This window comes from Salarias fasciatus, chromosome 3, assembly GCF_902148845.1.
Source record: "Salarias fasciatus chromosome 3, fSalaFa1.1, whole genome shotgun sequence".
NCBI classification, from domain to species: Eukaryota; Metazoa; Chordata; class Actinopteri; order Blenniiformes; family Blenniidae; genus Salarias; species Salarias fasciatus.
Window position 1 is genome coordinate 17,043 of NC_043747.1, and position 72,089 is coordinate 89,131.

At 44.0% G+C, this 72,089-nt stretch overlaps 2 protein-coding genes and 1 long non-coding RNA gene across 4 annotated transcripts; all 3 read right to left on the reverse strand.

Annotated features, from left to right (window-relative positions):
- Window positions 1–24,245: 24,245 nt before the first annotated feature.
- Window positions 24,246–50,464, reverse strand: rwdd (RWD domain containing 4). Of its 2 annotated transcripts, none has more exons than XM_030088041.1 (8): window positions 50,287–50,464; window positions 49,059–49,143; window positions 48,875–48,980; window positions 32,445–32,595; window positions 25,193–25,301; window positions 24,669–24,718; window positions 24,567–24,569; window positions 24,246–24,466 (listed from the first exon to the last, which is right to left on the reverse strand). In XM_030088041.1, exons 1-8 carry the CDS (start codon window positions 50,308–50,310, stop codon window positions 24,434–24,436), a joined length of 561 nt encoding a protein of 186 aa, XP_029943901.1. In that variant the 5' UTR covers window positions 50,311–50,464; the 3' UTR covers window positions 24,246–24,433. The 2 variants fall into 2 exon arrangements, with proteins under 2 accessions (XP_029943901.1, XP_029943900.1); XM_030088040.1 differs by having other exon boundaries at window positions 48,875–48,984; window positions 49,063–49,143; window positions 50,287–50,459.
- Window positions 27,088–32,177, reverse strand: LOC115385936 (uncharacterized). Its single transcript, XR_003931215.1, has 3 exons — window positions 31,595–32,177; window positions 31,265–31,421; window positions 27,088–27,146 (listed from the first exon to the last, which is right to left on the reverse strand). It is a non-coding gene; the product is annotated as an uncharacterized LOC115385936 (long non-coding RNA).
- A 4,057-nt stretch (window positions 50,465–54,521) lies between the features above and the next one.
- Window positions 54,522–56,170, reverse strand: LOC115385893 (histone H2A.Z). The gene is made up of 5 exons (XM_030087974.1): window positions 56,067–56,170; window positions 55,671–55,748; window positions 55,451–55,564; window positions 55,248–55,377; window positions 54,522–55,098 (listed from the first exon to the last, which is right to left on the reverse strand). Exons 1-5 carry the CDS (start codon window positions 56,067–56,069, stop codon window positions 55,037–55,039), a joined length of 387 nt encoding a protein of 128 aa, XP_029943834.1. The 5' UTR covers window positions 56,070–56,170; the 3' UTR covers window positions 54,522–55,036.
- Between the last annotated feature and the right edge of the window lie 15,919 nt (window positions 56,171–72,089).

The window sequence follows — 72,089 nt, forward strand, 5'->3', positions numbered from 1 at the left end:
TGAAAGTTGAAAAACTGTGAGTTCCCGTGAATGAATCAAGTGGGAACTGCTTGAAAGTGATAAATCCATCATATTTAAGCTTCAACAGTCCCAGTTTGAGCACTTTTTCATGAAATATACAAAAGTTTCAAAAACGCGCTTCCCAGCCCGAGAGAAAGCAGGTTTCGGCACACAGCGATGAAAGTTGAAAAACTGTGAGTTCCCGTGAATGAATCAAGTGGGAACTGCTTGAAAGTGATAAATCCATCATATTTAAGCTTCAACAGTCCCAGTTTGAGCAGTTTTTCATGAAATATACAAAAGTTTCAAAAACGCGCTTCCCAGCCCGAGAGAAAGCAGGTTTCGGCACACAGCGATGAAAGTTGAAAAACTGTGAGTTCCCGTGAATGAATCAAGTGGGAACTGCTTGAAAGTGATAAATCCATCATATTTAAGCTTCAACAGTCCCAGTTTGAGCACTTTTTCATGAAATATCCAAAAGTTTCAAAAACGCGCTTCCCAGCCCGAGAGAAAGCAGGTTTCGGCACACAGCGATGAAAGTTGAAAAACTGTGAGTTCCCGTGAATGAATCAAGTGGGAACTGCTTGAAAGTGATAAATCCATCATATTTAAGCTTCAACAGTCCCAGTTTGAGCAGTTTTTCATGAAATATACAAAAGTTTCAAAAACGCGCTTCCCAGCCCGAGAGAAAGCAGGTTTCGGCACACAGCGATGAAAGTTGAAAAACTGTGAGTTCCCGTGAATGAATCAAGTGGGAACTGCTTGAAAGTGATAAATCCATCATATTTAAGCTTCAACAGTCCCAGTTTGAGCACTTTTTCATGAAATATCCAAAAGTTTCAAAAACGCGCTTCCCAGCCCGAGAGAAAGCAGGTTTCGGCACACAGCGATGAAAGTTGAAAAACTGTGAGTTCCCGTGAATGAATCAAGTGGGAACTGCTTGAAAGTGATAAATCCATCATATTTAAGCTTCAACAGTCCCAGTTTGAGCACTTTTTCATGAAATATACAAAAGTTTCAAAAACGCGCTTCCCAGCCCGAGAGAAAGCAGGTTTCGGCACACAGCGATGAAAGTTGAAAAACTGTGAGTTCCCGTGAATGAATCAAGTGGGAACTGCTTGAAAGTGATAAATCCATCATATTTAAGCTTCAACAGTCCCAGTTTGAGCACTTTTTCATGAAATATCCAAAAGTTTCAAAAACGCGCTTCCCAGCCCGAGAGAAAGCAGGTTTCGGCACACAGCGATGAAAGTTGAAAAACTGTGAGTTCCCGTGAATGAATCAAGTGGGAACTGCTTGAAAGTGATAAATCCATCATATTTAAGCTTCAACAGTCCCAGTTTGAGCACTTTTTCATGAAATATCCAAAAGTTTCAAAAACGCGCTTCCCAGCCCGAGAGAAAGCAGGTTTCGGCACACAGCGATGAAAGTTGAAAAACTGTGAGTTCCCGTGAATGAATCAAGTGGGAACTGCTTGAAAGTGATAAATCCATCATATTTAAGCTTCAACAGTCCCAGTTTGAGCACTTTTTCATGAAATATACAAAAGTTTCAAAAACGCGCTTCCCAGCCCGAGAGAAAGCAGGTTTCGGCACACAGCGATGAAAGTTGAAAAACTGTGAGTTCCCGTGAATGAATCAAGTGGGAACTGCTTGAAAGTGATAAATCCATCATATTTAAGCTTCAACAGTCCCAGTTTGAGCACTTTTTCATGAAATATCCAAAAGTTTCAAAAACGCGCTTCCCAGCCCGAGAGAAAGCAGGTTTCGGCACACAGCGATGAAAGTTGAAAAACTGTGAGTTCCCGTGAATGAATCAAGTGGGAACTGCTTGAAAGTGATAAATCCATCATATTTAAGCTTCAACAGTCCCAGTTTGAGCACTTTTTCATGAAATATACAAAAGTTTCAAAAACGCGCTTCCCAGCCCGAGAGAAAGCAGGTTTCGGCACACAGCGATGAAAGTTGAAAAACTGTGAGTTCCCGTGAATGAATCAAGTGGGAACTGCTTGAAAGTGATAAATCCATCATATTTAAGCTTCAACAGTCCCAGTTTGAGCACTTTTTCATGAAATATACAAAAGTTTCAAAAACGCGCTTCCCAGCCCGAGAGAAAGCAGGTTTCGGCACACAGCGATGAAAGTTGAAAAACTGTGAGTTCCCGTGAATGAATCAAGTGGGAACTGCTTGAAAGTGATAAATCCATCATATTTAAGCTTCAACAGTCCCAGTTTGAGCACTTTTTCATGAAATATACAAAAGTTTCAAAAACGCGCTTCCCAGCCCGAGAGAAAGCAGGTTTCGGCACACAGCGATGAAAGTTGAAAAACTGTGAGTTCCCGTGAATGAATCAAGTGGGAACTGCTTGAAAGTGATAAATCCATCATATTTAAGCTTCAACAGTCCCAGTTTGAGCACTTTTTCATGAAATATACAAAAGTTTCAAAAACGCGCTTCCCAGCCCGAGAGAAAGCAGGTTTCGGCACACAGCGATGAAAGTTGAAAAACTGTGAGTTCCCGTGAATGAATCAAGTGGGAACTGCTTGAAAGTGATAAATCCATCATATTTAAGCCTCAGTTTGAGCAGTTTTTCATGAAATATCCAAAAGTTTAAAAAACGAGCTCCCCAGCTCGAGAAAACGCTGTTTTGAGAACACATTGATGAAAGTTGAAAAACTGTGAGTTCCCATGAATGAATCAAGTGGAAACTGCTTGTAAGTGATAAATCCATCATATTTAAGTTTCGGGTTCAAAGACACTTCAAACGTTAAACAATCCATACAGTGAACACTCAGAGATGAGATTTTGGTTTTGGCTGCATCTGCAGATGGGGGAGAGTACAATGTTCGCTCACAGCACGCTGTGAGCAACTCACAGACTGTCTCCGACCCCATTCTGGTGTCTTCTGCTTTTTATTGAGTTGGAAGAGTAAGCATAGACATGGGTAAGCGTGGGCCCACAGACATTTAAAACATTTCAGCGACACCCGAGAGTCTGGGTTGTCGGATCCACATCCTTTTGAACTTTGGTTCACTTCTGTTGACAACTTGAGGGTTCCAACCAAACGTATTTCTGCGAAACAGGTGTCTGGACAACATTTTCCGAGAACTGAGTATGGGGAGACTTTTCGCGCGCTGTGCAAGCTTTCTGCACATTTACAAAACATTAACTCACACAAGCACTTTGCACAAGCATTGAAGCAATTATCTTACATTAAGCTTCAACTGTCCCAAATATCAAAAAAGTTTCAAAAATGAGCTCCCCAGCTCGAGAAAACGCTGTTTTGAGAACACAGTGATGAAAGTTGAAAAGGTGTGAGTTCCTGGAATGAAACAAGTGGAAACTGCTTGTTAGTGATAAATCAATCTTATTTAAGCTTCAACAATCCCAGATTTAGCTGTTTTTGCTTGTCATTAATGTAACACGCATGTCATTATGCTGTAACACACATGTAATCATGCTGTAACATGCATGTTTTTACACTAACACACGTCATTACACTAACACACATGTCATTATGCTGTAACACACATGTTATTACACTAACACGCATGTCATTACACAGTAACATCCATGTGATTACTCTAACACGCCTGCCATAACGCTGTAACAGGCATGTGATTACTCTAACACGCATGCCATAACGCTGTAACATGCATGTGATTACTCTAACACGCATGCCATAATGCTGCAACACGCATGTGATTACTCTAACACGCATGTCATTACGCTGTAATATGCATGTGATTACACTAACACGCATGCCATTACGCTGTAGCAAGCATTTGATTACACTAACATGCATGTCATTACACTGTAACACACATATCATTATACTAACACGCATGTCATTTCGCTGTAACACACGTCATTACGCCGAAAAACGCATGCCATTACGCTGTAACAGGCATGTAATTTTGCTGTAACACGTATATGATTACACGCATGTGATTACACTAACACGCATGCCATTACGCTGTAACACGCATGTGTTTAGGCTGTAAAACGCATGTGGTTACACTAACACGCGTGTCATTACACTTTAACATACATGTGATTACTCTGACACGCATGCCATTATGCTGTAACACGTATATGATTACACTGTAACACGCATGTGATTACACTAACACGCATGCCATTACGCTGTAACACGCATGTATTTACGCTGTAAACCGCATGTCATTACTCTAACACGCATGCCATTATGCTGTAGCACACATGTAATTATGCTGTAACACGCATGTGATTACACTGTAACACGCATGTGATTGCACTGTAACACACGTCATTACACTAACACGCATGTCTTTACACTTACACGCATGTCATTATGCTAACATGCATGTCATTATTCTAACACGCATGCCATTATGCTGTAACACGTGTAATTTTGCTGTAACACGTATATGATTACACTGTAACACGCATGTGATTACACTAACACGCATGCCATTACGCTGTAACACGCATGTGTTTACGCTGTAAAACGCATGTCATTACTCTAACACGCATGCCATTATGCTTTTAAACACATGTAATTATGCTGTAACACGCATGTGATTACACTGTAACACACGTCATTACGCTAACATGCATGTCATTACTCTAACTCGGATGCCATTATGCTGTAACACATATGTAATTTTGCTGTAACACGTATATGATTACACTGTAACACGCATGTGATTACACTAACACGCATGCCAATACGCTGTAACACGCATGTGTTTACGCTGTGAAACGCATGTGGTTACACTAACACACATGTCATTATGCTGAAACAACATGTCATTACACTAACACGCATGTCATTACTCTAACACGCATGCCATTATGCTGTAACACACATGTAATTATGCTGTAACACGCATGTGATTACACTGTAACACACGTCATTACACTAACACGCATGTCATTACGCTATAGCACGCATGTCATTACGCTAACACGCCTGTCATTACACTGAAACACATGTCATTACACTAACACGCTGTAGCACACATGTCATTACACTGACACGCATCTCATTACACTGTAACATACATGTGATTACTCTGACATGCATGCCATTATGCTGTAACACGCATGTGTTTACGCTGTAAAACGCATGTGGTTACACTAACACGCGTGTCATTATGCTGTAACACACATGTCATTACGCTAACACGCATGTCATTATTCTAACACGCATGTCATTATGCTATAACACACATGTAATTTTGCTGTAACACGTATATGATAACACTGTAACACGCATGTGATTACACTAACACTCATGCCATTACGCTGTAACTCGCATGTGTTTACGCTGTAAAACGCATGTGGTTACACTAACACGCATGTCATTATGCTGTAACAACATGTCATTACGCTAACACGCATGTCATTACTCTAACACGCATGCCATTATGCTGTAACACACATGTAATTATGCTGTAACACGCATGTGATTACACTATAACACACGTCATTACAATAACACGCATGTCATTACGCTAACACACATGTCATTACACTGAAACACATGTCATTACACTAACACGCTGTAACACACATGTCATTACACTAACACGCATGTCATTACGCTGTAACATGCATGTGAGTACTCTGACGCGCATGCCATTATGCTATAACACGCATGTGTTTACGCTGTAAAACGCATGTGGTTACACTAACACGCGTGTCATTATGCTGTAACATGCATGTGATTACTCTAACACGCATGCCATTATGCTGTAACACACATGTAATTATGCTGTAACACGCATGTGATTACACTGTAACACACGTCATTACAATAACACGCATGTCATTACGCTAACACACATGTCATTACACTGAAACACATGTCATTACACTAACACGCTGTAACACACATGTCATTACACTAACACGCATGTCATTACGCTGTAACATGCATGTGAGTACTCTGACGCGCATGCCATTATGCTATAACACGCATGTGTTTACGCTGTAAAACGCATGTGGTTACACTAACACGCGTGTCATTATGCTGTAACATGCATGTGATTACTCTGACACGCATGCCATTATGCTGTAAAACGCATGTAATTTTGCTGTAACACACATATGATTACACTGTAACACGCATGTGATTACACTGTAACACGCATGTGATTACACTGTAACACACGTCATTACACTAACACGCATGTCTTTACACTAACACGCATGTCATTATGCTGTAACACACATGTCATTACGCTAACATGCATGTCAATACTCTGACACGCATGCCATTATGCTGTAACAAATGTAATTTTGGTGTAACACGTATATGATTACACTGTAACACGCATGTGATTACTCTAACACGCATGCCATTACGTTGTAACACGCATGTGTTTACGCTGTAAAACGCATGTGGTTACACTAACACGCATGTCATTATGCTGAAACAACATGTCATTACACTAACACACATGTCATTACTCTAACACGCATGCCATTAAGTTGTAACACACATGTAATTATGCTGTAACACGCATGTGATTACACTGTAACACGCATGTTATTACACTGTAACACATGTCATTACACTAACACGCATGTCATTGCGCTAACACACATGTCATTACACTGAAACACATGTCATTACACTAACACGCAGTAACACACATGTCATTATACTAACACGCATGTCATTACGCTGTAACATGCATGTGATTACACTAACACGCATGCCATTACGCTGTAACACGCATGTGTTTACGCTGTAAAACGCATGTGGTTACACTAACACGCGTGTCATTATGCTGTAACACATATATGATTACACTGTAACACGCATGTGATTACACTAACACTCATGCCATTACGCTGTAACTCGCATGTGTTTACGCTGTAAAACGCATGTGGTTACACTAACACGCATGTCATTATGCTGTAACAACATGTCATTACGCTAACACGCATGTCATTACTCTAACACACATGCCATTATGCTGTAACACACATGTAATTATGCTGTAACACGCATGTGATTACACTGTAACACACGTCATTACACTAATGCGCATGTCATTACGCTGTACCACGCATGTCATTACGCTAACACACATGTCAATCCAATGAAACACATGCCATTACACTAACACGCAGTAACACACATGTCATTACACTAACACGCATGTTGTTACGCTGTAAAACGCATGTGGTTACTCTAACACGCGTGGCATTATGCTGTAACATGCATGTGATTACTCTGACATGCATGCCATTATGCTGTAAAACGCATGTAATTTTGCTGTAACACACATATGATTACACTGTAACATGCATGTGATTACACTAACACGCATGCCATTACGCTGTAACACTCATGTATTTACGCTGTAAACCGCATGTCATTACTCTAACACGCATGCCATTATGCTGTAACACACATGTAATTATGCTGTAACACGCATGTGATTACACTGTAACACGCATGTGATTGCACTGTAACACACGTCATTACACTAACACGCATGTCTTTACACTTACATGCATGTCATTATGCTAACATGCATGTCATTATTCTAACACGCATGCCATTATGCTGTAACACGTGTAATTTTGCTGTAACACGTATATGATTACACTGTAACACGCATGTGATTACACTAACACGCATGCCATTATGCTGTAACACACATGCGTTTATGCTGTAAAACGCATGTGGTTACACTAACACGCATGTCATTATGCTGAAACAACATGTCATTACACTAACACGCATGTCATTACTCTAACACGCATGCCATTATGCTGTAACACACATGTCATTATGCTGTAACACGCATGTGATTACACTGTAACACACGTCATTACACTAACACGCATGTCATTACGCTAACACACATGTCATTACACTGAAACACATGTCATTACACTAACACGCTGTAACACACATGTCATTACACTAACACGCATGTCATTACGCTGTAACATGCATGTGAGTACTCTGACGCGCATGCCATTATGCTATAACACGCATGTGTTTACGCTGTAAAACGCATGTGGTTACACTAACACGCGTGTCATTATGCTGTAACATGCATGTGATTACTCTGACACGCATGCCATTATGCTGTAAAACGCATGTAATTTTGCTGTAACACACATATGATTACACTGTAACACGCATGTGATTACACTGTAACACGCATGTGATTACACTGTAACACACGTCATTACACTAACACGCATGTCTTTACACTAACACGCATGTCATTATGCTGTAACACACATGTCATTACGCTAACATGCATGTCAATACTCTGACACGCATGCCATTATGCTGTAACATGCATGTGTTTACGCTGTAAAACGCATGTGGTTACACTAACACGCATGTCATTATGCTGAAACAACATGTCATTTCACTAACACGCATGTCATTACTCTAACACGCATGCCATTACGTTGTAACATGCATGTGTTTACGCTGTAAAACGCATGTGGTTACACTAACACGCATGTCATTATGCTGAAACAACATGTCATTACACTAACACGCATGTCATTACTCTAACACGCATGCCATTAAGCTGTAACACACATGTAATTATGCTGTAACACGCATGTGATTACACTGTAACACGCATGTTATTACACTGTAACACATGTCATTACACTAACACGCATGTCATTACGCTAACACACATGTCATTACACTGAAACACATGTCATTACACTAACACGCAGTAACACACATGTCATTAAACTAACACGCATGTCATTACGCTGTAACATGCATGTGATTACTCTGACGCGCATGCCATTATGCTATAACACGCATGTGTTTACGCTGTAAAACGCATGTGGTTACACTAACACACGTGTCATTATGCTGTAACATGCATGTGATTACTCTGACACGCATGCCATTATGATGTAAAACGAATGTAATTTTGCTGTAACACACATATGATTACACTGTAACACACATGTGATTACACTGTAACACGAATGTGATTACACTGTAACACACGTCATTACACTAACACGCATGTCTTTACACTAACACGCATGTCATTATGCTGTAACACACATGTCATTACGCTAACATGCATGCCAATACTCTGACACGCATGCCATTATGCTGTAACACATGTAATTTTGGTGTAACACGTATATGATTACACTGTAACACGCATGTGATTACTCTAACACGCATGCCATTACGCTGTAACACGCATGTGTTTACGCTGTAAAACGCATGTGGTTACACTAACACACATGCCATTATGCTGTAACACACATGTAATTATGCTGTAACACGCATGTGATTACACTGTAACACGCATGTTATTACACTGTAACACACGTCATTACACTAACACGCATGTCATTACGCTATAGCACGCATGTCATTACGCTAACACGCATGTCTTTACACTGAAACACATGTCATTACACTAACACGCTGTAACACACATGTCATTACATTAACACGCATGTCATTACGCTGTAACATGCATGTGATTACACTAACACGCATGCCATTACGCTGTAACACGCATGTGTTTACGCTGTAAAACGCATGTGGTTACACTAACACGCGTGTCATTATGCTGTAACACACATGTAATTTTGCTGTAACACGCATGTGATTACACTAACACTCATGCCATTACGCTGTAACTCGCATGTGTTTACGCTGTAAAACGCATGTGGTTACACTAACACGCATGTCATTATGCTGTAACAACATGTCATTACGCTAACACGCATGTCATTACTCTAACACGCATGCCATTATGCTGTAACACACATGTAATTATGCTGTAACACGCATGTGATTACACTGTAACACACGTCATTACACTAATGCGCATGTCATTACGCTGTACCACGCATGTCATTACGCTAACACACATGTCAATCCAATGAAACACATGCCATTACACTAACACGCAGTAACACACGTCATTACACTAACACGCATGTCATTACGCTGTAACATGCATGTGATTCCTCTGACACGCATGCCATTATGCTGTAACACGCATGTGTTTACGCTGTAAAACGCATGTGGTTACTCTAACACGCGTGGCATTATGCTGTAACATGCATGTGATTACTCTGACATGCATGCCATTATGCTGTAAAACGCATGTAATTTTGCTGTAACACACATATGATTACACTGTAACATGCATGTGATTACACTAACACGCATGCCATTACGCTGTAACACTCATGTATTTACGCTGTAAACCGCATGTCATTACTCTAACACGCATGCCATTATGCTGTAACACACATGTAATTATGCTGTAACACGCATGTGATTACACTGTAACACGCATGTGATTGCACTGTAACACACGTCATTACACTAACACGCATGTCTTTACACTTACATGCATGTCATTATGCTAACATGCATGTCATTATTCTAACACGCATGCCATTATGCTGTAACACGTGTAATTTTGCTGTAACACGTATATGATTACACTGTAACACGCATGTGATTACACTAACACGCATGCCATTATGCTGTAACACACATGTGTTTATGCTGTAAAACGCATGTGGTTACACTAACACGCATGTCATTATGCTGAAACAACATGTCATTACACTAACACGCATGTCATTACTCTAACACGCATGCCATTATGCTGTAACACACATGTCATTACGCTAACACGCATGTCATTACTCTAACACGCATGCCATTATGCTGTAACACACATGTAATTTTGCTGTAACACGTATACGATTACACTGTAACACGCATGTGATTACACTAACACGCATGCCATTATGCTGTAACACGCATGTGTTTACGCTGTAAAACGCATGTGGTTACACTAACACGCATGTCATTATGCTGTAACAACATGTCATTACGTTAACACGCATGTCATTACTCTAACACGCATGCCTTTATGCTGTAACACACATGTAATTGCTTTAACATGCCTGTGATTACACTGTAACAGGCATGCGCTGGAGAATAGACGGTAGGCGGTGGACTCTAGACACTAGGCGCTGGACTCTAAACACTTGACAATTGGCGCTGGACTCCAGACGCTGTGCGGTGGAATCTACACACTAGGCACTGGAGTCAAGACACTTCAGGCTAGGCGCTGGACTCAAGACACTTGACGCTCAGCACTAGACTCTAGACGCTGGGCGCTGGACTCTATACGCAAGACACTGGACTCTAAATCCTTGGCCCTGTCTGTAGACGCTAGGCGCTGGACTCTATACACTAGGCGCTGGACTCTGAACACTTGACGCTAGGCACTGGACTCTCTACACGCTTGGCGCTGGACTCCGGACACTTGAGGCTAGGCATTGGACTGTGCACGCTGGGCGCTGGACTGTAGATGCTAGGCGCTGGACTGTAGACGCTAGGCGCTGGACTCTAAACACTTGACAATTGGCCCTGGAATCTACACGCTTGGTGCTGGACTCTACACGCTAGGCGATGGACTCAAGACACTTCAGGTTAGGCGCTGGACTCTAGACGCTAGGCGCTAGGCGCTGGACTCTAGACGCTAGACGCAAGGCGGTAGACTCTAGACGCTTGACGGTACGGGATGTACTCTGGAGACTGGACTCTAGACGCTAGGCTCTGGACTGTAGACACTTGACGCTACGCGCTGGACTCTACACACTTGACGCTAGCCGCAAGTCGCTAGACAGTAGACGTTAGACAATAGGGGCTCTACTCTCGATGCTAGACTCCAGACGCTAGGCGCTGGGCTCCATACTCTAGATGCTAGGCGCTTGACTACAGACGCTAGGCTGTGGACTCTCGATGGCAGTCGATGGACTTTACACGCTTAGCGCTGGAGTATAGTGACTTCAGGCTAGCCGCTGGATCCTCGACGCTGGGCGCTGGACTCCAGACACTAGACACTCGGCGCTGGACTCTAGACACTTGACGCTAGGTGCTGGAGTCTAGACACTAGACGCTAGACTCTATACGCAAGACGCTGGACTCTAGATCCAAGGCCTTGTCTGTAGACGCTAGGCGCTGGACTCTACAGACTTGACGGTGGACTCTAGACGCTGGGCGCTGGACTCTACACGCTAGGCGCTGGATTCTAAACACTTGACGCTAGACGCTGGACTCTACACGCTTGGCGCTGGACTCTAGACACTTGAGGCTAGGCGTTGGACTGTACACGCTGGAGTCTAGACGCTAGCCGGTGGACTCCAGACGCAAAGCGCTGGACTCTAAACGCTTGACAATTGGCGCTGGAATCTACACGCTAGACGCTGGACTCTACACGCTAGGCACTTGACTCAAGACATTTCAGGCAAGGCGCTGGACTCAAGACACTTCAGGCGAGGCGCTGGACTCTAGACACTAGACGCTAGGCTCTGGAATCTAGACACCTGATGCTAGGCGATTGACTTTAGATGCTGGGCGCTGGACTCCAGATGCTAGCCGCTGGACTGTAGACACCAGTCTAGGCGTTAGGCGCCAAACTCCAGACACTAGACGCTGTGTGCTGGACTCTTGATACCTGACGCTGGACTCTAAACCGTAGGCACTGGTCTCAAGACGCTAGGCTCTAGGCGCTAGGCGCTGGACTCTAGACACTTGACGCTAGGCGGTGGACTTTAGACGCGAGGCACTGGACTTTACACGCTGGGCGCTGGACTCGAGACACTTGAGGCTAGGCGCTGGACTCTAGACACTAGACGCTAGTCATTTGACTCTAGACACTACACGCTAGGCGCTGGACTCGAGACACTAGGCACTAGGCGCTGGACTCTAGAGACTTGACGCAAGCTGCAAGGCATTAGACTGTAGACGCTAGACAGTAGTTTCTGTACTCTAGACGCTAGACTCGAGACAGTAGGTGCTGGACTCGAGAGACTTGACGCAAGCTGCAAGGCGCTACACTGTAGATGCTGGACGGTAGGGACTGCAGTCTAGACGCTAGACTCTAGACGCTAGCGCTGGACTCTAGACACTAGACGCTAGTCATTTGACTCTAGACACTACATGCGAGGCGCTGGACTCTAGACACTAGACGCTAGTCATTTGACTCTAGACACTACATGCGAGGCGCTGGACTCGAGACACGTGACGGAGGACCCCAGACACTAGCCGCTGGACTCTAGATGCGAGGACACTGGAAGACACTGGACTCGAGACCATAGGCCCTGTCTGTAGACGCTAGGCGCTGGACTCTAAAGACTTGACGGTGGACTCTAGACGCTAGGCGCTGGACTCTACACGCTAGGCGCTGGACTCTAAACACTTGATGCGAGGCGCTGGACTCTCTACACGCTGGGCGCTGGACTCTAGACGCTAGGCGGTGATCTGCAGACGCAAGGCGCTGGACTCTAAACACTTGACAATTGGCGCTGGAATCTACACGCTAGGAGCTGGACTCTACACGCTAGGCGATGGACTCAAGACACTTCAGGCTAGGCGCTGGACTCTAGACACTATACGCTAGGTGCTGGACTCTAGACAATAGGCGCAAGGCGCTGGACTCTAGATGCTAGACGCAAGGCGCTAGACTCTTGACGGTAGACGGTACGGGATGTACTCTAGAGGCTGGACTCTAGACGCTATTCTCTGGACTCCAGACACTTCAGGCTTGGCGCTGGACTCTACACGGTGGGCGCTGGATTCAAGATAAAAGGCGCTAGGCACTGGATTGTAGACACATTCGACGCTAGGCGCAAGGCGCTGGACTCTAGACCTGAGACGGTAGCTGCTCTACTCTAGACGTTGGACTCTAGACACTCGGCGCTGGATTCTAGACACTTGACGCTGGACTCTTGACGCTTGATGCTAGGCGCTGGATGCTAGACACTTGAGGCTAGGAGCTGGACTCTAGACACTGACGCTAGTCAGTGGACTCTAGACACGAGGCGCTGGACTCGAGACACCAAGCGCTAGGCGCTGGACTCTCGAGACTTGACGCAAGTTGCAAGGCCCTAGAATGTTAACGCTAGACGGTAGGGGCTGTACTCTAGACGCTAGACTCTAGACGCTAGGCACTGGACTCTACACGCAAGGCGCTGTACTCTGGACCCTTGACGCTGGACTGTAGACGCTAGGTGCTCGGCGCTGAACTCTATACACTAGATGCTAGGCGCTGGACTCTAGACACTTGACGCAAGGCGCTGGACTTTAGACGCTAGGTGCTGGACTCTAGACACTAGACGCTAGGCGATGGACCCTAGACAATAGGCACTAGGTGATGGACTCCAGAGAATCGGCGCTAGACGGTTGAGTCTAGACACTTTACGCTAGGCACTACACTCTAAACGCTAGGCGCTGGACTCCATACACTAGATGCCAGGTGCTGGACTCTAGATGCTAGGCACTGGACTCTAGATGCTAGGTGTTGGACTCCCGACACGTGAGGTTAGGCGCTGGACTCTACACGCTGGGCGCTGGACTCTAGACACTAGGCACTGGATTCTACACGCTAGGCGCTGGACTTTACACACGAGGCGCTGGACTCTAGACACTTGAGGCTAGGCAATGGACTCTACCCGCTAGGTGCTGGACCCTAAATACTTAAGGCTAGGCGCTGGACTCAAGACACTTGACGCTACACGCTAGACTCTCGACGCTAGGCGCTGGACTCTCGACGCTAGGCGCTGGACTCAAAACACTTGACGCTCGGCGCTGGACTCTACACGCTTGGCCCTGGAATCCAGATGCTAGGCGCTGGACTCAAGACACTTGAAGCTAGGCGCTTGAGTCTAGACACTTGATGCTGGACTCTAGAGGCTAGGCGCTGGACTCTGGACACTAGACGCGAGGTGCTGGACTCTAGATAAAAGGCGCTCGGCACTGGACTGTAGACACATTCAACACGAGGCGCAAGGAGCTGGACTCTAGACCTGAGACGGTAGCTGCTCTACTCCAGGTGCTGGATTCTAGACACTTGACACTGGACTCCAGATGCTTGACGCTAGGCGCTGGACTCCAGACGCCAGGCGCTAGGCATTAGGTGCTGGACTCTAGACACGTGACGCTCGCCGCAAGACTCTAAACGCTAGTCACTGGACTCCATACTGTAGATGCCAGGCCCTGGACTCTAGACGCTCGGGGCTGGACTCCAGACACTTGAAGCTAGGCACTGGACTCTACACTTTGGGCATTGGTCTCTAGACGCTAGGCACTGGACTCTACACGCTAGGCGCTGGACTCTAGACACTTGAGGCTAGGCGCTGGACTCCAGACACGAGACGCTAGTCACTGGATTCTAGACACTAGACGCTAGGCGCTGGACTCGAGACACCAAGCGCTAGGCGCTGGACTCTGTACACTAGATGCCAGGTGCTGGACTCTGGACACTTGACGGTAGGCGCTGGACTTTAGACACTGGGCGCTGGACTCTAGACGCTAGGCGCTGGATTATAGAAACTAGACGCTAGGAGCTGGACTCTAGACACTACACGCTAGGCGATGGACCCTAGACAATAGGCGCTAGTTGATGGACTCGAGAGAATCGGCGCTAGACGGTGGAGTCTAGACACTTGACGTGAGGCACTACACTCTAAACGCTAGGCGCTGGACTCTAGACACGTGAGGTTAGGCGCTGGACTCTACACGCTGGGTGCTGGACTCTAGACGCTAGGTGCTGGATTATGGAAACTAGACGCTAGGAGCTGGACTCTAGACACTACACGCTACGCGATGGACCCTAGACAATAGGCGCTAGTTGATGGACTCGAGAGAATCGGCGCTAGACGGTGGAGTCTAGACACTTGACGCGAGGCACTACACTCTAAACGCTAGGCGCTGGACTCTACACGCTGGGCGCTGGACTCTAGACGCTAGGCGCTGGATCCTACACGCTAGGTGCTGGACTCCACACGCTAGGCGCGAGACTCTAGACAATTGAGGCTAGGCGCTGGACTCTAGAGACTTGACGGTGGACTCCAGACGCTCGGCGCTGGACTCCACACGCTAGGCGCTGGACTCTAAACACTTGACGCTTGGCGCTGGACCCTAGACACTTGGATGCTAGGTGCTGGACTCTAGACGCTGGGTGCTGGAATCTCGATGCTAGTCGCTGGACTGTACACACTAGACGTTGGACTCGACACACTTGAGGCTAGGCGATTGATTCTAGACGCTGGACGCTAGACTCTAGACGCTAGGCGCAGGACTCTAGACACTTGAGACTAGGCGTTGGACTCTAGACGCTGGGATGTGGACTCCATACTCTAGATGCCAGGCGCTGGACTCTAGACATTAGGCGCTGGACTCTACACGCTATGCACTGGACTCTAGACACTTGTATGCTAGGCGCTGGACTCCAGACGCGAGGCGCAAGACGCTGGACTCTAGAGACTTGACGGTGGACTCTAGATGCTGGGCGCTGGACTCTACATGCAAGGCGCTGGACTCTACACACTTGACGCGAGGCGCTGGACTCTACACACTAGGCGCTGGACTCTAAACACTTGATGCTTGGCGCAGGACTCTAGACACTTGAGACTAGGCGTTGGACTCTAGATGCTGGGCGGTGGACTCCATAATCTAGATGCCAGGCGCTGGACTCTAGACATTAGGCGCTGGACTCTACACGCTATGCGCTGGACTCTAGACACTTGTATGCTAGGCGCTGGACTCCAGACACTGGGCGCTGGACTCCAGACACTTGACGCTGAACTCTAGATGCTACGCGATTGACTCTGGACGTTAGGTGCTGGACTATAGACACTAGACACTTGACGCAGGACTCTATACCCCACGCGCTGGACTCTAGACACTGGACGTTCGGCGCTGGACTCTAGACAAAAGGCGCTAGGCACTGGACTTTGGACCATAGGCGCGAGGCGCTGGACACTAAACACTTGATGTTTCGGCCCTGGACTCTAAACACCAGGCGCTGGACTCCATGCTCTAGATGCTACGCACTGGACTGTAGACGCTCGGCGCTGGACTCTAGACACTATGCGCGAGACCCTAGACACTTGACGCTAAGCCCGGACTCTAGAAACTTGACATTAAGCCCTGGACTCTAGACACTTGACGCTCGGCGCTGGACTCTAGACACTTGATGCGAGGCGATTGACTCTAGGCGCAAGGCACTGGACTCTAGACGCTAGACAGTAGGGGATGTACTCTAGACAAATGACGTTAGACGCTAGACTTTAGACGCTCGGCGTTGGACTTTAAACTACTTGTAAGTGATATATCCATCATATTTAAGCTTCAACAATTGCAGTTTCAGTAGATTTTCATGAAATATCCCAAAATTTTTAAAAACGCTCTCTTCAGCTTGAGAAAATGCTGTTTTGGGCACAGTGATGAAACTTTGAAAAGTGTGAGTTCCTGAGAGAGAAACAAGGGAAACTGCTTGTAAGTGTTTAATTTTATTTCTGTTGAATATGCTTCCTTTAGGGAACATAATTAAAAGTCATCATATCAATTTTCATTGCTATGCAGATGACACACAATTGTATTTATCTATGAAATCATATCAAACTAATCAAATAGACAGACTCAGTGACTGTATCAGAGAAATTAAAACCTGGATGACTACGAACTATCTCCGTCTTTATCCTGGCAAAACAGAGGTCATTATAAAATAAACTGAGAGAGTGTCTATCTGAACAGATTATCATCTTAGATAATGTCAGTGTATCCTCCTCCTCCACTGTGAGGAACCTCGGGGTCTTATTTGATCAGGATATCTCCTTTAAAGCACACATCAACCTGGCTTGTAAAACAGCATATTTCCACTTGCGCAACATAGCTAAAATAAGAAACATTCTACCGAGAAGCGATGCAGAAACACTCATCCATGCATTTGTTTCTACTAGACTGGACTACTGCAACTCCCTTCTTGCAGCCTGCCCAAAAAGTGCATTAAAAAACTTTCAGTTGGTTCAAAATGCGGCCGCCAGATTTTTAACCGGAACTAGAATACGTGAACACATTACTCCTGTTCTAAAATCTCTTCACTGGCTTCCTGTCGAGTTTAGAGTTAGATTTAAAATCCTTCTCCTCACTTACAAAATCCTAAATGGGATGGCTCCGACCTATCTCCAAGATGCTTTAACGCCTTATCAACCAATCAGAGCACTTCGCTCTCAAAATGCAGGGTTACTGGTGACTCCTAGAGTCTCTAAATGGACATTAGGTGGAAGAGCCTTTAGCTGTCAGGGACCGTTTTTATGTAACCAGCTTCCAAGTGGTGTCAAAGAGGCAGGCACGATCTCTACATTTAAGGTGAGGCTCAAGACGTTTCTCTTCGATGCAGCCTATGATCAGGTCAGCTAGGGATTCTAAATTAACTAAATTTAACTAAACTAAACTAAACTAAACTAAACTAAACTAAACTAAACTAAACTAAACTAAACTAAACTAAACTAAACTAAACTAAACTGTCGAAACTATACCAACCTAATACTACTTTAAATGCTAAACTATCCACAAAGCTGCCCCAGGAGCTAGAATGCTGTGGGAAGTACAGTGCACTGAGCCCTATCCTCTAATGTCTGAATGTTATTCTCTTTCGTCCGTTCATTGCTTTTCACCTGTTGTCCCCCCCTTCGAGGTGTAGTCTTCTCGAGTTTCAGTTGCTGACTCCACTATTACGAGGGCCTACAAACAAGCTCCGGGAGGACACTCCTGTCGGTGCTGTGTCCGCGGACTGGCTTTGGTTCTACTTCTGGGATCCGTGGTTCTTGTGCTGGACCGTCCAACGGACTGTACTCAACATATTCCTGAGCTCATGCTAAGTCTCATGCTAGCTGTTGCCAAAGCTGTCTGTCCCTGGGAGTGGGATCCCTCCATATTGTGGTTCTCCCCAAGATTTCTTCTTTTCCCACTGGGTTTTTGGAGTTTTTTCTTGCCGGATGCGAGGGTCGAAGGTGGTGGTTGCTTCATTTTATGTCGTTACTGTGAATTGGACATATTAACATGATGCTTATTAACTGTTTTTATTTTTACCAACCAATGTAACATCTTGAAGCCCTCTGAGGCAATTGTTGTTGTGATACTGGGCTATACAAAAAAAAATTGATTGAAGTGAAAATTGAAGTGATAAATCCATCATATTTAAGTTTCAACAATCCCAGTTTGAGCAGTTTCTCATCAAATATCCAAAAGTTTCAAAAACACGCTTCCCAGCCCGAGAGAAAGCAGGTTTCGGCACAGAGCGATGAAAGTTGAAAAACTGTGAGTTCCCGTGAATGAATCAAGTGGGAACTGCTTGAAAGGGATAAATCCATCATATTTAAGCTTCAACAGTCCCAGTTTGAGCAGTTTTTCATGAAATATCCAAAAGTTTCAAAAACGCGCTTCCCAGCCCGAGAGAAAGCAGGTTTCGGCCCACAGCGATGAAAGTTGAAAAACTGTGAGTTCCCGTGAATGAATCAAGTGGAAACTGCTTGAAAGTGATAAATCCATCATATTTAAGCTTCAACAGTCCCAGTTTGAGCAGTTTTTCATGAAATATCCAAACGTTTCAAAAACGCGCTTCCCAGCCCGAGAGAAAGCAGGTTTCGGCACAGAGCGATGAAAGTTGAAAAACTGTGAGTTCCCGTGAATGAATCAAGTGGGAACTGCTTGAAAGTGATAAATCCATCATAGTTAAGCTTCAACAGTCCCACTTTGAGCAGTTTTTCATGAAAAATCCAAAACTTTCAAAAATGCGCTTCCCAGCCCGAGAGAAAGCAGGTTTCGGCACACAGCGATGAAAGTTGAAAAACTGTGAGTTCCCGTGAATGAATCAAGTGGAAACTGCTTGAAAGTGATAAATCCATCACATTTAAGCTTCAACAGTCCCAGTTTGAGCAGTTTTTCATGAAATATCCAAATTTTTCAAAAACGCGCTTCCCAGCCCGAGAGAAAGCAGGTTTCGGCACAGAGCGATGAAAGTTGAAAAACTGTGAGTTCCCGTGAATGAATCAAGTGGAAACTGCTTGAAAGTGATAAATCCATCACATTTAAGCTTCAACAGTCCCAGTTTGAGCAGTTTTTCATGAAATATCCAAATTTTTCAAAAACGCGCTTCCCAGCCCGAGAGAAAGCAGGTTTCGGCACAGAGCCATGAAAGTTGAAAAACTGTGAGTTCCCGTGAATGAATCAAGTGGAAACTGCTTGAAAGTGATAAATCCATCATATTTAAGCTTCAACAGTCCCAGTTTGAGCAGTTTTTCATGAAATATCCAAAAGTTTCAAAAACGCGCTTCCCAGCCCGAGAGAAAGCAGGTTTCGGCACAGAGCGATGAAAGTTGAAAAACTGTGAGTTCCCGTGAATGAATCAAGTGGGAACTGCTTGAAAGTGAGATTTCGCCTTGCAAGTAACCTGAATGCTAGCTCAGAGGATAATCAAGTTAATACGCTGATTTACTGCATGGGCGACGAAGCTGATGATGTCCTGCGCGGGCTAAATATAGCTGCAGATCGGAGAGGAACGTATCAAGGTGTACGTGATGGCTTCCAGGCGTTTTTCGTTGTGAAGAAAAATGTCATTTATGAGCGTGCAAAATTCAACATGCGGAGGCAGGACGAAAACGAGACTGTGGATGCCTTTATCACAGCGTTGTATGCGCTGGCTGAACACTGTGGCTACGGGGAGCTACATGACGAGCTAATACGCGACCGGCTCGTTGTCGGTCTGCTGGACAAACACCTGTCTGAACGCATGCAGCTCGACCCCGATCTCACTCTGGATAAGGCGATTAACATGGCGAGGCAGAGTGAAGAAGTAAAAAGACAGCAATCTTCACTGCGAGGAGACACCAGGACACAGGCAGGAGAGGCGAAATGTGTGGACTGAGTGTTTAAAAGCAGTCATAAGTTTGCCAAAGCAAAACCACGCCAAGCTCCCAGTCACCAAAATAAACTGCAGAGTTTTAAGCACAGCAAACCGAGTGCTCAGTGTCACAAATGCGGCAGCTCTCAGTTGCATGCAAAGCGAGACTGTCCAGCAAATGAAGTAAAATGTCACTCATGTGGGAAAAAGGGACATTACGGGCGAGTGTGCAAAGCCAAAAAGACAGTGCATGAGGTGGAAGAGGATGTAGATGCTTTATTCCTCGGCAGTGTTACCAGCAACGGAGAGCCATGGATGGTAAATATTGGAATAAATGACAAGCAGGTGTCATTTAAAATAGACACGGGTGCGGATGTCACAGTGCTGCCACAGAAGGAGTTTGAAGAGATCTTCGGCAGCAGCCCACCTGCTCTCCAGAAAGCAACCAAGCCTCTGCTGGGACCCGGGAGGAGCCCATTAAAGGTTGTGGGAGTCACAGAAATGGTGCTAAGGAGAGGTGATAAGGAAACAAGAGAGGGTGTGTACATCCTAAAGCACCTCCACACTGCACTACTGGGGAGGCCTGCGATCCGCAAGCTGGAGCTCGTGGCTCGCTTAGACAGCATCACCATGGAGACCCTTAAAACCAGCTATCCAAGGCTATGCAGCGGTCTCGGAGAGGTGCGGCAACCATATGCCATCAAGCTAAAACCAGATGCTCAACCATTCTCGCTCAAAACACCTCGCAGGATCCCTCTGCCACTCATGGACAAAGTCAAGCAGGAGCTGTCTGGCATGGAAAACCTGGCGTGATCAGCAGAATAGAGGAGCCTACCGACTGGTGTTCAGGCATGGTGCTGGTCCCGAAAAAGAACACAGAAAAAGTCCGCATCTGTGTTGATCTCACACACCTCAACCTCTCTGTGTGTAGAGAAAAATACATCCTGCCATCGGTGGAGGAAACGCTGGGCAGACTGGCTGGGGCCAGAATTTTCAGTAAGCTGGATGCCAATATGGGGTTTTGGCAGATTCCCCTAACAGAAGATTCAGCAAAATATACCACCTTCATCACCCCCTTCGGCCGCTATTACTTCAAGCGACTGCCTTTCGGCATAGCTTCCGCCCCCGAGCACTTCCAGAACAGGATGGCAACCGAGGTCACGTGTGGCATGGAAGGAGTCGTCTGCCACATGGATGACGTTCTAGTCTGGGGCAGAACTCAAGAAGAGCACGACGCTCGTCTACATGCAGTGCTCAGGCGGATGCAGGAGGCGGGCATCACGCTGAACATTGACAAGTGCGACCTGTCAAAGCAGGAGGTGACCTTCTTAGGTCACGTGATCTCCACCAGTGGAATCAGCCCTGACCCGAGCAAAACAGAAGCGGTGAGAAAAATGAAGGAACCTACAAATGTTACCGAGCTGAGGAGTTTCCTCGGGATGGTTAACCAGGAGGATACAAATATATATGTGGACATGGTCATGGAAACTCTGCCAGCAAGTGCTTCCTACCTGGAGCAACTGAAGCAGGAGTTAAAGACTGACAGCGTTTGTGCACGTGTGATGCAGCTTTGTGAAGAAGGATGGCCTGCACACTACAACAACTGTTGTTGTGAGACTGGGCTATACAAAAATAAATTGATTGATTGATTGATTAACACCAGGCACCCTCTACATGAGACTCGGTCTGCTCAGAGGAGCCACAGATCAGACCGTTTCCTCTCAGTGCGCTGTAGGACGGAGCGCTTTAGGAGATCATTTATTCCTGCTGCCATTCGATTTTACAATGAGCACTGTTAATGTAACATTAATGTGCTGGGGGTTTATACACGGGATTCTTCTTTTCTGTTGTTTTTAATGCTATTTATTATTATTCTGTCCTGTTTTATCTGTGTTGCTACTGAATGACACCTGAATTTCCCCATGTGGGGATTAGTAAAGTATCTCTCTCTCTATCTATCTATCTATCTGTCTAGTTAACCACTCTGGGGCAGTGCACCATAATTTGTTCTTCTTTGTTGGTCCTCCATCTTGGATGGGCTGCAGAGAACTTGTAAAAACTTGGACGGAGCTGAACCAAAACGAAACGTTTTGACTGACTTTGACTCAGAAAAAAAAAGTCCTTAATAGATAGATAGATCTTTATTTGTCATTGTCACAGGTACAACGAAAATTTAAGTGCTCTCCAGTCAGTGCATCGTTCATAAAAAGCTAAAAATCCTAAGAAGTTACTTTTGAAAAGAAAAACTTAAGACATTATCAAAGAATAAACATTCAGACACGTTCACACAGACAACAGCACAGGACTTCATACACACAGTCATTAGGAAAGTAGGATAATCACTTCCTGGTTTTGCTGAGGATGGTTGTTGCTGTTGGGTAGAAGCTGTGTTTGAGTCTATTTGTCCTTGTGTTCATTTGTAACGTTTCCCAGAAGGCAGCATTTGAAACAGTGAGTGACCCGGATGAGAAGTGTCTTTTGTGATATTTAGAGCTTTCTTCTGGCACCGGGAGATGTGCAGGTTTTCCAGTGTGGGAAGAGGGCAGCCAAGGATCTTCTGTGCAGTGTTGATGACTCCCTGGAGAGCAATCCTCTGAGCTACTGTGCAGCTGCTGGACCAGATACATATGCAGGATGTTAGAATGCTCTCTATGGAGGCTCGGTAGAAGGACAGCAGCAGTCTCTGTGTGATGTTCTCTTTTCTGAGGATCCTCAGAAAATACAGTCTCTGCTGGACCTTTTTCAGCAGCTCAGAGGTGTTAGCACTCCAGGCCAGGTTCTCCTCTATGTGGACTCCCAGGAAACGGAGTCAGCAACCCTCTCCACACCGTCCCCGCTGATGGTGAGAAGGAGTCTCTGTCTTCTTCCTCCTGAAGTCAACGATCATCTCTTTGGTCTTGGAGGTGTTCAGGAGGAGGTTGTTGTATGTGCACCACCTCGTCTCCATAGGCAGACTCGTCACCCCCTCAAGGTGTGAGAGTCTGAAACGTGGGAGAACCCAGTGGTTGAGAAGATCTCTCTCGGCGAGTTATTTTTGTGAACATGCTCTGTATTTGTTAAACTAACCTCATAACATGAGGCTAAATATGCATGTTTCACCATTTCATTGAATAAGAGGTTCCATGATCAGGACCTTATGCACTGGACATCACTCAAACCTCCTTCATTTAATTAATGGGTCAAAGTACTTTCAGAGTACTTTTTATGATTCCATTTTAAAAGTAAAGGTATAGTTGGGCTCCATATAAATTTATCAAAACCTGGACAACCTTTAAAGAAAGCCTCACTTGATGTCAGATTTGTTTCCATCCTCATTTTAAACTTTGAGACTCCAAATGAACTGATCCTTTGGTCTCTGCTGTATCAAGGGGGAAACTTGAAAGTTCAGTTTCTCATTTAAAATATTCCATAACAGTGCAACTGATTTATTTTATTTGTGGAATAAAAGTGGAAATGGAAGATTTATCCACATATACCAGTGCAGCTGCAACAACACAAATTGAGAATGACTAATGAACACTGATCAAATCTTGTTTTATTTCATATGCACAAAATTCAACTTACAGCAAAGAATCAAATTGTAGAAATGACAAAATTAAGTAATGTTTTTTCTTCCAAAACTGTTTTTTGACACGACGCCTCCATCAAATCTGCGGTAGTGACAATCGCCTGAATCCACTGTGGTCTTCACCCAAGCCTGGAGAGCTACTCGTCATCCTTTCCTCCTGTTTTACTCAGCTGCAGGATACACACATTAAAATCATCACATATGTACGTGTGTGTGTGTGTGTGTGTGTGTGTGTGAGAAAACATTCTGTTGTTGCAGTTGTTCACTTACATGCTGCAGGTTGGTTTGGAAGCAGTATTGAGGGGAAAAAACAGTCGTAAGTAATGGTAAAAATTTGAGTTCATGCACGATAAGATGGTTGAATTCTCAAACCTTGATAACATCCACCCAGTTCCAGCCTCTTGGCAGCTCTCCCTTGTTATCTGAAAGCACAAGTAAGCTTCAGTTTATTAGCAGTGGCTCCAAAATGTGGACGAGCATCTCGAGGCTCCTTACTCCACTGCTCAGAACACTAGCACAGCTATCATATTCAATTGTCTGTTCATGGATGAGCAAACTTTACCAGAACAAGTTTACTTTACAAAAATAATTTATACACACATATATAAGCATCATGCTGTGGGGCTGGGACAGGGAGAATAGTCGTGATAGGTGGAAAGATGAATGCAGCAGAGTACGGAGGCATCCTGGATGAAAACCTGCTCCATATTTAGATTTTTAAGTCCTCATTGTGTAGATCCTACAGATCCTGAACTGAGACGAGTGGCTCTGGTGTGCTGGAAGACATGATGTGTAACCCTCAGGAAAAGGGTTTGATTTGTATCAGGAAAAACAGGATCTGTTTTCATTGGTAAAGTTTTTAAAACACTTTCGACACCACCAGAAAGGAACCTCACCTGTTCTGCTAATAATCCTTTTCTTCTGAGCTTTAGTGAGCTGCACCTTCTTCTCCTTCTTCTTTGCTGCTGAGACGTGCATCTTCACCTCACTGCTGGAAGTCAGCGTCTGAAACAACAGGTACATCACTGTGATCACGTGGACCTGTTCTCACAACAAAAACACAATAAGGAATAACTGTGTATAGTAACAGATCCATGATGCTCAGAGAACTATAAAAGCTGTGTCATAAGCCACATTTCCACTGCGCAGCTGGTGTGCCAGTATAGGTCGGGTCGGAAAAAGCGTGAGCAGATCAGATCACCAAATCAGTGTGGCGTTTCCACTGTTTGGGGTTGCAGTTGGAATGATCAACGACCACCCCAACGAGGATGTGACATCGTTATGTATTGGAGTAAGAAATGATTCCACTTGCCATCTCATATTGCACAGTATTTTATTTTTCCCAGGGTGACCAGATGTGAGGCACATTCGGGCCCCTGCAGACTTGGGGTGTTTGAAACCACATACCTGTCTCAGTCTGCTGTGTCTGGCGCCGTGGTAAGTCGTTGACAATAGATGCCACATGAAATTAGCATTCTTTATTGTTCACATTTACTTTTGTGTTATTAGCATGATTTCAGACTTCACATGTGCGCGACTCCATGTGTTTCACCAGTTCCACAGAAATAAGTGGCGGATTTGATGCCAAAGAAATCGAGTGTCCTCGCCTGATTCAAACACAATGCAGGAGAAAGTACAGAACCGCTACATGCCAGCAAACAGGAGAATTTGCAAAACAAACATGGAGGACGTTGAGGGTGTTGCATTCTTTTTGCTTCGTTGAAAAGAAGAGACGGGCTGTGTTTGAAAGAAGGCAGCCAGAAGAGATGCTGCCAATAACAGAAAGAGTTGTGGAGATGAGGAGGAGGACGGCGAAGACATCAGACGAGGAGCAGGGTCGGAGGAGCTCTCCTCAGCACCTACTATTTGAGTACTGGAGTAAAAGTAAAAAGGAGTGAAGACTAAAGCTGCATTTCAGAAAAGTTATGCAGAAGTAATGGAAAAGTCATTGTAAAATCATAGGTGAAAAAGAGTATCCAAATAGTTTTAACTGGTTCATACAATGATTCTTTTATTAATAAACACAGATCTGCCCATTACTGGGTACCAGTCATAAATGTTTTTGTTACAGACTAAACAGTTTGCCGTACATTTTCAAACTAGTCTTAGAAATTGTGCAGAGACTACATGCTAGTCAACGTGAGGCCAGCTCAAAAGAAGAGTTGGTTGATGACAAGTGGATTGTTTTGTAATGCTGTATTGAGTGACAGTTGTGTTTAAAGATGTGAAAGGAGTAAGATTAGATAAGTATTAAATTCTTCCTACATGTCACTGTCACCACATTTAAGTTCATGATTCAGATTATCACCATGTAAAACATTTAAAATAGCACCATGTACAAGATTTAAAAATGTTTCATTTCTTAGTTGTTTGCCATTCAGTACAAAGAAATGTCAAATGAAAAATGTTGCAGTGCTTAAAGTGCTTGTGTTGAGCAAGAACAAGTCAATGCAGACATATGGGGTGTGAAAACTATATTTTCTATTGGATTGTATATATTGGAAAAGACATCAACACCACCAGCTGTTCAGTTGGTCCTATGTAACTCTGTGTTCTCAGGACCTGAACCAGCAAAGAAACCCCCTGCAGAAACGTGTGCAGGCTGTGCTGCCGGGGCCAGGAAGGCCTGCAGCATCCATCGGCTCTGCTGCTTCTGAGAGGCCAAATCAGCCTCATTCAGCCTTGTTGCCCTGCTTCATCTTCAAGGAACTGCATTTGTAGACGCCCCTCCTCCTGGTGGACGCGCACAGCTCACATTGCAGCCCCCAGCTCAGTTGTGCCTCCAGCTCACCTGAAGCCTGCATTTCGTTCAGGAGCACCGTCAGGTGTCACTGGTGCTCGAGCCTCCTCCTGGTTAAAAACCAAAGGGTGAAAGAGAGCATTAAGCAAGGCACTGCAACCCACACACTGCATTCACCAACAACACCGGGCTCACACTGAATGCGTTGCGTGTCCGGTCCGTCTCCAGTATGGAATTGCCGCAGCCCTGTCACTCACACCGCCTCCGGTGCGTCAGCGGTCTGCTGGAGGAGGTTGCCAGATCTGTCGCTCTCTCAGCCCAAACAATGCGAGACCCGTTTCATTCAATAGAAAGCAGCCCCAAACCTCCATCTCAGTTGAAAATGCACATTTAAACCATATTTGCATAATAAAAACACGTCACAAGCACATAACCATTTCATCAACCCGCTCGTCGTGTTCAAAGATGCCTGATTGTGCAGAAACCTGCTCAATCTGGCAACACAGAGCTGCTCTGGGTCTCCAGCGTTTTTTTTTTTTTTTTGCCATTTTGGTGTCATATGACTTTCCTGCAGCGACGAAGTACAAAACCGTTCATTCTTCTAATGCGTATAATGACTACATCATGTTTGTAGGAGACAGAATGAGGTGAAGGTGCACTGTTTGTTTAAGTGTGGGTGTGTGTGTTAAGGAGGCGGGGTTTCACATGGAGTGGTGTGTGCACGTTAGAATGGCTGTGCGTAAAGGTGTGCACTCACTTATGGCGCGGATGGAAAGTCAGGGTCGGGCGTAGCCGTATTTTTTGTTGAACACACTCATTCTTTCATGTCATTATCATCCTACTGCTGCGCTCTGGTAGCTCTGTCTTTTCGCTCTGCAATAAATGCACCAAAACTATCACTGGATCAGAGCATATTTTGCACCTGTTAAACCTTTTGCACGTCTCAAATCTACGACCCCAGGACCCGATCTCTCACTCTCAGCGGCTATAAGGCTTGGAAAGGAGGAGCCGCAACAATGTTGTTTGTCCTGTATTCTACTAGAAAAAAAAAAAGAAGAAGAATATTAAAGCTGCTGTAGGCAGGATTTTGTTAGTCAATGCTAATTTTTCTGTGCTTTCTTTGGATTAAATGTTAGAGTATCCATTGATAATCCTTCAGGAGTGTATTATAACTGCACTACCGCGAGGGCGCAGCGTTTCCATATCTCACCGCTCCAGGTATCTTTGACCAATCAGAAGAGCCCCTGAGGCTCTATCCTGATTGGTCGAGGGGGCGCCGCTTTAAAGCTTTGTTTCTCGTGAACGCACACGAGGAAGTCCAGGCCCGCATATTGACCTGCTTCATCGGACATAACATCATCAAAACTCCCCGGAGGACACCGTCTGTTTCTACTGTACTTCTTTAAAAAAGGCTTTGACCCCAGGCCCGCCGTGAAAAGGTCACAGGTGAATCAACCCGCTGGCGCGGGCGGGCGTGACACTGCCGGCCCCACTCGGCACCCCGAGGTGGGCACGACTCGGGGTTTGAAATCGCCATCTTGGATGGGTCAAATCGTCATCTTCCGAAGGTAATCCTGCCTACAGCACCTTTAAGGCAAAAACACGACACAGATTTTATTTTGAAATCACTTATTTAGAAACATGTATCTACTTTCCTTCCGGCACCCGACTTGCTTGTGTTTAGATTGACGTGGCAGGGCTACGGCGTCCGGAAAAATAGGATCCTTGCTTCCGCAAGTTTCCGGAGCCGGGCCGTGGCCGGTGTGAGCCACAGCATTGATTTTAATGACTACTGATTAGTTGTGGTGTCCGGACCAGAGCCGTACCGGAGCCGGAACGCATCCAGTGTGAGCCCGGCATAAGACACAGTGGTGGCAGGTGGTTGTGGCGTTCACATTACAGGACATGTGGGACGTAATTCCCAGGGTTCATTTGTAGAGTGTAGCCTATCAGCTGACTGCTCTGCACTTCTGTAATGGATTCAATATTATCTGTTGTCGTTTGTCCAGCAGTTTTTGTTGTTTCAACAGTTTGTGCTCACTGTAACACCGTGAACGAGAGCATAAAAATGTTCAGCATCACATCTTCCAACACATCAGATGTTCAGCACAAACATCCAGCTTGCCAGAGCAAACCGGAGCTGCAGAAACAGCAGAATATATTTAAACCACTCAGCATCCATTGTATGGTACACTGGTTTCATATACATATATATAATATACAATGGGGGAAATAAGTATTGAACGCATTAACTGTTTTGTCATTACATTTATTTCCAAAGATGCAATTCATGTGACATTTCTTCCAGACACTGGTATTAACTCAAATAATCCACACATGAAAAGAAATCACAACATTCAAATCCATAAATAGTGATTATGTGGAATTAAGTGCAATAACACAGGAAAAAAGTATTGAACACACCATGGGAAAGCTGTATAGTTTGTCAAGGAAAGGCACCATACCATCTCACACCTGAAAGTCATTAGTCTTTGTACGTCCTATAAGTGCAAACCAACATCAGCTGGGTTAGTGCTAATTGATGGCCCTATAAACAGGTTGTTTTTTCACCAAGTAGTCAAACAAGACACATCTCATGATGGGTAAAAGCAAGGAGCTCTCTCAAGACCTTCGCAGCCTGATTGTTGCTCAGCATCAGAATGGAACTGGTTACAGACTTATCTCAAAGAATCTGAGTATTCCAGTAAGCACCGTTGGGGCCATTATCCGCAAGTGGAAGAAGCATCACCTTATCATCAACAGGCCGCGCACAGGAGCTCCTCGCAAGATTTCTGACCAGGGAGTCAGAAAGATGGTCAGAAGAGTTCTCAAAGAGCCAAGGACCACCCGGAAAGCACTCCAGCAAGACATGGAGGCAGCAGGTACAAGTGTTCCAGAGAAAACGATAGGCAATGCACTCCACCGCCATGGCCTCTATGGACGCTCAGCCCGCAAGACTCCGTTCCTCAAAAAAAGGCATGTCGAAGCTCGTCTAAAGTTTGCTAAACAGCATCTGGATAAGCCTGTGGAATACTGGGAGAATGTTGTCTGGTCAGATGAGACCAAAATTGAACTTTTTGGCTGTCATACTACACACCATGTTTGGAGGAGAAATGGCACTGCACATCACCCAAATAACACGATACCAACAGTGAAGTTTGGTGGTGGAAACATCATGGCATGGGGTTGTTTCTCATCTCGTGGTACTGGCAGACTTCATATAATTGAAGGAGCAATGAATGGAAACATCTATCGGCAAATTCTTGAGATGAACCTCCTGCCATCCACCAGGATGATGAAGATGAGACGGGGCTGGACCTTTCAACAGGACAACGATCCGAAGCACACGGCAAAGTTGACTCTCGAATGGTTTAAAAAAAAGAAAATCAGTGTGTTAGAATGGCCCAGTCAATCACCTGACTTAAATCCGATCGAACATTTGTGGAAAGAACTAAAGATACGGGTTCACCAGAGGGCACCAAAGAATATTCAGGATTTGAAGACAATCTGTGCGGAGGAATGGGCAAAAATCACACCTGAGCAGTGTGGGCGATTAGTTCATACATACAACAAGCGTCTGGAAGCAGTCATTGCAAACAAAGGCTTCTCCACAAAGTATTAAACGAGTCTCAGATAGTGTGTTCAATACTTTTTTCCTGTGTTATTGCACTTAATTCCACATAATCACTATTTATGGATTTGAATGTTGTGATTTCTTTTCATGTGTGGATTATTTGAGTGAATACCAGTGTCTGGAAGAAATGTCACATGAATTGCATATTTGGAAATAAATGTAATGACAAAACAGTTAATGCGTTCAATACTTATTTCCCCCATTGTATATACACATATATATAAACAAACTTTGTTCTCGCCACCCCAGCGGTATTGTGTCTGTCTCCTTCCAGCTCGGGTCCTCTACCATAGGCCCGGGAGCTGGAGGGTTCTGCAGGATCTTAGCTGTTCCTAGGATTGTGCTCTTTGAACAGAGACCTCAGATGTTGTTTTTGGCATGCTTATATATATATATATATATATATATATATATATATATATATATATATATAGATAGATATACATATATATATAAATATATATATTCATATCAGTATCCACTTGGATATGTTGACTGATGATGGTGACTGTATCTATGTGCTTTTAATTGATAACATACCAATGTAGATGTTAAATGGCAATGCGAAATATCTACAACATGGCTACAGGTTACCCTGGAGCTGCTGAGTGTTGATAACACAGCAGGAGAATCCCATCCAGGACAATCCAAGGTGTGGATGTCTGGGTGACAGCGTGTGGATGCTGACGGACCTCCCTTCTCCACCCCTGGGCCCAGAGGACGACGACTTCTGGCCCAGGAGCGACACGTCCTTCAGCAGAAAAGTTACACAAACCACATATTCAGACAACACCAACACAGCTACATGGAATGATGTACAGCTGAGTGCGAAACCTAACTAGCTTAGCCGCATAGCCAACTAGCTATTCCTTTTGTAGACATAAATGTAGGATGAAAAGCACAGTTCAGAGTATTACAACTTACCATTGCCCTGCATCAGATTGGAGCCGGGCTGCAGCGCTGTCCAGACAGCCTCCTCTGACCTTGACTCACTGGTCTATGGCGTCAAACCACTGCCGGTTCTTCCGTTGCAGCTGTTGTGATCCATTATTTTTCTGTAATCTCTCCGCAGTTTCTTGCATTTTGTGCAGGGGTCTGGAGCCAAGGGAGAGCAGCCACTCCGAGGCGATACGGAAAGTTTTTTAATTTCTAACGGCGCTGAATAATTCCTGTTTAATCTCCTTTACAGTGATGGACAGTTGCAGTTGCACCTCCTGTGAAGTCCAATGTTCGGTAGATTTTTTGGAAGAAGTTAGGTGGCTAACAGAGTGTTCTCTGCCGTCAAACTTTTTAAAGATTCCTAAGCAGTAGTGCTTGTCATGGCCCAATCAGCAGACAGCTTTGCTGAAGCCCCTCCCCATCATATCCAGGACATAGCTCCAGATACGGCATATGGAAGGGTAGTGAAAAATGGACTCTATGCACAACTTCACCAACTTCCTGAATTTCAGGAGGCTCCTTGTTTCCTGTCTTTCATGATAGGATGAGCTGATTAATCCAGGTGTCCCTGACCTCTGTAACCACAACAGTCATGGTCAGACACACCTGCATTAATCAGCTCGTCCTGTCATGAAAGACAGGAAACAAGGAGCCTCCTGAAGTTCAGGAAGTGGTTGAGTTGTGCATAGAGCCCATCGTCTTGGGTGGTCACAGGTGTAACGGTTCTTGCGGTACCATGGTCAGTGGAAACGCACTCCGACCCGACACCAAATTGCGGAGTGGAAACACGGCTATACCGAAACACCAAAAGACAAGAAAAGCCTTCTGTGCTGACCACAGTTGTCACCACTGGCTTGTGATGCTCCATGAGCGCCTCCTGGTTTTCCTTCGCCCACTCGAACAGGGTGTACATCATGGCGGTGCCCAGGTTGACCGCCACCTGTTCCTCCAGCCTTGACAGGATGATCTGCTTGGTCTCTGCAGAACTGTCAACAGAACCACATGGAACAACTTCATCAACCAGTTGCTGAGAAACAGACACTGCACACACGGACATTTTCCACCTCTGCAGATTACAGACATCCAATGTCTGCGATGCTGATACTAAACCTGAGGCTTGAAGTTGAAGTTTACTTTTACGAGCACAATGCACTTTGTACCAACAGAAGGGGACTTTGGTTAAAGTTCTGCATATATTGTTTGCCTTTAAAAAAGTGAAATATTTAATTTCATTTGTAGAAAGAAGTTCATGCCAATGCCTCAGCTCATGCTTAGCTTCTTTTGAATTGCGGTTGAGTGAATGCTGGCACGTCTGGCTGCCATTGCTCACCAGTAACTTGTAAACTGGTAAAGTGTTTTGAAGTTCTGTCAATGTTTTCATGCTGTGTCCAGTCACTCTCGGGCCACACGACCCTTCCTGATTAGGACCTTACTCCTCCTTCCCGCCGGATGATCTTCATGCTGTCATCGCTCCATGTCTCAGCGGGAGCAGGCTAAAGGCTGTTGATGGCCCCGTGCAGAAAAGTGACGTCATTTCTGCAGCCACAACCCCAAACCAAACCAATTCCGGATTAAAAAACACCATGTAACCACACTCACTGTCCAATGTCCACCAGCCTCACCCCCACCTTCCACATCCCCAGAGTTGTCCACCAGCCCTGGGGGCTATCTTTGCTCCAGATGTGGAACACAGATGTCCAGCTGTCAGCAGTGGCAATGCTTGTAGTCACACCAGTGTCCCACAACAGATTCATAATCACTACATGTACTGTTAATATTTTAATATTAATCATTCCACACTCTCTGCTAAGAAAAAAGGAGTGCATCAGGGAGTGTCAGGCCAGGACCACAGCAGAAGACGAGGACTGAAGATGAGGTGTTAAAAGGACACTGACAAAGAGAAAGCATCTCATCAAGACACAAAGCACCGGCTTCAGTTCAGTCATGGCTGACATGCTGAAGAAAGGCCCAGACCACAAAAAAGAAGCAGTGAAATGTAAACTGTATCAGATGCTTTACGAGGCTGCTCAGCCAGATTTTTAGAGGTGATTTAAAGACAAAGTTCAGGTATTAGTTATTGTAACAGTCTTGTGTTCATGTTGTTTCACAGTTCAACACATAAAAGACAATGTTTGGTTGTTCAGCAGTGTTCCTTTATTAAAACAGTTGAACTGTCACCGCAGTGTGGTTTTTTGGTGATCACTCCAGAAAACCTCTTAGCACGTTCTCCTGCCGGGGTACGAGTCCTTGTGGTGTCAGGAAGAATGTCTTCAAGTCATTTCGAGATGAGAGTGCAGCCCGAGTGACTGTTGTCTTGCTGAGACATCCAATATTGAGCAAGTTGTTGTCACCCCCTACCTAGACTTGCAGTTCTCGAGGCCGGTCTTGGTCTCGAGACCACCTTTTTGTGGTCTTGGTCTCGTCTCGGTCTCGACAGTCTATGGTCTCAGTCTCGGGTCTCTCAGTCTCAGAATGTCTCGGACTGTCTGAGCGGTCTCAAAGGGATTTGTTAGTTGTGGCTGGTGGTAAATTTCTAAGGTGGGACTTCATCATTCTTCAGTTTCAGTGCTCAATGGCCGCTCCTCTCATTCTCTGCTTCTGTGTCTCTGCTGCGCTCCAGTAACGTTTATTATGGCCGGCCGATGTGATCAAAAATACGGCGTGAGAAACGGCTTTTAAAGCGGCAGACGTTGTTCGCCGAACAGCGTCACCAGATGCCTGCATTATAATTTTATTGAAATATTCTCCACCCCTGAAGTTTGGTCAGCCAGTAAAAATGAATTTATCTTTACCCAATCAGTGGAAACCTGGGGAGACCGAAGCAGCTGCAGGACGAGCCCGATCTCTGGCTGTGGCTCCAGGACAGGAAGGAATCTGGACTTCACAGCCAGAACATAATACTTGTATTGAGTCACAACCACTGATGAATTACAAATTATTACAAATGTATATGTTAACCTAAAAAATGCTTTTATTTTGAATGAGCTTAAAATAAAGAATTTACATAAGGAAACAACTTCCCTAGTTTACTTTTTCATTCAGTATTGATTTGCCCACACACACACACACACACACACACACACACACACACACACACACACACACACACACACACACACACACACTATGGTTTCTACTGCTGTCCTTTCTATTGAAACTTTAAAATGCTTCCTTAAGTTCTGTGAACTGTTTTGTTTTTTGACTTTGGAAACTATAGCTTGTGAGATGCGTTCTTGATTAGATTATGAAGCACTAGTCACATTTGCATGAGCACCAAAAATCTGACCTTTCTGATTGTTGAAGTTTATAGTTCTTTACAGTAAAGGCATAAAAGCAAAATTATAGATCAGCTCAACCAAGAAAAAAGGGCGTGACCTCTGTGCATGAAAGAGAGAGAGAGAGAGAAAGAAGCAGGTGGTTTATTTATAGAGCACAATTCATATGTAAGGTACTCCAAAGTACTTTACAATTACATCAAATCCCAAGAAAAAAATAAGATCAAGCAATGAAACATTGAACCACAGTGCGGAGCAACGTCTCTGTGGGTATAGCTTGTTTGCTGCCATCTAGTGGGCGTCAACAGTAATAGCAACTGGGACTTTAAGATCAACTTTGTAATCCAAACGATTACATTTTGTAAACTGTAATTTAGAAAAGTAATAAAACAATATTTTATTATAGTACTTAAAGAAGTTTATATGATATTATATATTATATTATTATCGTTATATGATAATTGCACATCCAAGAGAAGGTGAGATAAAAGACAAAATGCATGTTTTTTCGGAAAATGTAATTGATTATTAAAGAATAATGATTGCTAAACAAACAATGTTGATCAGAAATGAACAAAGCAGCATAAGAATAATGCGATACAGTATTATGTTCTGGCTGTGAAGTCCATATTCCTTCCTGTCCTGGAGCCACTGCCAGAGATCGGGCTCGTCCTGCAGCTGCTTCAGTCTCCCAGGTTTCCACTGATTGGGTAAAGATAAATTCGTTTTTACTGGCTGACCAAACTTCAGGGGTGGAGAAAATTAGAATTATTTTTTTTATTATTTTAAGCCAAAATTAGTACAGAATGAATTTCAAAAATAACATATCAGGTATAACTACATCAACAATCAAATATGTAAACATGAATATAACAAAAAAACAAACAAAAAAAAAACAAAACAAAGACAAACCCAGTCCCTCCCCTTACAGTCACCAAAATCTGATTGAATTAACAAATAAAAAACACAAAAAGAAAACGGAAAAAAAACACCCCACGCTACTATATGTATGCGAATTAGCACCACAGACACAGTCATAGAGGCTTAATGAGAGTTATTCTGGGATTGCAAGCTTAACTTCCTCAACGTGTTTGAAAAAAGGCCTCCAGGTCTTGTTAAATTTGGCAAAAGAACCATTTAATGTGCACCTAATCTTCTCCATCTTAACAAAGTAGAGAATATCTTTGACCCATAAGGAACGAGAGAGAGGGACAGGAGCCTTCCACTTCAATAAAATTAGACGCCTGGCTAACAAAGTAACAAAAGCGACAAAGTCTGCCCTATGTTCAGGAAATAAGGTTGTAGGAACGACCCCAAATAGTGCTGTTCAGGCTGTTGGTTCAAGGCATGTCCTGGTACAGATTGAAATGGAGTCAAATATTAGTGACCAGTAAGAAGATAACAACGGGCATGACCAAAACATATGAATATGAGTAGCTGGAGCCTGGTGACATCTATCACATATGGGCTCAACATTATTGTAAATCTTTGAAAGTTTCACCCGAGTAAGATGCACACGATGCAAGACTTTGCACTGAATCAAACCATGTCTAGCACAAATAGATGAAGTATGAACTCGATGTAAAGCTGAATCACAAAGCTCCTCTGGAATCATGTCCCCCAACTCTTCCTCCCACTGATTCTTAATTTTTTGTAGAGAAGTTGGTCGCAACGAATGAATAAGGTCATCCAGACGAGAAATCCTACCTTTTATGATGGGAAATGGAGTTTAGAAGGAGTCGATAGGTGTAGCCTCTGGGAGAGCAGGAAATGAGAATTCAAATTACGGTTAAAACTACAGATACCTAGAAAAATGTACCTAAAAAAAATGTTGCCTCGGTAAGTGATATTTCTCTGAGAGTTCCTGAAATGATGCAAACATGCTATCAATATATAAATCACTAAATTTTTTGATACCATACATGCTCCACAAAGAAAATGTTCTATCAAGAAGCGAGGGATGGAAAACAGGATTATCTGGAATTGGTGATAAATACGAAAATGTCTGCAGACATAATGATGTCGAAAATGTTTCCAAATTCTCAGAGTAGTTTTAACTAAAATGTTTTTACAGTAGGGAGAGATCACGTAATTAAGTGGGGTATGGACAAGTGCTGTCAATGATGCAGGTTTAGTAGAAGATGCCTCCATGTTTAACCAGGAAGGGGGAACAAGTGTCGCTTCAAGAAGGATCCATAAATGAACCACTTTGAGGTTGGTTGCCCAGTAATAAAACTTAAAATTTGGCAGGCTGAGGCCTCCAAGAGATTTCGGCCTCTGCAATAACACCCGACTCAACCGGGGGGCCTTCCCATTCCATATGAACTCAGAGACAAAGCCATCTAATTTTTGAAAGAAGGTCTGGGGAATAAAAATAGGTATACACTGGAAAAGATAAGATAATATAGGAAGGATGTTCATCTTGACGGCGTTAACCCGTGCAACAAGGGACAGAGGCAACAAAGACCACTCCTGTAAATCCTTGTGTATCTGAGACAATAAAGGGGCAAAATTAAACTTAAATAGATCCTCGAATTTGTCTCTAACCTGAACACCAAGATATGTGAAACCACATGTGGCAACTCTGAATGGGAAATTCTGTGCAATAATATGAGCTACCTCGTTTAGAGGAAACAGCTCGCTCCTGTCCAAATTGAGTTTATACCCTGAAATATAGCCAAAGGCATTAAGAATATCAAGAACAGCAGGAATTGACACTGATAAATTAGCAAGATATAATAACAAATCATCAGAATAAAGTGAAACTTTCTCTTCTAAACCATTTCTGGTAACACCAGTTATGCGGGGGTCTGAACTTAATGTCAAAGCAAGTGGTTCGATAGCTATAGCGAACAGAAGAGGGCTTAAAGGGCAGCCCTGACGAGTAGAACGATGCAAAGTAAAGTATTGTGATCGAGTATTATTTGTCCTAACTGAAGCCACTGGGGATGAATAAAGGAGTTTAATCCAAGAGATAAACCCCTGACCAAAACAAACTTCTCCAAAGTATAGAACAAGTCATTCCACTGTACACAGTCAAAAGCCTTCTCTGCATCAACGAGATCAGGGCTTCTGACGTAGATGAAGAGGAAGGCACATATATTACTTTAAAAAGGCATCAGAGGTTAAAGAAAGAATATCTGTTTTGAATACACCCTTTCTGGTCAGGGGAAATAATGGAGGGTAAAACAGTCTCCAATCGCATGGCTAGTAATTTAGACAGAGTTTTTAGATCAGCGTTCCAAAGTACTAATTGGGCGATAACTTGAACAGGCCAAAGGGTCCTTATTCTTTTTTAAAATCAGTGAAATTGATGCTTGGTTAAGTGTCTGAGGTAATTTTTGCAAGTTAAAGGTGCCTTAAGGAGTTTGCACGTTTTATGTGAAACAGCGCCCCCTGCAGGCCTTGGGCGTAACGCAGCTTAGTGAAAAACTCGTCCCTGTGGCTCATGTGCACAGAAGAGGGGGACTCCGACTCCGTCTTCGCTCGTTTAGTAGCGCTCAAGTAAGATGTAAGTTTCCTTTCCCTGGTGGAGTGTGTGTGGAGCTGCAGTGCTAGAAGCCAGTCTGTTCTGACTTTCTGGAAGATCCTGCTCAGTTGTTGCTCACTAAGCATCTGGCGGAGTAATGGTGGACAAAGCGAAACTTAACCAGCTGGAGCGCGCATTACGTCATTCCTTTCAAATTCTCCCCAAAAAAATGCTGGAGCCGGACCGGCACTGTGACTTTTAAGTGACAATTTAGCCTGTTAGAGGTTCTGGTGATGAATATGTCAGGGCTCATTGTACACATCATTAAAAATGTGTAACATATGTATGGTGGAAAATAAGTATTTTTAAAGTTGTAAAACTCCTTAATGCACCTTTAAATGATTCACTGAACATCTCAATCAAAAGTGGTGATAGTTTATCATACAAAACCTTGTAGAATTCAATTGTTAGACCATCTGGTCCGGGTCATTTCCCAGATTGTATTGAAAATGTTGCCCCTTTAAGCTCAGCTATAGTAAGTGGTGCTTCCAACTTCTCAACTGAGTCCAGATTTACCTTAGGTATGTCCAATGACTCAAAAAAAGTATCAAAATTAGATGGACAGGCTTCAGAATGTGAAGCATATAATGCTGAGTAGAACCGTTTAAACTGGTCATTAATCTGTACAGAGTCTGTTGTCACGCCAGGTGGAGTTTGGATTTGGGGAATTTGATGTGAGGAAGATGATTTTCGCAACTGGTGGGCCAAGAGTTTACTTGCTTTGATCCTCAAGAGATCCTCAACTTGGTTAGTGGAAAGAACATCGAACTGTGCCTGAAGAGAAAGACGTTCCTTGTATATGTCAGGGGATGGTGAGGAATAGGGATGCAACGGTTCAGTCAGCCCACGGTTCGGTTTGTACCTCGGTTTCAGGATTACGGTTTCGGTTCGGTTTCGGTTCGTGCTTTGCATTAAAAAAAAAACAAGAAGTTTGACTTTCCAAAAGATTCCTTTTATTTTGCTTTTAAGAAAACTAAATGACAATGCCTCTTAGTCTTAACTAGTATTTGGCTGATACATGTTATCAGGGTTAGATTAGGTTATCAAAATGAAATACAATATAATAATTAATATGGAAACAGCAATACTCTGATGATTAAAAGATAACAATAGCAATAATAATCATAATAGCGATTATAAAATCTAAATATAACAAAATATACTAATTGTGATAACAACATGTGATAATAGTTTTTGAGAAAGTTCAAAGAATATTTTCAGGTTGTGTTTTTGACTGAGTTATTAGTGTATTTTGCATATTGCTATTTTTGCAAGTTTTATAGAAATGCATGCAGATTGGGTATTTATTTTTATTTATTTGTTCTATTGATATTATTTAATATATTAATAATTTTTATAAGTTTGTTTTTGATTGTTCTTTCAAGTTGTAGTTTAATAAATACTCAAGTTTTGGAATTATGAATAATCGTGGTTATTAATCGTGATTTCAATGTCTATCAACATAATCGTGATTATTATTTTTGCCATAATCGTCCAGCCCTACTTGATTGTTGTAATTCTTGGTATTTTGACTCTAACTTTACTGACTGCAGCTTTCAGACGATGGTTAAAGTTAAAGTCCGTCATCTCCGATACGCACAGCGATAGCGTCACTTCCGCTTTAGCCACCGGAATTCGCCAAAAAAAAAAGGTGAAAACAAAAAGCGGCAACGCTGATTGGCTCGGCTGTTTCGGGACTGCGTGAAATCCCCTCTATGGGCTTCTACCAGACTGAGCCCAGCTCCAAAATCCAAACGGATGAGGAGTGGGCGGGTCTGGTTTACCAGGCAACTATTTCAGCCGTTCCTTCCCTTTTTTGATTGACAGGTATGCGACAGGCTTGTGTGATTTGTCCCGGTTCCACAGTGGCGGCGCACCAGACAAATTTACCGGTAATTTTTTTCAGTTACTTGGGACCGAGTTGATCGGGAGTCGTGGCCGACGAGGTCAGGGACGGCTTGGCTTGGGGCCGTGGCGACAGTAAACTCTCATCGTTATAATCCACAGGGAAAACGAAATGTCCCCGTATCACAGATTTGAAGGAAGCCGGTGCTTCTTCAGACTCCGGTCTCTTCGCCCTCCGCTCACCATAACTTTTCTTTTGTTTTTCTCCTTCCTGTCTCAGTGTGTGACACTGAGCCCAGCTTCGCTCCTCAGTGAGAGACTCCGCCCACTAGGCCATGTGCTCGCCTCCCGCTGCATATGAACTAGCGGGGCGGGGTTTGTACAGGGTTGGGTGAGGAGGGGAGGAGGGCTGTCTCAGAGCCGGAGAGCAGGCGCTGAATGCGTCCCGCAGCTGTTAGAAATGAATTAATTGTAAAACCGAAAAAGCGTGCTGCATAAAAGTGAATTGAGCCGTGCAGGGGGTACCGTACGGTTCCATTGCACCGCTAGTGAGGAAGCATAAATGTTATCGAGCTGCATGATTTGTTGGCTTAGTTCCTGTAGTTTTTTCCTCCTCTGTCTATTCTCATAACTAACATATGAAATAATCTCATCTCTAACGTATGCCTTCAGGGTCTCCCAAAGAAGAGAAGCTGATATCCCCGGAGTCCTTTTGACAGCAAGGAAGAAATCTATTGGATTAGATACAAACTGAACAAAATCTTCATTGGAGAGAAGACGAGTATTAAGACGCCAAAGGGGGCGTGTATTATCACGTTCCTTTATGTGCAACTCTAATGTAACTGGGGCATGGTCCAATATTAAAATCGATTCATAAGAGCATGACTGAACAGAATGAAGTAGTCGATTATCTATAAGAAAATAATCAATCCAGGCAAATGTGTGATGAACGTCAGGAAAAAAAGAATAAGCTCTGCTAGATGGATTGAAAAAACGCCAGGAATCAGAAACAGAGAACTGATCCATAACATTTTAAATAGTTCTGGAAGATCTCGAAGGCACAGCGGGTCTGTCAGATGAGCGATCTAACACCGAATCAAGCCAACAATTGTAATCCCCCCCATGATAAGAGAACGAGTGGGCAAATCTTGTAGTTTAGAGAATATGCATTTAAAAAAGTTATCATTGTCCCAATCAGGACCATATATATTTGCAAAAATAACTGGGTGGTTATAAAGTTGTCCAGTTGCAATAACATACCTCCCGTTCGAATCCGAGATTACATTAGCACATACAAAAGGAACAGTTTTGTGAAACAGAATAGCGACACCCCTGGACTTTCCCTGAAATGCAGAATGAAATATCTGACCAAACCATCTCTTCCGCAGCTGATTTCAAATGTGTTTCCTGCAGAAAGACAATCTGAGCTCCTAACTGATGAAGATGGTGCAGCACTTTGCTACACTTAATAGGTTGATTCAAACCCTTACAATTCCAGCTAATCAGCTTCAGTCCAGCCCCCGAATGTGGTTATGCACTAAGATGATGCATATGCTAAGTCGATAACAAAATTAACATGTATAGGTATACAGTGTAGCACAGGATATAGAAATTGTGCAAAAACACAACCAAAAAAGGTGGTGACCAACCCATACACCTCCTCTCCCCCCCCAAAGAAACTACCGTATTGGCCCGAATATAAGACGACTCTGATTATAACACGACCCCTATTTTTCAAAGATGATTTTGGGAAAAAAAAATAAAAAATGCTGAAGACAGTAAGGTCACTCATAAAACAACTTTTTATTATACAATTATTCTAAACTCAAAAACTCACAACTGAGATAACATTTCACGAGATATAAAATGAAAAAATATATTCTCTTTCTCAAAATAAGAACAAATAAGCAACAAATAAGAACCTCAAGGGGTCAAAACTGCATAAATGATGTAAATAACTGTCCAGCTCCTTCAGCTGAATCAGGCTCTGGTGGTGGACATTCCGTCTGTCCGTCTTTCAGAGACGTATTCTCTCTCCCTTCTATCAGTCTCTCTGAAGCGTCTCTCAGGACCAGGAAAGCTTTTCTCATAGCGTTAGCATCTGTAGTGTTTTTTCTGTGCTCTCCAATAAGAACGAGGCTCTGCTCCACCAGACCTCCTGGCGGCTTGGCAGTAGTTTGATGACACTGCTGCGTTGATCACCATCAGGTTAAAGTTGGTATCATAACTTCTCCTCTGTTGTTTGCTCAGTTGTCCAGCATTCAGCCCCTTTGTTCCAGATGATCCGCCATTTTTCATCAGATCATTTGATCTCATTTCATCACTCCACTCGCTCTCTGGTCAGTGATACTTTGGCTCCATCTAGCGGCGCGGATGGGTATTGACCATCTACCGTAAGTCCGCCATTATAACACGACCCCACTTTTGAGGATGCAATTTCTGGAAAAAAACATCGTCTTATATTCGGGCCAATACGGTAAATCTAAATCCCACCCCCACCCTCAAAGCTGAAGCGTCACCCCAAACTAGATGCAAGCAAATCCCAAAAGTTACAGAAAACATCCTAACACGCTCTAGGCAGTACTAAAACCTATTTTCTCGAGTTTGAAGTGATGAAAAATAAAATAAAGAAACAGACGCAGTTCTAAGCCTTCGTAGAGTGAGAGCAATTCAGCCGAGGCTTGACGTGAAAATGAAATACCTTACTGACTGGATGCAGCAACAAAAAAAAGAAGAGAAAAAAATGAACCAACTAATTGTTCACATATAGAACTATTTAAATGTCTTTAACCTGTAGCTCCAGATCACACTCCCGTCTTAATGTTTACTTTCACAAAGTCCATTGCAGCGACTGGGTCTTCGAATGTGTGTGCGGCTCCAACCGGCAGAGTAATCCTGAGGATGGCGGGGAACCTCAAGCCGAACTTCACCCCTGGGCATGAGTGCAGATAGCGCTCGACGTCCGAAAACGCAGCGCGTCGACAGCTGAGGTGCAGTCGGGAAAGAGGAAGAACTTTTTACCCTGGTACAGGAGAGGTGACGTCCGGGAAGCTTCCTCAGCCCGGCGCAGAATGTCATTCCACACATGAAAAAAGTGCACTCTGATGACAAAGGGCCGTGGTTGATCACCCTCCTTGGGTTTGGGCCGAAGAACGCGGTGAGCGCGGTCGAGCAGGGGCGCCTCATCCAGGCGGAGGGAATGGGGTATTTTCACAGCTTCACTACTTCCTGAAAATAGCTGTGCACATTCATTTCCTGTCTTACATTATTGGCCAAACTGATTAATCCAGGTGTGTCTGGTTTAGACTGCTGCAACAAGACACACCTGGATTAATCATTTTGGCCAATAATGCAAGACAGGAAATGAATGTGCACAGTTAACTTCAGGAAGTAGTGGAGCTGTGAAAATGGCCCATCCTTCAGCAGCTGGGCGACAAATTCAGTGGCACGTGTACCCTCCACCCCCTCTGGTACTCCAACCAGCCTTACGTTGTTCCTCCTCGCTCATCCCTCCAAGTCTTCACATTTATCCGCCAGCTCCTTTACTTGAGCTTTAAGCGTGGCCACCGTAGAATCCAGCGTGATTAACGGATCGCCGTGGTCCGTGCAGGCACGCTCCAGGTCGCTGATGGCTTGGTCATGGGAGCTGAATTTTTGATTAATAGGTTCAATCGACTGTTTCAGTTCTTCACGTACTTGAAGATATGTCAGCCCGCAAAGCGGAGGACAACGAATCTATTTTACTGCAAATGTCGCCTTTTAGTGAGTCGAGCATAGCCTGAACGTGTTCCATGTTTACAGAGCTTGGAGAGCCAGCAGCGTCTCTCGGTGGCTTAACAGCCTCACCTGCTGACTGCGGGGCTTTTGTGCGGCTTGCTCGTAATGAATCCGCCTTTGTCCGTGAAGTCGCCATCCTTGGTCCAGAAAAGTGCCAAAAAGTGTGCCAGATAGGTTCATGTGCGCAATATAATTGCATCCAGGTCATAATAACTGAGATACCAGCGTCAAAAAAGAATCATTGATCACAAACTCTCGGAGCAAGCGGGAGACCCGTCCTACATGCTCAATGCTCCGCCCTTGTTGTCAGGACCTTTTCAGAAGAATAAAATTATAATGCAGTTCCTGGTCATGTCACGCCGTTCAGCGAGCGGCGTCGGCACATATACACCACTTTAAACGCTGTTTCTGACGCTGTATTTTTGATCACATCGGCTGCGCATAGTTTATGGCAGCTTGGGCCTCAGTGAGGCATTCAAAACAATTGGAAATTCGCAACTCTTACAGAAATGAAGAAATGACAGGCAAAAAAAACCAAAAAAAACAAACAGTTGTGGAGTATCTGTGAACCTTACACAATATATAACATATTTGAATCATGTTTTTCCTTTTATTGGAAACAAAAACACTTTAAATTTATGTAACTGTCCACATCTCTCACACTTAAATAATGTCCATATGTCTTACACTTAAATAGCTTTACCACACTTAAACCATGTGTTTTTATCTCCAGCGTTAGGCAAGTTACTTTTACTTACCAGTTACGTCTTCAAAAAAGCAACTGAGTTAATGATATTTTAAAAGTAACTAATTACTAGGCAAAATAGCTATCATTACTTTAGAAAAAAAAGTGTTCAAATATGTCAGAATTTAGATTCCCTTTTAAAGGATAAGTACACAGCTACGTCTGCTAGACCTATACGGATGTCCGCTGCTCGAGTTTGGATCTAAATTTCTCCCGAAGCTCTGTTGGGATCAGAAAAGCCTTCTGGGTGAGGAGATTGTTCTACTTCATTCTATAAACAACGTGAAAGCTGTTTAAACCGTACTTATCCTTTAATGCAACTTTAGTAACAGGTTGAATTATTGATAATAAAATTGAATATATGATTAATGAAATAAATGAACACTTGACCGAATAAATTACAAACAGTGAACACATTAATCTAAATGACTCAAACGTTTCTGTGTGATGAGACAAGACATCAATCAAATTCAATTTCTAACTGTAGATAGCGTTTCCACATCCATTGACATAGATCTATGTCATGGTGGGGGTGCGGTGGGGGGTTTAATAGTCATGTCAGTCCTGAACAGCACTCAAGATTCAATCCTCAAATGGTGTAGAAATAGCCTCAAGCAAAAGTGTCCAAATGTCCACACTATTCTCTATATAGGGCAGTACATAGTGAAGACGCTGTCAGAAAGAAACTCTATAATATCCAACCTGCTCATTCTCGCTAAAGACTGTCTTATGCTCTAACTTGTCATTGTCAAAACTGCCTTACAATATGGTGCCATTGCAATCCCCTTTTTCTGTTGTCAATGTTGCCTGTACTCTGTTCTACTTCTATTTTGACACTGTATGAAAATGAATCCCCTACTGGATGTTCTATCATTGCTGTTACCAATAAAGTGTATTTAAAAAAAAAACATATTGAAGACGTCATTTGTAGGGGTGTCTGAATGTCCACACTGTTCCCTATATAGGGCACTAGAAATTTCCCACAAACCATCTTGAAAAGTAGTGAGCATTAATGGTCCCTAGACGGCTCAATATTACCCATGGTGCATTGCGAATCTCCAGCAAAATAGCGGAAGAGCAGCAGCACGAGTCGGGAAAAATTTAATATTTTTATTTCTTCTTCAATAATTAGAAAGATGACAAGGAAAGTAAAATGCAGAATAAGAGCACATTAAAAAATATTAGTGCTGGGCAACGATTAAATTTCTCAATCACGATTAATCGCAATATTTTTTCTGCAATTAATCGCGTTATGCGCATAATGCAATAATGAATTCAAAAGTACACTGTAATGATCATCCCGCCCCCAGCTGGGGACAGGGACCTTGTTTTTTATTACAAGAATTTTGCAAAAAGCATAATTTTACAATAATAATTTTACAATTCAGCAAATATGATTTATAATAACTTAAAAACTTAAAATACCAAGTCTTTACCAAGATTGTCACCCCGACCCCCAACACACACACATACCAGCAAGAACAGAGCAGATGAAAAACTGTCTGTTATGAGGCTCACTTCCTCAGACTTCATCCTTTTTCTGACCTTCAGACAGAGCAGGCAGGATAAATTCAGTCACGCCAAATTGTGCCTCATTAAGCCTCATTAAGCCAGATTGTGTGTTGAAGGGAAATGTACTTTATTTTGCGTGTTTTCAGCTCCTGAAGAAGCCCAGCGGGCCAAACGGTGTGCTGGTAAAAGACACGATTTAAGTTTCACTTTCGTTTTTGTCACATTTGCACTCCTCATTTCAGTTTGTGCCTCATACCAGCCTTTTCCTCCTGGTTTTTCTGATAATTCGGCTGAGTTCATTATGGCAAATAATGAGGACTGGACCGTGTTTCACCGCAGAACGCGCCGCCGCTGTGTGTGCTTTTTGATCCTCAGCTGGAGCGCTGTGTGTGTGGGGAGGGGGGCCTGGGGGGCGGCAACGCCTGATGAAAATATTTGTCGGCGTTAAGGAAGCAGTGCATTATTAACGCGTTAATGTGCCCAGCCCTAAAAAATATACATATTACAAAACGTCTGGTTACCATGGTACCGGCCGGGGGTCACAAGATCAGCGCTGAGGCAAAAAGTAGGGAGCTGCGTGTCCGAATAGCCAACCGATTCAGGGCACTATGGACTCTATGCACAACTTCGCCACTTCCTGAACTTCACGAGGCTCCTTGTTTCCTGTCTGTCATGACAGGACGAGCTGATTAATGCAGGTGTCCTTGACCTCTTTAACAACAACAGTCATGGTCAGACACACCTGCATTAATCAGCTCGTCCTGTCATGACAGACAGGAAACAAGGAGCCTCCTGAAGTTCAGGAAGTGGTGAAGATGTGCATAGGGTCCATATAGTCCACTATGTAGTCCAGCACTGTACAGTGATTGAGGAGTTAGGAAATAGTGTGGACATTAGGACACAGCCCCAGACTTGATGTCAACATTTATCGTGAGTTCACTCAGAGACATTCAGAGACACTCTCTCTGTGCTATTGTGCCAGTAGTTAAATAGAATCTCATATTTACTCAGCTGATGTTCTTCAACTCATGCAAAATGGAAAAAAACCACTGGTTTTTTTGGTCTTGGTCTCGGTCTCAAACTGAACTGGTCTTGGTCTTGACTTGTCGGTCTCTGTCTTGGTCTTGGGAATCTCTGGTCTTGGTAGTGTCTTGGTCTCGGTCTTGGTCTCAACTTGAACCGGTCTAGGTCTTGACTTGTTGGTCTCGGTCTTGGTCTTGAGACTCTGGTCTTGGTAGTGTCTTGGTCTCGGTTGAGGTGGTCTTGACTACAAGTCTACCCCTACCACTCCCTTGCACTCTGCACTCTCAGGACCAGCCGTTGATGTGGAGGAGTCTGTGAACCTGGATGGGATGTAGCGGTTGCTGGGCTGTCTGCAGCTCACACTCTGCCGAAGCAAGGACACAAACGGTCAGTTCAAGTCTCTCAGCTGGTTTGATAGGGCTACTGTGTGTCCTGGAATGTTTGATGACGGGTGGAATATGATGCAGCAGGTCTGCGGTTCAGAGGGGGGCAGAGCAGCACAAAGCATAAAAGCCATAGGCGTTCTGTCAGGTGGATTCCACGTGTCACGACTGGCGGGAAGCATAAAACAGGGTTAAGTCCAGCCTCCCTGCTCTGCGTCACCACCGCGCCTCACGAGGGTCAGCAGGCTCTATGTGCGGTTCCTGCTGGTCCGGCCCGTCCTGTCACTCCTCCAGTATACGGCTCCGGAGCTTCTTGCTCTCCACTCTCAGTGATATGGACCTCCACCAGAGGTTCTGCGTCTCTTCCTGGACATCCACTGCCAGTGGTACATCCACCGTCGATCCCGGTGGGCATTCCGCTTCACCAGTTCAGAAGATTGCCTCTTTCTGGTCCTCCACTCACCGCCCACCCCGAAACGGCCGGCCGGTGTGTGGACCAGTGTGCTCACCAGCCTGGCTCGGCACCTGCTTCGGTCTGCTGAACATCCACTGCCTCTCAGATGAAGGACATCTCACTCATCATTTTCTGACTTAAGTTGGATGAGACTTGACTGCAATCTGGCAATTTTTCTCGGCTGAATGACTGTACCCTGCTGGGGTCTGTTTGCTTTTCCAGGCCTCATGGCTCGGGTCGCAGAGGTGGTCTCATGGTATTTTGCCGCGGGAGGTGGAAGATCCTTCCAAGAAACACTTGTTCTTTTTAATTCTGTTGTTGTTTCTATTTACATGTTGTTTTATCTTTGTACAGTGACCCTGAGTGTCATGGAAGGCACTTTTAAATTAAATGTATTATTATTATATATTATGCACATTTAAAAGATTTCAAATGCACTTGTATTGTTTTGTGACTGTTAAATAAAAAAGTCTGTTTAACCAGTCATATATTTTTTCATTTTAGTTTTCTCGTCTCGTGAGCTGTGTCACACCCCTAATGTAAAGTGACTATTGCATGTTTGGTTATTTCAGAAAGCTGCATCATCTCACAGTGACTACATCAAAAGAGCTTCAGCATCTGTAATCTGGATCTTTTCAACTCGAGGATTAAAACCTCTGTGTTTGCAGACGTCTCTGTCATCGAGTCGAATCACCTTTATCTCAATGAGAGTCCAAACTTACATTCTGTTGTTGAAAAACGTGTCGAGGGAGATCTGTGGACCTGTCTCTGGGTATGTCTCCGGCCATGTGATGTCCATAAGGAAGGCTTTGGTGTCCTCGAGGTCTCCTATCTGGCGAGGTATTCAAACAGAAGGACTTACACATGAACTTCATCTGTGAGCTGTGTATTGCCAAGTGTGTAAACCTACCCTAAACTGGAAGGAAATTGGACTAATTTCCTTGAAACAATCATCTCCCTCATAGATGGAGCGAAGAGCTTCCAACTCCATCTGAGAATGAAGAGACTTATACAAGTCAATGTGACACACGACCAGCATTGATTAGTACTAGCTGAACAATTAAAACAGCTTTGAACTTACGGTCCTCACTAAGTGAAGTACTGGACAAAACATGTCAAGTGTTTTTGTTATTTGTAAGAAATACAAATTAACAATCAAGACTTTTCAACCAGGCTTGATGTGACATTTTTCCTTTTCATGAGAAATAAGAACAACAGGATAACTCAAAAAGAATAAGGGATGAGTCTTTTAAGTTATAAGGAAGCAATAAACGGATTTTAATGAAATGTGGAAGAATGATAAATTATGTACAGAAACAGAAATAATTTCAATTTCAATGATGCAAAAGGATAATATAAAACAGATCCATAATAAATTTTCTACAATTGTGATATATCAGTGGGAGGGGACAGAATTATTTTGAGCTGAAATAAACAATCCTGCTAGGCAGATGTTTGAACTGACTCCAAACCCAAGCTGTGTATTGTCAATATTGTGAAATATACAATATTAAATACTATTACAGCATCAGCGATGTGTATATTTGTGATCTCAACATGAGTAACAGTTCAGAGAATAGCTGTTGTCATCCTGTTGACAATCTAAGAAATACTTTATGCCTTGGTGTTTATTCAGCAGATATACATATATGAAAATGAATTGCTATAAAAACATAAGCTAATAATCTTCTATAAAGTGAAATCAGTAATATAACAATATAAATATGGTTTAACACGTCAATAGCAAGGAGAGCACAGACAGAAAGCACCACTATCCGAGCAGCAGAGCCCCGGAGGTGTTTTGAGGTTTCTGGTTTCCATGTTAACTGAAACTGATCGACAGCTCTAGTCTCGGTGGCTTTATCACACCATTCTAACCATTTATTTCAACATCACAGCACCGGTGGTCCACACAGGCTAACAGCCTCAATGGGAGGAGGTAGTTAGCACTAGCTTCTTCTTTATCACATACTCAACGATCAACCGACTTTGACCATCAGGATTTCTACCGTTTTCGGCATCTGTTGCTCCGAGCTGCTCTCCACATGGCACGCCAAGTGGTTCACTGTTAACTTGGAAACCAGTAAATCCGAAACACCGGCTAAGCCACATCAGCTCCGGCTCTCATCCAGACCTCCTGGTCCTCGTTAGCCGCCATGTCTCCCGCCGTCGAGCGCTCCTTCACTCTGTGCAGGACGAGCAGCACCGCGCTCCCATGAAGCCGAGCTGTGCGGCGCAGAGGCAGCTGCAGCACAGCGACACTCCACCACTGCTACCAACTGCAGCTCCCACAAGAAACACAAGCGCGTGCGGTGACGTTCACATACGGGCACTTTCACCACGTAGACCTCTGTAGGTAGAACATCATACACCTATAGACATAGATACAGAGCTGCACAAGGTAGACGGTTGAGACAATGTGCAAACCTTCACAGAAATACCAGGAACAGTAGATTAGTACACATACAGTGCAAATTTATAATGAAATAAGCCACATAAAAAGCAGGGACATTAGATACACTTTAATTGTGCTCTTTATGTCCATCTCATTTTTTTCTTTTTCATACAGGTGGGCCCCATGGAGACCCAGGGTCTTATTTTCAAGGGGGAAATGTCGGTAGCAGCAACACAAACTTACAACAAACAATCCCTAAAACAAACGAATAGCTGACATAAAACATAAAACATGTGCAAACTGATATAGATCCTCTCACCATCCGTTGTACTTTAAAGTCTCCAAGAGGAATGAAGGTGGACAACTTCACTTCCTGCTGCAGGCAGAAGGACAGAGCAGGAAAAGGCCTTTTGGCTCAATTCGGTCCGGACTGAGGGGATGGTGAGTGTGATGCAAGCCAGGGAGTGGAGGCTGTGATGGGACCGTTTCTGTGCCATGTATGTGGACAGATAAAGAGGGAGGAGTCCGATAATGGATTTCTAAATATAAATGTACCAATACATGGTTCTCCGTGCAGACAGGAAAGCCCAGTTTACCATAGAGTGCAGTGTGCAGTGATGTGTGAGAGGTTTACAACCAGTTATCTGTGGCCTCGAATACCCACTAAGTTGCCAAAAACACCATCTGAGTAACTTCAAACACTCCCTGAGTAGTCTCAGACACCATCTCAGTAGCCTCAGACACCATCTCAGTAGCCTCAAACACCCTCTCAGTAGGTTCAGACACCATCTCAGTAGCCTCAAACACCCTCTCAGTAGCCTCAAACACCCTCTCAGTAGCCTCAGACACCCTCTCAGTAGCCTCAAACACCCTCTCAGTGGCCTCAAACACCCTCTCAGTAGGTTCAGACACCATCTCAGTAGCCTCAAACACCCTCTCAGTAGCCTCAGACACCATCTCAGTAGCCTCAAACACCATCTCAGTAGCCTCAGACACCATCTCAGTAGCCTCAAACACCCTCTCAGTAGCCTCAGACACCATCTCAGTAGCCTCAGACACCATCTCAGTAGGTTCAGACACCATCTCAGTAGCCTCAGACACCATCTCAGTAGGTTCAGACACCATCTCAGTAGCCTCAGACACCATCTCAGTAGGTTCAGACACCATCTCAGTAGCCTCAAACACCCTCTCAGTAGGTTCAGACACCATCTCAGTAGCCTCAAACACCCTCTCAGTAGGTTCAGACACCATCTCAGTAGCCTCAGACACCATCTCAGTAGCCTCAGACACCATCTCAGTAGCCTCAGACACCATCTCAGTAGCCTCAGACACCATCTCAGTAGGTTCAGACACCATCTCAGTAGCCTCAGACACCATCTCAGTAGGTTCAGACACCATCTCAGTAGCCTCAAACACCCTCTCAGTAGCCTCAGACACCATCTCAGTAGCCTCAGACACCATCTCAGTAGGTTCAGACACCATCTCAGTAGCCTCAGACACCATCTCAGTAGGTTCAGACACCATCTCAGTAGGTTCAGACACCATCTCAGTAGCCTCAGACACCATCTCAGTAGCCTCAGACACCATCTCACTAGCCTCAAACACCCTCTCAGTAGCCTCAGACACCATCTCACTAGCCTCAAACACCATCTCAGTAGCCTCAGACACCATCTCAGTAGCCTCAAACACCCTCTCAGTAGCCTCAGACACCATCTCAGTAGCCTCAGACACCATCTCAGTAGGTTCAGACACCATCTCAGTAGCCTCAAACACCCTCTCAGTAGGTTCAGACACCATCTCAGTAGCCTCAAACACCCTCTCAGTAGGTTCAGACACCATCTCAGTAGCCTCAGACACCATCTCAGTAGCCTCAGACACCATCTCAGTAGCCTCAAACACCCTCTCAGTAGCCTCAGACACCATCTCAGTAGCCTCAGACACCATCTCAGTAGGTTCAGACACCATCTCAGTAGCCTCAGACACCATCTCAGTAGGTTCAGACACCATCTCAGTAGCCTCAAACACCCTCTCAGTAGCCTCAGACACCATCTCAGTAGCCTCAGACACCATCTCAGTAGGTTCAGACACCATCTCAGTAGCCTCAGACACCATCTCAGTAGGTTCAGACACCATCTCAGTAGGTTCAGACACCATCTCAGTAGCCTCAGACACCATCTCAGTAGCCTCAGACACCATCTCACTAGCCTCAAACACCCTCTCAGTAGCCTCAGACACCATCTCACTAGCCTCAAACACCATCTCAGTAGCCTCAGACACCATCTCAGTAGCCTCAAACACCCTCTCAGTAGGTTCAGACACCATCTCAGTAGCCTCAAACACCCTCTCAGTAGGTTCAGACACCATCTCAGTAGCCTCAGACACCATCTCAGTAGGTTCAGACACCATCTCAGTAGCCTCAAACACCCTCTCAGTAGGTTCAGACACCATCTCAGTAGCCTCAGACACCATCTCAGTAGCCTCAAACACCCTCTCAGTAGCCTCAAACACTCTCTGAAGTGCCTGAAATACCCCAAAACAAACACTAATTTACACAGCTGTATTCACATGTTGATGTTCAAAGCTCTTTATGAATCACATCACGTTTCCCCTGTGAGAATACTCAACCAATGTATGAAGAAAGAAACCAGCAGGGCTGATTCTCTGACTCCAAGAGCAGCTGTAAAAAAACACACCCAGCTGTGGCTGAACCTGACCTTCAGCTCCACATCTGGAGACGTCTGAACTGGACTTTCAGCTCCACATCTGCAGATGACTGAATTGCACCTTCAGCTCCACATCTGGATATGACTGATCTGCACCTTTAGCTTCACAACTGGAGACGTCTGAACTAGAGCATCAGCTCCACATCTGGATATTTCTAGACAGGAAAGAAAGTTTTCAGTTCTGCTCTGTAGTTTTTTTCCTTCTTCTTTGTGAGTGTATGGATGTAAATCATACCTGGTGGTCCACTGTGGCCTGAACACTGCAATCAGTGTCACTGCTAAGTCTGTGAGCTGCATGAATATTTTCCTCCTGTCAGTGGATTTGTCAGTAAAATGTAGAAATTCATGGATTTATGGATTTGAAATCACTAATATGATTTCATAGACCTTAATAAACTAGTGTGTTCTTGAAATGTAATCATTCAAAGCAGATAAATCCAGACAGTAGCACTTCAGGAATGTTGTAGATTGTGATTGGTAGATGGTTCCACATCTTAACATCCACCTGAACCTGAACACTGTGAGCATTTCAAAGTTTTTTCTTTGGAATACTTTACCATTTGACTGCCAACTTACGGTATGTGTCCAAACAGGCTAACGCAAATGTTTAAATCTGTTTTAACTCCAGCAAACACATTTTTTTCTTTTTCCTTCAATGATTGATTTTGGCCTGCCAATACAAATGAACAGGCATTAATTAATTTCTCTACAAGTGTGGATTAAACAGCTTTAGATATATTTGGAACCTAACAGAATTTAAGTGTCCCATCTCATGATTATACTAGGAAACTGAAATGAATAGGATCATGCAAACTCCAAGGCCTGGAACTGAACCATACAGTAAACAGTATTTACCACTAAATGTGATCAATGTAAAAAAAAAAAAAAAAAAATCAAACAGTTCACTGAATCAACCACTTCTCATACAGTGAGGGGAAACTAATGTACAGTGGAATAATATTCCCCAACAGCATATAGGATGAAGTCACCATCACTGTAGTGGGGTTTGCACAATTAGGAGAATTCAATAGGTAGAACTGGTGAAATATTGGTCATTCTAGCCAGTGCAACTAATGCAAATTTCATGTGTTCATTGACACGAAAAACACTTACCATTTCCCCTCTTTATTTTAAGGATTGCCATAAAGTAAGAAAACATGAGTACTTGTACAAAATGAGTCAGCTTGGGTGTTTGAACTAAGTCATGATACATGAGAAGACTATAGAGAACAAAACATCCACACACCAAAGTATGAAAATGTTGTGCCTTCGCCTCTCCAATCTTTATTGACTCCACAGGTGACTACAGACTCTTTGCTCATGTTAGTCCAGCGGTTCACTGAATTTTAAACATGCTCTGCAGGACATGCAACTACAAGAGAGATCATCATGGTTTGAATCTGTGTGTTCAAAGCACACTTGTCTTGTTTGAGTTGGAGTGTATCACTGGGAATATTAAAACCTAACATGTACACCATTCACTCTGAAACAACCAGTTAACAGCTAAAAACCATCAAAAGCACAAAGTGCAAGCTCCCAGTGTGAGCTTTATTGAAACAACACAAAAGCAAATTTCAACTGCAGCACCAGAAAATTATAGGCAAAACAAAAAATGAGCTTCTTTGAAGCCACTTTTAAAAAATACCCCAGGTGAGTAAATGCAAGCTCAACCATAAAAACAACTCCTAAAAGGTGTTCTACTCTAAGACATTTAATCACATGATGCAGACTTCGTCCTGAGATGGTACTGCAGAAAGCACCTCAGGTTATACAGTCTTCTGCTGGCCCTTCTTCCCAATCAAAGACTTGTGGATGTGTGGGATTACACCTGCAAGACAAACAATGGATGGAGGTTGTAAACAGGCAATCCAAATGGAGCTGAATTATACACTGTGCTTAATATTGCTGTTATATAAACATATTAACGGAAGATGCCATAATGAAATGCAACCGTTTCTAATGGCTCATTTTTCTCACCTCCACCAGCAATAGTGGCCTTGATAAGTGAATCGAGCTCTTCATCTCCTCTAATAGCCAGCTGCAAGTGGCGTGGTGTGATACGCTTCACTTTAAGATCTTTTGATGCATTTCCTGCCAACTCCAGAACCTGAAATTGGATATGATTTCAATTATGTGATTTGTGTGTCACAGAAAGCACGCAGAGACGAGGAGGTTCCTACCTCGGCGGTGAGGTATTCCAGGATAGCGGCGCTGTACACTGCTGCGGTGGCTCCCACTCTGCCGTGGCTGGTGGTTCTGGACTTCAGGTGTCTGTGAATACGGCCCACTGGGAACTGGGACAACGGGACAGAAAACGGGCCATTAAAGCAGAGAAACGAAGGCAAAAACGGCTGCCAGACGAATAACTTGTGCGGCTCAGTGAATGAACTGTGTGCAAACCTGCAGTCCAGCTCTCTGCGAGCGCGAAATAGCCTTGGTCTTGGTCTTTCCGGAGTCCTTACCAGCTTTACCTCCAGCCTGAAACACACCAAATTCACAATGAATGCTCCGCTGACGGCCAGTCACATCACAAATGATGGAACAAACTCGTAGTGGAAATTAACCGCGTCGATCAGCTTTTCTGTACGAGCGACCGGTTTGCTAAATGTGGTCAAACGCAAGTTAGCCACCAAGCTAAGCTATTGTAGCAGCTAATGCTAGCGCTACACAGAAGCGAGTCACAACAAACCAGCCATCGTTTATTTACTACTTTGCACCAAAATACTCTAACTCAATTCACCACATAACATATGGTACACCATATATGCACTGCTACAACGGACGAGTTGAACTCACCATGTCTGGAATTAGCGATTGATTTCTAACGCCGCTACAGAAAAAAGCCGCTGCTCCCGAATTCCGACTGTTGTTTGAACCAATCTCCACCCACAGCCCCGCTCTGAAGACCGCCGCGGACATCCGGGGAACTGCAGGACGCACGTCAGCCAATCAGACACCGAGGCCATTTTTTGGCGTGGTGATTGACCAATGAACGGCCAGAAAACTCTCGTGCGGGAAAATTTCAGTTCACAGTCATAGACGTTAAAAATAGATTAATAGATATATGTAGATAGACAAAACGCAGATTTAAAATAACCCCGGGCATAAGTACACACATAGAAAATAATTGAATTCAGTTATTCCAGTTTCTACGCCGCTTCTTGCTGTTCCTGCTGGGGTGCTAAAACCAATCCCAGCTGATAATCAGAGATTAGGACTTCGACGTATCACAGTGCAGACACACTCACATTCACACACGGACATTTTAATGCCTGAGCCACCACTTATCCCCCGACACATTAGATGCAAAGTAGAGCGGAAAATAAAGTCCAACATTGAAACTGATTGGAAGCATTTTTTATTAAAATATTTATTGAAGGGTGTGTGTGTGTGTGTGTGTGTGTGTGTGTGTGTGTGTGTGTGTGTGTGTGTGTGTGTGTGTGTGCGCGCGCGTGTGTGTCACTTCCAATGCTCAAAATCCTTCGCTCATTACAAACTGCATTTGTTGTTTTTATACTAAGTGATTAATCAATGCACAGCATCTTCTGAAGCATACAGAAAAGTACTAGGGGAATGCGAGAAAAGAAGGAGGTATAAAAAAAATAATTTTGCATTTTGAGAAAAAAACGTAATACAAGGTCGAAATGTTTTTTTTTTCTCATGGAGAAAATTAAAAGTCAAAATACAATATTGAGATGTAAGCTGGCCTTTTGAAATCACAAAAAAAGTTTGAATTTGACTGCTTCTACAAAATGCCTTGCAGGCAAATTGATGAAGTGGTGAAACTTGTACTTTAAAATCGGCTTTAGTTACAAAGAAGTCCTTTTATTGTTACCTCACAAACACAGTGTAGTCATCAGTAATGCAACATTGAGAGACTGTGCCAACAGCTGTGTCTACCACACCCATTGCTGTCTTTTAGAGGGTTTCCAGAGCGACTGCATAAAGACAGAGGTGCAGAAAATGGGCATGCTGAAAACACGCCTTTTTTTTCATTGGCACATCTCTCCTCTCCTTCAGTCACCTGGATGAATTTTAACAAACTTATATGCATGCTCAGTTTTGATCAGAGCACATAAGGGACAGATTCAACATGTTTCATTTAGCTTTATTTTAATTGTAGAGTGCCGTTGCCATAATGTGGTGCCAGAATTTAAAATGCATGAAAAAACAGAAATGATGAGAAGCGTGTATGACCACCTTCGAAAGTTAAGTCGAACCAACCAATCACTAAAGTAACCGTGTTACTGTGGCTCAGTATCACTACTGCTCACTATGAATGCTGTCGATTATCACGAATGCTCAGTATCACTAATACTAAGTACGACTGCTGTCCACTGTTGCAGAATGAATCAGTGATGCATTCTCGATTTTGGTTGCTTTGCTCCCATGACTTGCTTTTGCCAATCGCGGCACGAGGATGCAGTATAATATTATTATTTATTACTATTATTTATTTTAATATCCATAGTTAACTAAACATTAATGGTTCTGATGTGATATATGATAGGTATTTTGCAAAACAAAGCACATACATGCATAAATTCAAATATATGACAGAGAAGTAGAGGCAGATTGTTTTAATAACATGAGAAACATATGAATACATTCAACATGATAGACAAGTTACAGATCTCAAAAAGAGCCAGACAGAATTCTGCAATAAAAAGTACATTTTCAAGTTATACAGAAAGAACATGACACCACCCTGCCCCAAACCACATACCAGAGCATTTTCCAGAAGAACACCCGACCGAGCAGGAAGATATCCTATCTCTGGTCACTGAATATAGCCAAAATGTGGGTGAATGGAGATTGATGCTCTTCAGCAGTTCCACCAGACAACATATCCACCGCAGACAGGGAAACAGTGGAATCATCGGCTGCTATATTTCCTGTTTCACCAGGTGAGAAACTACATCCAACTGTTAGACAGCAGAAGATAGCCTGGAACTGGCGTGCAGGTGGATTGTTATTTCAGCTACCTTGTATGTAAAAAAGGCCCCTGAGACATACATTACTCACAAGACAAAAAATACAAAGATATTAACCTTAACCATGTTTTCCAAATTGACTGTAATTGAAATAACATCAACCATACCTGGTGCTGGGATTGAATTAAACAGGAGCCCAGCCCAGCCAGCGGCCCTGGCTGAACCTGTAGGCGCGCAGGGCCGCCTCAACCTCCCAGCAGGCCCTGGGGCTGAGAGGTTTTGTAGGCCCTACTCTATTGTCCCAATCTACATCACAAAATGCATCCGTTTCTTTCATGACATACAAGTGTTAGGTTTCCTTCTTTAGCCAGAAAACACCAGCATACTTTTATTAATTAACTTACACGAACACAAAAGGCACTTTGTATAACAACAGTAAATAAGAACTTATGTTGATTATCTAAAACCAAGGCCGGTGAAAGTTTGAAAATCAACACTATCAGAACAAAATTAGCTTTTTCTGGCCTACATACACACCACAGACACTCACCCACACACACATCTGCATACACACTCAGCACCATGGATAGTGACAACAGACTGATGTCTAAACATTCAGTCATTCTAATTCAAACAATTAGCAGCCGTCCACAACAACTGAAACCCTGCAGAGGCAGCAACAAGCAGAGCACTGTCTTTTCGAAGTGCTCGTCTGGTCTTCTTTGCAGAGAATGCTTTGAATATATGTCCTTGACATCCAAATCATGAAGGATATCATACTCAATGGACCAGGGTTCATTTTGACATGAATTTTTCATTTAATTCTTCTTATTCACTCACCAAAGCCTTGATTTAGTTAATGTCACATTTTAGTTTTTTAGTTTTGTTTCGTTTTAGTTAAAATTTAGTCTGTGGAAATTAGTTTTAGTCTTAATTTTAGTCTTGATGAAATTTGACAGTTTTGTTGTACTGTAGTAAAGATGGATAGATAGATAGATAGATAGATAGATAGATAGATAGATAGATAGATAGATGGATAGATAGATAGATAGATAGATAGATAGATAGATAGATAGATAGATAGATAGATAGATAACTTTGTTGTCCCATTGGGAAACTTGTCTGGGGCAAAGTGCTACATCAACATACATATACATATAAAAACAACACAACATAAAACCACAGTAGCAGAAGTGCAAAAGGATATTTGTCACGGTTGTAAAAACTCCACTGTAAGTGTAGCGGCTCTGTACTCTTTCTTGCGTTGTGATGGAATCAGCCAGGACACTCGATCTCTTTGGCATCGATCCGCCGTTTAATTCTGGTAAAAACACACGTCATCATGTACTCTCACAGTCGTGAAGTTTGAAAACATGCTAAAAATACAAAAGAAAATATTAACAATAAAGAAAACGTGCTAAATTTGTTTAGCATCTCATTTCCACCACTTACCACGGCGCCGGACACAGCAGACTGAGAAAGTTATGTGGGGTGAAACACCCCAAGTCTGCAGGGGCTCGAGTGTACGTCACATCCGGTCACCATGGGAAAATTATAATACTGCACAATATTAGATGGCAAGTGGAATCAATTTTTACTCCACTACATAAGCATATTTTCAATTATGTTTAGATATTTAAATTTAGAATTAAATACATTAACTTCAGATTATTTCTGTAAATTCTTACAACAAATGACAACCTGCAAGAAAAAAGCTCCTATCATAATGACCAGCAGATGCCGGTAATGCAACCAATGGGATGCAAGCTGCCATAAAACATCACAGAAGAAGAAGAATTAGGGATCCAAATTATCGAGTAATTCATTAATCGATAGTTTTTTCATCTTATCGATCGATTATCGATTAATTGATAAGCGGCAATTTTTCTGCGAAGCTGAATTTCCCTCTGAATCAATCTGTTCATTTCTACACAATGTTGTCTTTCTTATGAAAGAGAAAATGCAAATCATATTACTTAACAAAAGATTTATTCTTAACAGCAGCGAACAGCACATTCACAAATGGAACAATGCATTAACAAGGCTAATTTAAGGCTTGAATTAGAAGCAAAACAAATAGAACAAGAATGAAGGTGACTGTAACTTGAAAATAAATTAGTGCACTGTCTCTTATTTAGCAGTATAATAAAATGCATAAATCTGAAAAGAAATGAAGTCACATATGGACTATTAGCACCATTTATAATCCTCCTTTACATTAAAATACAGGCTGCCTGGAAACGACTAAAAACATCCCTGAGAATAATGGATGCGCCCATAAAGAAAACAAAAACATCCGTACCATGGTGGAGCTCACTGCAAAGTGTGAGACTTATCTAAATTTTTTTTAATATATGAGCACTCGTCGTCCCGACGCTGCAGTGATGCAGGCTGAGCTGCTCACAACACAGCTGAATGTGACGTATTGAGGTGATAATTTAGCGAAGTTGTGGAGGAGTTGTACTTTAAAATACTTCCACAGATTGTGCATTTGGCGTCTTTGGCGTCATGAACCAACTGAAAGTGGCTCCGTACCGAACTCCGTCTTGTCGCCTTCATCCTGCCAGCTCACCGCTTCTCGTGTTACCGCCGGATTCTTCTGTGTTACCGCCTGTGTGTCAAAGACATTTGGCGTCATGCGCGCCCTCATGCGGGCTTGAAGGGAATTACAGGTTCAAAACGCAGTTAATTGCAAGTAATTTATTTTAATCGAGTAATTTCTTATCAACAATTAATCGATTAATTGTTTACATCCCTAAGAAGAAGAGAAGCATAACAACAACAAACACGGCACTGAGTGACAGTGCTCCGGTGCTGCGTCCCCGTACTAGAGCCGGTCCGGAGCCGGTCCGGAGCCGGACCGGAGCTAGACCGGAGCCGGACCGGAGCCAGGCCGGAGCCAGACCGGAGCTAGACCGGAGCCGGACCGGAGCTAGACCGGAGCCAGACCGGAGCCAGACCGGAGCCAGACCGGAGCCGGACCGGAGCTAGACCGGAGCCAGACCGGAGCCGGACCGGAGCTAGACCGGAGCCAGACCGGAGCCAGACCGGAGCCAGACCGGAGCCAGACCGGAGCCAGACCGGAGCTGGACCGGAGCTAGACCGGAGCCAGACCGGAGCCAGACGGGAGCCAGACCGGAGCCGGACCGGAGCCGGACCGGAGCCGGACCGGAGCCGGACCGGAGCCGGACCGGAGCCGGACCGGAGCCAGGCCGGAGCCAGACCGGAGCTAGACCGGAGCCGGACCGGAGCCGGACCGGAGCCAGGCCGGAGCCAGACCGGAGCCGGACCGGAGCCGGACCGGAGCCAGGCCGGAGCCAGACCGGAGCCGGACCGGAGCCGGACCGGAGCCAGGCCGGAGCCAGACCGGAGCTAGACCGGAGCCGGTCCGGAGCCGGACCGGAGCTAGACCGGAGCCAGACCGGAGCCGGACCGGAGCCGGTTCGGAGCCAGACCGGAGCTAGACCGGAGCCGGACCGGAGCCGGACTGGAGCCAGACCGGAGCCAGACCGGAGCTAGACCGGAGCCGGTCGTGAGGATGGTTGTAACCCAGCTTGTCGGCCAGCGTCAGCTTTTTCGTCACATTTTTACTCGTCAGTTCATAATGTCTCGAGTTTTTATTTTAGTTTTTGTTGTCATTATTTATTAAATTTACGTTCTCGTCACAAATTAGACACAAAGAATTCTGTGAGCTATGGGATGCTCCTCAGTAATTCGTTTTCTCGTGATTCTTTCTCGCGAACCACCTTTCGCTTGTGAGCACCGCTCTCGAATTTCTTTTTCTCCGTCATTTCCACCTGTCACTCAAGGGGTGAAGCTTGATAGACATAGAAGTACATAGTGCTTATCACAGGGGTGCAAACTCAGTAAAAGAAAATGGTTAACACCTTCCAAGGCAGAGAGATCATTAGTTTGTATCCATTTTCTAGGAATATGCTGTTTTTTCGTTTGACTTAAACTTGCAGACACTCAGCTAACTAGGAACTGTGTCATTGCAGAGCTGACCATTTTAGCTCCATTCTAATCTAATTTGACAGACTGGCCAAAATATCCAAAATATCCAGATAGGTGTTAGTGCTTCCACACTCTAAAGCCAATGCTGAAAGGGTTTTTTCCTTGGTAGATTTTAACAAGGCACAAAGAAGGAATAAATGTGGATGGAACACTGTCTTCCATCATGGTCGGTGTGGAGCCATCAACTCCCGTGCTGAAGGCTTACAAATTTGCCACACAAGATTACAATCAAGGGCAGCACTAAGTAAGATGAGACCTGAAGGCTTCCAAAGCAGCATTGCCTTCAGTACTAATAGAGTGCCCTGTTTCAGTGGTTTCTCCGTTGTAATTCCCACCATCGCCACCAGAAACCACGTCTCACTCTAAAGTATTTTCAAAACTTGGGAGCCCTGCAGATGACAAAGGATACTTGTGAAGTTGGATGATTGAAAGCCAGCAACCGTTGGAAGACATCCCACATGATGATCATCTGGACAGTTCATGTCGGAAAACACTCCATATTAATTACTTATTACTTATCTCCTGCTGGTTTCCCCAGCAAGAGAAATAAGCTACATCGTTGTGTCTTTTGCACCCAGATGAAAATATACTGCCATTGCAGAAAATGATGACCTGAGCTTGAGTCAGTTGTTGGGGGAGCATAAGCTGTATTTTAAAGAATTGCACTTCACTGGTTTCTGTGTTTGACCTCTGAGTTGACTGCATCTGTTTTCATATGAAAAAAACCAGAGTCTCACCACGTTTTTGAAGTCCTTGCAGAGCACTGGTAATCTATCCAGTTAAAAAACTCAGCAGTATTCTCCCACCAAACAGTTTTTCACTTTTTTTTTCATCTCCACAGAGACTGACATAAGAAATTCTCACGCTCTTGGGTGCTCTCATCTTCCTGTGAGCTCTTTCCTCAGTCTTGCTTGACTCTCCTCATAGTGCTGTTTCTGTGTTTTTGTACTCTGGGGGGAGACACTTTGGGGGTGTTTTCGGTGAGTACATAACTATATCACAAGGTTAAAACATACAAAAAGTGAATTTTGCATGATACAGCCCCTTTAAAGTGGGCCAAGGTGGTGGCTGCTCTTTATTAAAGCTGCCCTACCTAATTCTCTGGATTTGAACTGTAAACCACGCCCCTTCTTCACGCCACTCTCACACAGTCCCTCCCTCTCCCTCTCCGGCACTCCTCCGTATGCGTGCACAAGACTGCGCCGACGTACGTGCAGCGTGCACTCCATGTCTGCCAACATGGCTGTTTGCTCTCGACATTTTCATAAAGGCAAGTAAGCCAGTTTATTTGTTTTTAAGCTATGTTACTGAAAATGTGGTTTCTCTCTGAATGAAGCTACGTTAGCCGCTAACGGTTAGCACAGCTGCGAACTAGCTTCACCCAGCTGCGAACCAACTTCACTTGTGGAATCCAGTCAGCGGAGGAGGGCAGTGGAGAATCACTTCATGCTACATCTGTTTATTTTATTTCTTCATCTGAAGTTTAAACTTTACGGAGGGAGTGACTTTAGAGATCCAGTCAGACCTGCTGTCCAGAGGAGGACACGTCATGTCAGTTCTGTCCTCAGACAAGTGGAGACAAACACACACTCCCTGGTACGCTGCAGCACACATCAACACATCAGATTTGATTTCCTTTTGAGAACAAACATACAGTCGTTGATTTGTTTGCTATAATTGATCAAACTAAATTTACAATACATCCTAGAGAACAGAGTCAGCAGCTTGTCAGTCAGACGATGTTCCAGCCTGAGAAACAATCAGCACAACCAATCCAGCTGCACCCGTCTGTATTTACAGTCCTTGACTCCCAGTCTGACCTGGTAGCATGTGTGATTAACTTACCAGTGTGCAATGTCATGCAAGCACCCAGGGTTTACCAGCTCTCTCAATAAAACCTAACATGTTTGCAGGTCAACCAGCCTATAATGGAGACTGATCCAGACTGGGCTCCATCTGGACACACATCGGTCACACCAACAAATGCAGCTCTGCAAGGCAATTTAGGTGGGAGCAGCTACGTAAAGTGTCACCGCAAGCACCAGAGACGGGAGTCCACCGGGCTGCAGAGACTGGAGAGCTGCAGACCGAGGAGGGGACGGCGGAGCCTGGACAGAATCACCAGAGTGAGGACTGACCCCTGATGCTGAGGAAGACAGCAGTCGGCTGGTCACAGAAGATGACACACACACACACACACACACACACACACACACACACACCGGTCAGGACGCCACACAGACTGTTTATAATATTTGTGGAAGTACCTTTTTGTGTCTGACACACAATAATAAAGCTTGTCACTGACACTTTGAGTCTTTTGAGTTACTGCTTTTAGTTAGCACATAGGTAACTTGATAATTATCTGTGCTCCTCATTAGTAATTACATCTGGATACTTTAGTGAAGACAAATAGTGAGTATGGGGAAAAAGTACTGAAATGACAAGTGAGACATTTTCCTTTCACTTGGTATGTAATGTTTTTCACACTCAACAGCAGCAACACAATGATAAATAAAAACACAGCAGAGCTACATGCATGGCAGCTAACATCCATGAAGCATGTCATTGTCACATAATGTGTTGTGGTAAATGTGTCCCACATTGGGTTTTTTTCTTTGCATTTGCAGTGGTGAGGTCAATTTTGTTTCCCACTTCTGGTCCCACTTTTCTGAAGCTGCTTGGTATCGGCCAGTGTGCAGGCCGTCCAGTCACAGTTGTCTCTCTGCATCTGACAGCCGCCTCCAGCTTAAACAGCATAGCTGCAACATGTGAGCACGTCTCTGCTGTTCCAGTCATACATGTGCAGTGACCAGCTGATCTGGCTCGTGATGGCTCCTGATGGCCCAGGCCTCCAGTGGTGGATCCTTCAGACGGTGGGAATGCAAGACCTGTAGACAACACGTTTAATTTAATTTAATTACCGCCAACATTACCACTGTTTCTGGTTTACAAAACAAGGACAGGGTGACAGGTTTCTGTCTGTGGTTAGACAAGGTGATGCCTGCTATAAGCATTCATTTAGAACTGCTTCACACTTGATTGATGTATGATGATAATAATAATAATAATAATAATAATAATACATTTAATTTCACAGCGCCTTTCAGAACACTCAAGGACACTTTACACAAGGTTAAAAACATTACAAATAAAACAACAGACAATAGGGATGGGACGAGATCTCGTGTCACGAGATCTCGCGAGATCGCAATGCCGCGAGATCCCGCGAGATCGAATGCCGCGAGATTAAGTACGTTTATATCAAGGCAAACACTCTTTATTAACTGGAATATTGACGGAATGATACATTACAAGGCGCACAGCCATATAAACACGTGCAAACCCCTGAATATGCTCATATTCATATTTAAAAATCCGGTCGAAAAGGACATGAAATACTGTTCTGCGCATGTTCTATTTGCAAGGAATCTTGGTCTTTTGAGTCCACAAACTACTTGTGATACAGTTTAATTGATATGACGTAAAGAAAATGTGCGGAAACGATCGTTCAGTTCTTCTCTTTTATTGAAAAAACGGTGCATCGCATCAATGCACATTTTACCTCGTCTTGCCGGCTCACACTCTGTTTCTAACAGCATGCAGAGAGAGCCTGCAGCGGCTGCGGCGCCCTTCTTCCTCTGTGGTGTCTGTGTAAAATAAGGTTGAACATGCAAACAGCGCACCTAGTGGCATTAAGTGCAAATGCAGTCATGGCGTCGTTTGTGCGCCGCGGTTTGAATGGGAACAGGGGAACTAGGCGGCCGCCTCGGGCGCAGTGTAGAGCGGAGGGCAACGTGGCCGTACAAGGGGCACTCCGACCCGACACGCCATGTTCCGACGCTGCATGTGAGTACCGCGCTGCCCCCCCCCCCCCCCCCCCCCCCCCCCCCGCCCCGGTCTCGTGTCGTCTCGATCTCGTGGACTCAATCTCGCGAGACATCTCGTCCCGTGAAATTTGTGTCTCGTCCCACCCCTAACAGACAACGTAACAGCGAAAAGAGAGGAGTTACAGTGACAGGCAGATGAAACAGGAGGGTTTTGAGTATGACAGCAAGGTTTTCAATGTTGGACAATGACCACTGTTTTCTGGCACGTGGGATGTGAATGTGAGGTCATTTTGTCATAATAATACAAAACACAAGTCTTTTATTACCCTCAGTTAAAACTAGTAAAGCAAATCAGAGAAAACCAGCATGTCCTCCACCCAGGACTGGACTGGCGGTCAGGTGAGCTCACCTTTGCGGTCACGACTGTGTTGTTCCAGCCCTTCGGTCGAGATGCGATCACATCCTGCACCCAGCCATTCGTCAAATGTCCGTGCGCTTCCAGAGATTTATAATTTCAGAACTGCTCACACGTGTAGGCGCCGACACCGTAAACCAGGCAGTTTGTGAGTCCAGCGCTGAAGTCGGAGGCAGCAATTCTTGCAGACGGAGTGGCGTCATGGGTCATGTGACTGCCCATAGCAACCGTCCTCAAGGTGGAAAAACTACAGCCTCACGCAGTTCACTGTGCCTTGTGCGTTGTGGTTTTAGGTGCTATTGCAGTGTAATTTTACATTTGTTCAGTGCGTGGAAGGTCTTGCCGGCTATAGATGGCCCACACACACTACGACCAGCTTTCTGGGGACAGTTTGGCCCGATATAGGACAGAATTTGACATTGTGGGTGTAAAAGTGTCCCTTCAGACCCCCTGCTGACGAATAGATGACGGTATGTGGGAATTTTTTTAGCAATTCATCTGTGAAGCGGCGCTGTGTGAACAGCCGTCTGCTCCGCTCCGTCTGTGTGTATCATTACCTCCTGCAACTAAGTAGTATCATAGCATCGTGTTTAAAGCGCCGTCAGTTTACGTTCACGTGTCATTGTGCTGTAAAAAACAGTGAACACCGGACATTTTCCCGAATTTATAAAACCCGCCGGACGCCCCCGACAGGACGGAAAAAGTGGACATGTCCGGGAAAAAGAGGACGCTCGGTCACCGTCTCCATACAGCCCAGGTTAGAGGAGGAGACAGTGCAGGAGGAAGAGGAGGAAGAGGAGGAAGAGGAGGGCAGGGTGGAAGAGACAAAAAACACTGAAAATGTATCAGGAGTAATAAATACATACCTGAAGTAAAATGAGCGGAGCACATGTGTAATGAGATGTTGGGTGCCAAGTTGTTGTGGAGAGGGGTCAGACCATTTTCTGAATTCGATGTCGACTTTCTATTTATAGCTTGCAGCCACAGTCGGTGCGTTTCGGGTTCCGTACACTCACTCGGTATCGTATAAAATGACAGAGTAGGATTTTTTTTCTTTTATTGTTGGTGCAGCCGACCACACAACGACTTTTAACCATCTTAGAACTTCCCCCGTATTGTACGTCTTTACTCTGTCTAAGCGAGCGGAGACGAGGGCTTTCCCCTTTGCACTGGTTGCTATGGGCGACGGACCCGGATGTTGGCCAAATGCCCGGATGTCCGTTTGTATGAATGCGGCATCGGAGCTCCAGTCTCTGGTTTTCAGGTCATATGGATCGATGTTTTTAACTGTGGACAAGTCAGCCACACATCGGTCCCTGGCCTCCTGTGTAAGTTTGTCTCTGTACCGTTTCCTCTCGTTGCTGTTATTCTTCTCCATATGGGAAAATGCCAAAAAGAAGGTAATGAAATCACTGTGGTGCGCTCACTGCTCTGTTGTTTTCGTATACCATGCCTCCAAAATGGCGAATGGGGGGGCGTGTCGCCGGTTTGGTCACGTGTCTGCAAAGGACCAATAGTCATTTTTGTGAGACTCCTATTTTATTAAATTAAACTATCAGTTCTATTAATCAATCAAAAATGAACAAGCCATCTGAAAGCGATGGTTTTACTGCTGAATTCTATAAGAACCTGGCTTCTGAGAACCTGGCTCCTTTTTTAAGAGGTTTTTGTTGAAAGCATCAGTAGAGGGTCTTTGCCTCCTACTTTAAGTCAGGGTTTAATTACACTCACTCCCAAAAGACCGTCTCATGTTAGACAATTGCCAAACTATCTCCTCACTAAACAGAGATGACAAAATATTTGCTCTGGTGTTAGCCAATAGACTAAAATCTGTATTAGACACCACTATTGATGAGGATCAATCAGGCTTATAATAATAGACATAATTGGCATTATCATTACAAGACATATTTCTAACAATGTGAGATGAATCTTTTTAGATGGTGTGACATTTTAATTTAGTTAGTTGAAGATGATAGTTTTATCCTTTGTATTTTATGCACTTTATACACTCTTAAAAATGTTGGTTAAAAACAACCCAATATGGTTTTTTTTTTTTGTGATTAACATTTTATTAAGTTTTCCAATACACCACTCCATTGCAAATACAAATCGCAACAATTTCACTTCAGTACAATAGTAGAGCAGTGGCAGAACAAAAACTGACAATACAAATTAAAATAAAATAAAGTAAGATAAAATAATAAAATAAAAAAATATATATGCAAATAAAATCAAATTAAATAGAAAAAGAGGGGAAGGGGACATCTGGCTGGCAATTGTCTGCAACATGTAAACTATTTCTCACCCAGTGACCATATACTCTCCTTAGCTCATCCAATTCTGACCTTTAGGTTGGTCCCTGCATCTTGGAAAGGTACGATCCCCACTTCAGGTGAAAGCTCTCCATTTTATTCAGCAGTTTGTATGAAAGGCGTTCTAGTGCAGCCAATCTCCCCAGTTGGTTGTACCAAATAGTAACGGATGGTGTGGAGGGGGCCTTCCACTGAGAAATAATAAGTTTACGCCCCAGCATTAGAGCGGTCTGCACCCATTCAGCTGTACTGGATGGAAGATGTTTGAGGAGGGATGGATCACCTAGAATAAATAATCTAGGTAGGAAAGGAATGTCCTGCTGTATAACTGATTTGATAAATTCATAGATGTCAGTCCATAAACCCTGGATTCTTGGACAGTTCCAGATCATATGGGTCAATGTGCCCACCTCAGTCTACATCTCCAGCAATCTGGGGCCTAATTTAAACCAACACTGGTTAAATATTGGACAGAAGACATGCTGGGTTATTTTGACCCAACAAGTTGGGCTGGTTTCCTTAACCCAACCACAGGCTCAACTTCACTACACTGTTGGATTCTTTTTACTCAATCAGTTGGGTTGCTAATTTCTAATTGTTAATTATATGCGGGAATTTTCTAGTTAATTATATAGTATTGCAGCATCAAGCAGTGACTGAAGGCAAGAGACAAGGCTTTTAACTCCTCTTTGCTCAACCAAGGCTTTAGTTCTTACAACAATTAATGCACACCAGTAGAGGTGTCCCCGACTAAGAATTTCCATAGTCGAATCTGATTCGTCCGATTCTGCCAATAGTCGACTGATAGTCGAATCTATCATCTTGTTTGGCGGAGGGGGGGGAGCCGCGGGGGCCGCGGGGGCCGCGGAGCGTGCCTACACAGGGCGTCGGAGCAGCGCAGCACAGTGCAGAGCGGCGCTCACAAGGTACACGGAGCGTCGGCGCGCCTATGCCTACAGCCGGCCCTGACTGCACTAAGAATAATAAAAAAAAAATAAAAAAAATAAATTAATTAAAAAAAACAGCGCAGCCAGGTAAAACAACACTTATTTTTTTCCTACACACTGAAACACAGACTGGAACAAAGTGTCGGTGACTCTAAACATCAAACAAATGAAGTGTAGTTCAAATGACCAGAACCAAACCCTCTTCTAACAAACGGGCTAAAGCATGTCATTTATTTATATCTATAATCTCTGCAGATAAGCTCACATTTTTTGGCTAAACGGTTTCTCACATTATCTGCTCAAATTAAATGAAAGGCTTAATTGCTCTGTGTCGGTCCGTTTTGCAGCGCAGCATCCACGCAAAAACAAACACTAAATTAAATAGAATTAGCCTTTTAGATAAATAAAAATAATAATATAATAATAACCTAAAATATTACAATTAAACGAAATAAAAGCATCAGCATTAAAAATGAGAATTGAGTAACAGAACCGTCTTTTATTAGCCCAATCATCTGGCTACTGACCCATTTAATGTGGAAAGCCATGTTGTTGTGAAGTGATATGAAAGGACACAATCTGCATTTGACTTTTTTTGGATCATCTTTGACTTGGTCTGAAGTTCTGTTTTTTTTCCGACATTGTAAGACTTTTAAAGTTCAACCAAATCACCACCGAGATGCTGCTCTGTGATGGAGCTCTGCGCAAAATCGGATTGTGCCACTCACCATGGTGGTTCATTCACAAACAGTAAATAGATAGAGTATTGAATAAAAGTACAAGTTAAGTAAATTTTTCCACAGTATGTTTGATAGGCTAACATGTATATCAAATAGGCTTTATATCATGTTTATTTGGAAAAAACAAGCAATTCTATGTAAAATCAGTCATTCAGCACCCCCATACAGCTGGAATGGAACGGTCCTCTTTTAATAACCACATTTTTTCGATGCTTCGACTGCGTGATTGCTAGTCGAATCAGGCCCCTTCGAACGAATCATCGAATCGTCGACTATCTGAGGACACCCCTACAAACCAGGAACATCTCACACTCACCAACAAACAAAGATGGTGGCTCGCAGGCCCCAGGTCACTCCCCTAGCAACCCCCCTGGCTCACGGTCCGACACATAATTAAAAATAAATGCAACACAAAAGTGGCAACTTTTAAGCACACAGAACAAAAAGAACAAAAAGACTAAACAGAACTCATAATAAAGAAGCAATAAAAACCACATATGAGCCCCCAAAACGGCCCAAAAGTCTTGAACAGTTCTTCCCATAATCCCTTGCATCTCCCCAGGGCACAGTGACTTGCCCCAGCGGCCCCCGCAGCTGCTACAATATTGATATGGTCATTACTTATTGATTAAATATATTCTGACACAAAAAAATGAGAACATCATTTTTTGAAATTTAATATTCATAAATTACAAAATATTTCAAATAACTAAATTAGTATTGTGATGCTGGAGCGGCGACTTGAAACAGAAATAACGAGATTTCTTTAGATTTCAACACATCAGAGCTTTATTGTTACAACAACTAAGCAGCTGGAACCACCCGGACACCACCGCTGCGCTGGCTATCCCTCTAGCCCCCGGTCCGACCGGACGCAAACGAAACCTAACTCAAAGAAACGGAAAAATGGCAACAGCACACAAAAATACAACTGCTGAACACAACCATAATCACGGGAAACACAAATGAACACAATCAAACATGAAACATGGCCAGAAACAGCCCAAACAGTCCCTACCCATTTAAATAAATCAAATAAATCAAATCAGAAACAACCCAAACAGTCCCTACCCATAGTGCTTTGCAGCTACCAGCATGGTCATTTGGGGCAGTGACCCCCAGAGGCCCCCACAGCCGCTACAGTATCATAAATATTGAACAGTGATTTACAGAAATTTTTTTTTGAAACGAAGCAGTTAAACTATCCATCCATCCATCCATCCATTTTCTACCGCTTATCCGGGGCCGGGTCGCGGGGGCAGCAGTCTCAGCAGGGATGCCCAAACTTCCCTGTCCCCAGACTCTTCCTCCAGCTCCTCTGGGAGGATCCCAAGGCGTTCCCAGGCCAGCCGAGAGACATAGTCTCTCCAGCGTGTCCTGGGTCTTCCCCGGGGTCTCCTCCCAGTGGGACATGCCCGGAACACCTCCCTAGGGAGGCGTCCAGGAGGCATCCTAAACAGATGTCCGAGCCACCTCAGCTGGTTCCTCTCGATGTGGAGGAGAAGCGGCTCTACTCCGAGCTCCTCCCTGGTGACTGAGCTCCTCACCCTATCTCTAAGGGAGCGCCCAGCCACCCTACGGAGGAAGCTCATTTCGGCCGCTTGTATCCGGGATCTTGTCCTTT

Excerpts from the sequence above, each read along its gene's own strand:
- rwdd (XM_030088041.1), bottom strand. The coding sequence starts at position 50,310 with ATGGCGGCTAACGAGGACCAGGAG. Across the intron at positions 48,981-49,058 it reads TTCCTTCCAGTTTAGGGTAG|GAGACCTCGAGGACACCAAA; the intron begins GTTTACACACTT and ends CTCGCCAGATAG. Across the intron at positions 25,302-32,444 it reads AGCCAGTGGTGACAACTGTG|ACGCTGACTTCCAGCAGTGA; the intron begins GTCAGCACAGAA and ends CTGTTGTTTCAG.
- LOC115385893 (XM_030087974.1), bottom strand. Across the intron at positions 55,565-55,670 it reads CGCAGAGAGCTGGACTGCAG|TTCCCAGTGGGCCGTATTCA; the intron begins GTTTGCACACAG and ends CCGTTGTCCCAG. Across the intron at positions 55,099-55,247 it reads GGCCACTATTGCTGGTGGAG|GTGTAATCCCACACATCCAC; the intron begins GTGAGAAAAATG and ends TTTGTCTTGCAG.